The 72,089-nt window shown below is 37.5% G+C and overlaps 3 protein-coding genes across 3 annotated transcripts; all 3 read right to left on the bottom strand.

The window, feature by feature from the left end:
* Positions 1-18,372: 18,372 nt before the first annotated feature.
* On the bottom strand, positions 18,373-19,395 carry LOC309866636 (olfactory receptor 11H6-like; the record flags this gene model as incomplete). Its single annotated transcript, XM_082734438.1, has 1 exon — positions 18,373-19,395. One exon carries the CDS (start codon positions 19,393-19,395, stop codon positions 18,373-18,375), a length of 1,023 nt encoding a protein of 340 aa, XP_082590564.1.
* A 22,777-nt stretch (positions 19,396-42,172) lies between these two features.
* On the bottom strand, positions 42,173-46,274 carry LOC309868025 (olfactory receptor 11G2-like). Its single transcript, XM_082737404.1, has 2 exons — positions 46,094-46,274; positions 42,173-43,200 (listed from the first exon to the last, which is right to left on the bottom strand). Exon 2 carries the CDS (start codon positions 43,194-43,196, stop codon positions 42,243-42,245), a length of 954 nt encoding a protein of 317 aa, XP_082593530.1. The 5' UTR covers positions 43,197-43,200; positions 46,094-46,274; the 3' UTR covers positions 42,173-42,242.
* Positions 46,275-56,795: 10,521 nt separating this feature from the next.
* On the bottom strand, positions 56,796-57,957 carry LOC309867701 (olfactory receptor 11H6-like; the record flags this gene model as incomplete). Its single annotated transcript, XM_082736769.1, is given in 2 exon segments — positions 56,796-57,929; positions 57,931-57,957. Coding segments are annotated over 2 exon segments (1,011 nt in total). The 3' UTR covers positions 56,796-56,945.
* Positions 57,958-72,089: the final 14,132 nt, after the last annotated feature.

The raw sequence follows: 72,089 nt of genomic DNA, 5'->3' as shown, positions 1-72,089 counted from the left end.
AGAGATGAGAAGGGAGTTGGGGGAAATTGGAAAGGGAGATGAACCATGAGAGACTATGGACTCTGAAAAACAATATGAGGGGTTTGAAGTGGTGGGAGGTTGGGGTACCAGGTGGTGGGTATTATAGAGGGCACAGATTGCATAGAGCACTGGGTGTGGTACAAAAATAATGAATACTGTTATGCTGAAAATAAATAAATAAAAAAAAATGAGTGCCCATTGTGAACAAAGATTTATTTAAAACAGTCATTGCCTGCAAAGAGCTTTCAGGGTGATGAGCTACTTTGGCAAAATTTCGGCAAGGAACCATGTGCAAGGGGGACACCTTATATCCTTTTATTCTTTGCTGCTTTAGCAGACACATGGTAGTCCTACACTGACAATGAGGTACCTTTGACTTCCTAGGCATGATCATAGGAAGGTGGGCGTCAGGCCAGTTTCAGATGTCACCTTCTTCTGTTAGACCCTGTGTAGCTTGTTAGGCAACTTCTCTCTTCTCCAAGTTTTAGTCATTTTAGCACACTAGTATAAAGTTGCATAAACTGGCCAGAATGTCTGTAATCCAAGCTGAGAAAGGCAGCAAGAGTGGAGACAGCCTACTCAACTCTGTTCAGTATTCAATGGTCCCTGTAGAAAATAACCTGGGGCAAATATTTCTGAGTAGCATTAATTGCTGGACTTACTTCCTTTTTTCATCTCCTAGTGCTAACTTAAGGATACTCTAATTTTTACATTTTGGAAGTACCACTGTGTATCTGGAAGTCTTCAACCCACTCATGCGTTCATATTGCACATTGAGACTCCTTTCTAACCTCCTCCCTCAGTGACCTGGCTTTTGAAAATCTTCTGTTGAGTGTCACTTTGATGAGGGATGTCTAAACTCTGGTGCAGGGGAGGAGTCAAGATGGCGGAGAAGTAGCAGGCTGAGACTACTTCAGCTAGCTGGAGATCAGCTAGATAGCTTATCTAAAGATTGCAAACACCTGAAAATCCATCGGCAGATCGAAGAGAAGAAGAACAGCAATTCTGGAAACAGAAAAACAACCACTTTCTGAAAGGTAGGACCAGCGGAGAAGTGAATCCAAAGCGATGGGAAGATAGAACCCGGGGGGAGGGGCCGGCTCCTGGCAAGCGGCGGAGCAACAGCGCACAAAATCAGGACTTTTATAAGTCTGTTCCGCTGAGGGACATTGCTTCAGAAGCTAAACCGGGGCGAAGCCCATGCGGGGTCAGCATGGCCTCAGGTCCCACAGGGTCACAGAAGGATCGGGGGTGTCTGAGTGTCGCAGAGCTTGCGGGTATTGGAACGGGAAAGCTGGCTACAGAGACAGAGCCGACAGTAAGCTCGCAGCTCGGTGTTACCTTGAACCGGTGGCAGGCTCAGTGAGCTCGGAGCACGGCCAGAGGTCAGGCAGACGGGAGTAACTGGGTGCTGTTCTCTGAGGTGCCACTGAGGAGTGGCACCCTGGGCTCTCGGCTCCTTCGGGCCGGAGACCAGGAGGCCGCCATTTGTATTCCTGTCCTCCGGAACTCTACGGAGAGCGCTCAGGGAACAAAAGCTCCTGAAAGCAAACCCGAGCGGATTACTCACCCCGGCCCCTGGTAAGGGCGGTGCAATTCCGCCTGGGGCAAAGACACTTGAGAATCACTACACCAGGCCCTTCCCCCAGAAAATCAACAAGAAATCCAGCCGAGACCAAGTTCACCTACCAAGGAGTGCGGTTTCAATACCAAGGAGAGCAGCAGAATCCAGAGGAGGAGAAAGCAAAGCACGGAACTATGGCTTTTTCCCTGTGATTTTTTTTAGTCTTGCAGTTAATTTAATTTTTTTTTTCATTTTTTGTTTTTTTTCTCACCTTCTGTTAAAATTTTTTTTAACTTTTACCTTTTTCTTTTTAACGTTTTTTAACTAGTTTATCTAATATATATATATTTTTTCTTTTTAATATTTTTCTTATTTGTTTTCTTTTTTTAAAATTCTTTTCTTTTCTTTTTTTTTTCTTTTTTCTTTTTTCTTCTTTCTTCCTTTTTGAACCTCTTTTTATCCCGTTTCTCCCCCCTCACGATTTTGGATCTCTTCTAATTTGGTTAAAGCATATTTTCCTGGGGTTGTTGCCACCCTTTTAGTATTTTACTTGCTCCTTCATATACTCTTATCTGGACAAAATGACAAGATGGAAAAATTCAACACACAAAAAAAAGAACAAGAGGCAGTACCGAAGGCTAGGGACCTAATCAATACAGACATTGGTAATATGTCAGATCTAGAGTTCAGAATGACAATTCTCAAGGTTCTAGCCGGGCTCGAAAAAGGCATGGAGATATTAGAGAAACCCTCTCGGGAGATATAAAAGCCCTTTCTGGAGAAATAAAAGAACTAAAATCTAACCAAGTTGAAATCAAAAAAGCTATTAATGAGGTGCAATCAAAAATGGAGGCTCTCACTGCTAGGATAAATGAGGCAGAAGAAAGAATTAGTGATATAGAAGACCAAATGACAGAGAATAAAGAAGCTAAGCAAAAGAGGGACAAACAGCTACTGGACCACGAGGGGAGAATTCGAGAGATAAGTGACACCATAAGACGAAACAACATTAGAATTATTGGTCTTCCAGAAGAAGAAGAAAGAGAGAGGGGAGCAGAAGGTATACTGGAGAGAATTATTGGGGAGAATTTCCCCAATATGGCAAAGGGAATGAGCATCAAAATTCAGGAGGTTCAGAGAACACCCCTCAAAATCAATAAGAATAGGCCCCCATCCCGTCACCTAATAGTAAAATTTACAAGTCTCAGTGACAAAGAGAAAATCCTGAAAGCAGCCCGGGAAAAGAAGTCTGTAACATACAATGGTAAAAATATTAGATTGGCAGCTGACTTATCCACAGAGACCTGGCAGGCCAGAAAGAGCTGGCATGATATTTTCAGAGCACTAAACGAGAAAAACATGCAGCCAAGAATACTATATCCAGCTATTATCATTGAAAATAGAAGGAGAGATTAAAAGCTTCCAGGACAAACAAAAACTGAAAGAATTTGCAAACACCAAACCAGCTCTACAGGAAATATTGAAAGGGGTCCTCTAAGCAAAGAGAGAGCCTACAAGTGGTAGATCAGAAAGGAACAGAGACCATATACAGTAACAGTCACCTTACAGGCAATACAATGGCACTAAATTCATATTTCTCAATAGTTACCCTGAATGTTAATGGGCTAAATGCCCCTGTCAAAAGACACAGGGTATCAGAATGGATAAAAAATCAAAACCCATCTATATGTTGCCTCCAAGAAACTCATTTTAAGCCCGAAGACACCTCCAGATTTAAAGTGAGGGGGTGGAAAAGAATTTACCATGCTAGTGGACATCAGAAGAAAGCAGGAGTGTCAATCCTTATATCAGATCAATTAGATTTTAAGCCAAAGACTATAATAAGAGCTGAGGAAGGACACTATATCATACTCAAAGGGTCTGTCCAAAAAGAAGATTTAAAAATTTTAAATATCTATGCCCCCAACGTGGGAGCAGCCAACTATATAAACCAATTAATAACAAAATCAAAAAACACATCAACAATAATACAATAATAGTAGGGGACTTTAACACTCCCCTTACTGAATGGACAGATCATCCAAGCAAAAGATCAGCAAGGAAATAAAGGCCTTAAACAACACACTGGACCAGATGGACATCACAGATATATTCAGAACATTTCATCCCAAAGCAACAGAATACACATTCTTCTCTAGTGCACATGTAATATTCTCCAGAATAGATCACATCCTCGGTCCTAAATCAGGACTCAACCGGTATCAAAAGATTGGGATCATTCCCTGCATATTTTCAGACCACAATGCTCTAAAGCTAGAACTCAACCACAAAAGGAAGTTTGAAAAGAACCCAAATACATGGAGACTAAACAGCATCCTTCTAAAGAATGAGTGGGTCAACCGGGAAATTAAAGAAGAATTGAAAAAAATCATGGAAACAAATGATAATGAAAATACAACAGTTCAAAATCTGTGGGACACAACAAAGGCAGTCCTGAGAGGAAAATATATAGTGGTACAAGCCATTCTCAAGAAACAAGAAAGGTCTCAGGTACACAACCTAACCCTACACCTAAAGGAGCTGGAGAAAGAACAAGAAAGAAACTCTAAGCCCAGCAGGAGAAGAGAAATCATAAAGATCAGAGCAGAAAACAATGAAATAGAAACCAAAAAAACAATAGAACAAATCAAAGAAACTTGGAGCTGGTTCTTTGGAAGATTTAATAAAATTGATAAGCCCCTGGCCAGTCTTATCAAAAAGAAAATAGAAAGGACCCAAATAAATAAAATCATGAATGAAAGAGGAGAGATCACAACTAACACCAAAGAAATACAAACTATTATAAGAACATACTATGAGCAACTCTATGCCTATAAATTTGACAATCTTGAAGAAATAGATGCATTCCTAGAAACATATAAACTACCACAACTGAACCAGGAAGAAATAGAAAGCCTGAACAGACCCATAACCAGTAAGGAGATTGAAACAGTCATTAAAAAAAACTCCAAACAAACAAAAGCTCAGGGCCAGACGGCTTCCCGGGGGAATTCCTCCAAACATTTAAAGAAGAACTAATTCCTATTCTCCTGAAACTGTTCCAAAAAATAAAAATGGAAGGAAAACTTCCAAACTCATTTTATGAGGCCAGCATCACCTTGATCCCAAAACCAGACAAGGATCCCATCAAAAAAGAGAGCTATAGACCAATATCCTTGATGAACACAGATGCGAAAATACTCAACAAAATACTAGCCAATAGGATTCAACAGTACATTAAAAGGATTATTCACCACGACCAAGTGGGATTTATTCCAGGGCTGCAAGGTTGGTTCAAGATCCGCAAATCAGTCAATGTGATACAACACATCAATAAAAGAAAGAACAAGAACCATATGATACTCTCAATAGATGCTGAAAAAGCATTTGACAAAGTACAGCATCCTTTCCTAATCAAAACTCTTCAAAGTGTAGGGATAGAGGGCACATACCTCAATATCATCAAAGCCATCTATGAAAAACCCACCGCAAATATCATTCTCAATGGAGAAAAACTGAAAGCTTTTCCGCTAAGGTCAGGAACACGGCAGGGATGTCCATTATCACCACTGCTATTCAACATAGTACTAGAGGTCCTAGCCTCGGCAATCAGACAACAAAAGGAAATTAAAGGCATCCAAATCGGCAAAGAAGTCAAATTATCACTCTTCACAGATGATATGATACTATATGTGGAAAACCCAAGAGACTCCACTCCAAAACTGCTAGAACTTATACAGGAATTCAGTAAAGTGTCAGGATATAAAATCAATGCACAGAAATCAGTTGCATTTGTCTACACCAACATCAAGACAGAAGAAAGAGAAATTAAGGAGTCAATCCCATTTACAATTGCTCCCCAAACCATAAGATACCTAGGAATAAACCTAACGAAAGAGGCACAGAATTTATACTCAGAAAAGTATAAAGTACTCATAAAAGAAATTGATGAAGACACAAAGAAATGGAAAAATGTTCCATGTTCCTGGATTGGAAGAATAAATATTGTGAAAATGTCTATGCTACGTAAAGCATTCTACACATTTAATGCAATTCCTATCAAAGTACCATCCATCTTTTTCAAAGGAATGGAACAAATAATTCTAAAATTTATATGGAACCAGAAAAGACCTCGAATAGCCAAAGGGATATTGAAAAAGAAAGCCAACGTTGGTGGCATCACAATTCCGGACTTCAAGCGCTATTACAAAGCTGTCATCATCAAGACAGCATGGTCCTGGCACAAAAACAGACACATAGATCAATGGAACAGAATAGAGAGCCCAGAAATAGACCCTCAACTCTACAGTCAACTAATTTTCGACAAAGCAGGAAAGAATGTCCAATGGAAAATAGACAGCCTCTTCAATAAATGGTGCTGGGAAAATTGGACAGCCACATGCCGAAAAATGAAACTGGGCCATTTCCTTACACCACACAGAAAAATAGACTCAAAATGGATGAAGGACCTCAATGTGCGAAAGGACTCCATCAAAATCCTTGAGAACACAGGCAGCAACCTCTTCGACCTCAGCCGCAGCAACATCTTCCTAGGAACATCACCAAAGGCAAGGGAAGCAAGGGCAAAAATGAACTATTGGGATTTCATCAAAATCAAAAGCTTTTGCACAGCAAAGGAAACAGTTAACAAAATCAAAAGACAACTGACAGAATGGGAGAAGATATTTGCAAACGACATATCAGATAAAGGACTAGTGTCCAGAATCTATAAAGAACTTAGCAAACTCAACACCCGAAGAAGAAATAATCCAATCAAGAAATGGGCAGAGGACATGAACAGACATTTCCACAAAGAAGACATCCAGATGGCTAACAGACACATGAAAAAGTGCTCCATATCACTCGGCATCAGGGAAATACAAATCAAAACCACAATGAGATATCACCTCACACCAGTCAGAATGGCTAAAATCAACAAGTCAGGAAATGACAGATGCTGGCGAGGATGCGGAGAAAGGGGAACCCTCCTACACTCTTGGTGGGAATGCAAGCTGGTGCAGCCACTCTGGAAAACAGTATGGAGGTTCCTCAAAATGTTGAAAATAGAACTGCCCTATGACCCAGCAATTGCACTATTGGGTATTTACCCTAAAGATACAAACGTAGTGATCCAAAGGGGCACGTGGACCCGAATGTTTATAGCAGCAATGTCCACAATAGCCAAACTATGGAAAGAACCTAGATGTCCATCAACAGATGAATGGATCAAGAAGATGTGGTGTATATACACAATGGAATACTATGCAGCCATCAAAAGAAATGAAATCTTGCCATTTGCGACAACATGGATGGAACTAGAGCGTATCATGCTTAGCGAAATAAGTCAAGCAGAGAAAGACAACTATCATATGATCTCCCTGATATGAGGAAGTGGTGATGCAACATGGGGGCTTAAGTGGGTAGGAGAAGAATCAATTAAACAAGATGGGATTGGGAGGGAGACAAACCCTAAGTGACTCTTAATCTCACAAAACAAACTGAGGGTTTCTGGGGGGAGGCGTTTTGGGAGAAGGGGGTGGGATTATGGACATCGGGGAGGGTATGTGCTTTGGTGAGTGCTGTGAAGTGTGTAAACCTGGTGATTCACAGACCTGTACCCCTGGGGATAAAAATATATGTTTATAAAAAATAAAAAATAAAAAAAAAAAGAATGTCAACTACTGTTCAATAAAAAAATAAAATAAACTCTGGTGCAATCTTTATTTTTCATTTATTTTGTAACTAGTTTTGTGTGTGTGCAATAAGTATTTATTAAAGAACAAAGAGATGAAGGAAGAACAAGAGGAGAGAAATATTTGACCTACACAAGAGGCCAGCCTGACCCACGATCACTTTATTATACCTGTATACTGATCTGAAAATCCCCCCTTTTTTCAAGTATTCATTTAAATTCTAATTAGTTAACATATGGTGTAATATTAGCTTCAGGAATAGAATTTATTGATTCATCACTTACAGACAACACCCAGTGCTTGTCACTAGTGGCGTCCGAATTCCCATCACCCATTTAACCCACGCCCCTGCTCACCTACAGCAACTGTCAGTGTGTTCTCTATAGTTAAGAGTCTGTTTTATGGTTTGCCTCTTTTCACCCCCTGTGTTAATCTGTTTTTTTTTTTTTTTAAATTTGGAGATAATTGTAAACTCACATGCAGTTTTAAGAGATAACACAGAGAGGGGCGCCTGGGTGGCTCAGTGGGTTGGGCCGCTGCCTTCGGCTCGGGTCGTGATCTCAGGGTCCTGGGATCGAGTCCCGCATCGGGCACTCTGCTCGGCGGGGAGCCTGCTTCCTCCTCTCTCTCTCTCTGCCTGCCTCTATGCCTACTTGTGATCTCTCTCTGTCAAGTAAATAAATAAAATCTTTAAAAAAAAAAAAAAAAGAGATAACACAGAGAGATCCATGTACCCTTTATGCCATTTCCCCCATTAGTAGCATCTTACAAAACTATGGTATTAGATCACAGAGAAGATATTGATGTCGATAACAGGCAGGATACAAAACATTTCCATCACTACAAGGATCCTTGGTGTTTTCCTTGCATGGCTGCACTTACTTCCCTCTGGCTCCATCTCCTTAACCCCTGGGCAGTCACTAAGCTCTTCTCCATTTCTAGAATCTTGTTATTTCATGGATGGAATGGAGTAATACAGCATGTAATTTTTGGTATAATCTTTTAGAAATATTTTGATGAATATTTATGTTGTATCCCATTAGTATGTGACCTTCCAAATCAGCTCTTTCCTTCTTTAATTTCAGAAGTACCTTAGAAACTAGTCTTCTCTGACATGTAACCTCCCCCAGTGGAGACTGCCATTCTGAAAGAAATCAAAATTTTTCTTTTTAAAAAGATTTTGTATATCTATTTGAGAGAGATAGTGAGAGAGAGAGTATGAGCAAAAGGGGGAAGAAGGAGATGCAGGCTCCTCATTGAGCAGAGAGCTTGATGTGGGACTTGGACCCTGGACCCTGGGATGATGACCTGAGCCAAAGGCAGATGCTTAACCAACTGAACTACTCAGGTGTCCCCCAAACTGAAATTTTCTAGATTTTTAGTTTCAGATAAATTCCTCAAATGTAAGATTGAACCCGTATGTTTTTCTATCACTCTTCAATATGATTATGATTATTATGTTTTTCTCTCCTTTTTTTCCACTTTCTGATTCCATTACTTTGTGTTTTCTTCTTGGAGTCGGTGCCATAGCAATGGAGGCTCTGTGATTTGCCAGTGAGCTCATTGACTCATTTGTCTTATTCAACCTGTCAGTATGTAGTTGAGCTCATACAGTAAAGCTCTGGGTTTGAATATCTTCAAGCTTTAATGCCAGTTTGGATATCCCAGGATAAAGTTAAGATGAAGCCAAACAGGACATTTTCTACTGAAGAGGAAATATCTTTTGGGCCTGGAAGTCATTGCTTAAGGTAGGAGTACCCAAGGGAAACCAGGTCCTGATGAGGTATTTGGATTCAAACTCTGGGAAGCAACCAGTTTTGGAACTGAAAGGCATTGGCAAGAAGTGGTGCACCTGGGGTAAATCTCATCTTCTTGGGCCCTCTTTTTGTCCAGTGAGATGTTGCTGAAGCAATGGCAGGTAAGCCCCAAGGGCTCTAGAACCAGGCTTTGCTTTAGTCAGTACAGCCCAGAATATTTAGGTTCCCATCTTTGTACAGCCTTCCAGAGGCTGTATATAAAAGCTCCAAGGGTTGCTATGTCCCCTGTGGAATTTAGGTGAAAGAGAGAGAAGTGGCCAAATATGCATACTTGGTTATTTCCTAATTGAATTTGTGGGTTTTTCTGTTTGTTTGTTTTCTCTTTTTAAATTTGAGTGTAGCTGACACACATTACATTAGTTTCAGCTGTACTACACAGTGATTCGACAACTTATATATTATGCTATCCTCACCAGAAATGTAGCTACCATCTGTCACTGTTTTGATTGCACGTTTAGGTCTTTAATAAAATTTTACTTTATTTTGTGTATGGTGTAAGAAGTGGTCCAGTTTCATTCTTTTGCATGTAGCTGTCCAGTACCATTTATTAAAAAATCTCTTTTTCTCACTGTATATTCATGCCTTCTTTGTCATAGATTAATTGACCACATAAGTATGAGCTTTATTTCTTGACTCTTTATTTCGTTCCATTCATCCCGGTGTCAGTTTTTGTGCCAATATTATACTGTTTTGATTGCTATGGCTTTGTAGTATATTTTGAAATCTGGGATTGGGAAACCACCAACTTTGTTCTTTTTCAAGATTGCTTGGCTATTCAAATCCTTTGTGATTCCATACAAATCTTAGGATTGTTTGTTCTTGTTTTGTGAAAAATATATTGATATTTTGATAGGAATTGCACTGAATTTGTAGGTTGCTTTGGATAGTATGGATATTTTAACAATATTAATTCTTATCCATGAGCATGATCTATCTTTCAATTTTCAGTTTTCCAATTTTTTTTTAAAAAATAGGGCACAGATAGTAACAACTCCAGAGAGTTGTTGTGTATAATAGATAAGGTGACTATTCCCAAAACATATTCACTGGAATAGTTTCAATAAGGTGATTTTGGGGAAAAGGAAGTTATCCTGTTAAAATTGAATAAAGTTCCATCCTAAAATATTTATTTTGATGATTCATAATGTTTATGATGTTGTCGAAACCTTCATGAATATGCTTAATTTGGCATAACCTATTACTTGCTTTATTTAAATATAGGACTTCTTTGGTGGGGGGGAAGAGAGGGAGAATCATTTTGTCTTTTATTTATTTATTATAATTTTTAAAAATTTTATTAACATATAATGTATTATTTATTTCAGAGGTAGAGGTCTGTGATTCATCAGTCTTACACAATTCACAGTACTCACCATACAACATACCCTCCCCAAAGTCCATCTCTTAGCTACCCCATACCTCCCATCTCCCTCCACTCCAGCAACCCTCAGTTTGTTTCTGATTAAGAATCTCTTATGGTCTTTCTCCCTCTCTGGTTTTGTCCCATTTCATTTTATCCTCTCTTCCTCCATGATCTTCTGCCTTGTTTCTCAAATTCTACATATCAGTGAGATCATATGATAATTGTCTTTCTCTGACTTATTTCACTTAGCATAATACCCTCTAGTTCCATCCACATTGTTGCAAAAGGCAAGATTTCATTTTTGATGGCTGCATAGAATTCCATTGTGTGTGTGTGTGTGTGTATATATATACACACACACACCACATCTTCCTTATCCATTCATTTGCTGATTGATATCTATGTTCCTTCCATAGTTTGGCTATTGTGGACATTGCTGTTATAAACAGTGGGGTGCATGTGCCCCTTCAGATCACTACATTTGTATCTTTGGACTAAATACCTAGTAGTGCAATTGCTGGGTTTTAGGGTAGCTCTATTTTCCACTTTTTGAGGAACCTCCATACTGTTTTCTAGAGTGACTGCACCAGCCTGCATTTCCACCAATCGTGTAGGAGGGTTCCCCTTTCTCTGCAACCTCACCAACACCTGTCATTTCCTGACTTGTTAATTGTAGTCATTCTTTTTTTTTTTTTAAATTGTAGTCATTCTGATTGTATGAGGTAATATCTCATTGTGGTTTTGATTTGTATTTCCCTGATGGTGAATGATGTGGAGCACTTTTTTCATGTGTCTGTTGGCCATTTGGATGTGTTCTTTGCAGAAAAGTCTGTTCATGTCGTCTGCCCATTTCTTGATTGGATTATTTGTTCTTTGGGTGTTGAGTTTGATAAGTTCTTTATAGATTTTGGACACTAGCCCTTTATCTGATATGTCATTTGTGAATATCTTCTCCCATTCTGTGAGTTGTCTTTTGGTTTTGTTGACTGTTTTCTTTGCTGTGCAAAAGATTTTGATCTTGATGAAGTCCCAGTAGTTTATTTTTGCCCTTGCTTCTTGTCTTTGGTGATGTTTCTAGAAAGAAGTGCTGTGGCTGAGGTCGAAGAAGTTGCTGCCTGTGTTTTTCTCAGGGTTTTGCTGGATTCCTGTCACACATTGAGGTCTTTCATCCATTTTGAGTCTATTTTTGTGTGTGGTATAAGGAAGTGGTCCAGTTTGATTTTTCTGCATATGGCTGTCCAATTTTCCCAACAATGTTTGTTGAAGAAACTCTTTTTTCCATTGGACATTCTTTCCTGCTTTTTTGAAGATTAGTTGACCATAGAATTGAGTGTCCATTTTTGGGCTCTCTATTCTGTTCCATTGTTCTATGTATCTGTTTTGGTGCCGGTACCATACTGTCTTGATGATTACCGCTTTGTAATAGAGCTTCAAGTCTGAAATTTTGATGCCACCAGCTTTGGTTTTCTTTTTCAACATTCCTCTGGCTATTGGGGGTCTTTTCTGGTTCCATATAAATTTTAGGATTATTTGTTCCAGTTTTGTGAAAAAAAGTTGATGGTATTTGATAGGGATTGCATTGAATGTGTAGATTGCTTTAGGTAGCATAGACATTTTCACCATATTTATTCTTCCAATCTATGAGCATGGAACGTTTTTCCATTTCTTTGTGTCTTCCTCGATGTCTTTCATGAGTATAGTTTAATTTAGTTTTCTGATTCTTTGCCTCTTTGGTTAGATTTATTCCTAGATATCTTGATGGTTTTGGGTGCAACTGTAAATGGGATTGACTCTTTAATTTCTCTTTCTTCTGCCTTCTTATTGGTGTATAGAAATGCAACTGATTTCTGTGCATTGATTTTATATCCTGGCACTTTACTGAATTCCTTTATGAGTTTTAGCAGTTTTGGGGTGAAATCTTTTGGGTTTTCCATATAGAGTATCTTGTCATCTGTGAAGAGTGAGAGTTTGAGTTTTTTACTGATTCAGATGACTTTTATTTCTTTTTGTTGTCTGATTGCTGATGCTAGGACTTCTAGTACTATGTTGAATAGCAATGCTGATCATGGACAGCCCTGCCGTGTTCCTGACCTTAGGGGAAAAGCTCTCAGTTTTTTCTCAATCTGGCCAGGGGTTTATCAATCTTATAAATTATTTCAAACAACTAGCTTCCAGTTTTGGTGATGTGCTCTACTATTCCTTTGGTTTCTCTTTCACTGATTTCTGCTCTGATCTCTATTACTTCTCTTCTCCTGCTGGGCTTAGGCTTTATTTGCTGTTCTTTCTGAAGCTCCTTTCAGTGTAGGATTAGATTGTGTATTTGAGACCTTTCTTGTTTCTTGAGAAAGGCTTATATTGCTATATACTTTTCATCTAAGGACCGCATTTGCTGTGTCCCAAAGATTTTGACCAGTTGTGTTTTCATTTTCATTTGTTTCCATGAATTTTTAAAAATTCTTTTTTAATTTCTTGGTTGACCCATTCATTCTTTAGTAGGATGGTCTTTAGCTTCCATGTATTTGAGTTCTTTCCACCTTGTGACTGAGTTCTAGCTTCAGAGTATTGTGGTCTGAAAATATGCAGGGAATGATCCCAATCTTTTGGTACAGTTGAGACCTGATTTATGACCCAGAATGTGATCTTTTCTGGGGAATGTTCCATGTGTACTGGAGAAGAATGTGCATTCTTTTGTTTTGGGATGAAATGTTCTGAATATATCTGTGATGTCCAGCTGGTGTAGTGTGTCACTTAAAGCCCTATTTCCTTGTTGATTTTTTGCTTAGATCATCAGTCCATTTCAGTGAGGGGGTGTTCAATTCCCCTACTATTATTTTGTTATTGTCAATGTGTTTCTTTGATTTTGTTATTAATTGGTTTATATAATTGGCTGCTCCCATGTAGGGGCATAAATATTTCCACCTCCTCACTTTATTTTTTTTCCATCTCCTCACTTTAAATCTGGAGGTGTCTTTGGGTCTAAAATGAGTGACTTGCAGACAGCATATCAATAAGCCTTTTTTTTTTTTTTAATCCAGTCTGGTACCCTGTACCTTTTGATTGAGGCATTTAGCCCATTTACATTCAAGGTATCTACTAAAAGTATGAATTTAGTGCCATTATATTGACTGTAAGGTGACTGTTACTGTTTATTGTCTCTGTTCCTTTCTGGTCTGTGTTACTTCTAGGCTCTCTCTTTTCTTAGAAGACCATGTTCTATATTTATTGTAGGGCTGGTTTGGTGATTGCAAATTCTTTTCATTTCTGTTTGTCTTGGAAGTTTTTTTTTTTTTTTTTAATCTCTCCTATTTTCAATGACAGCCTAGCTAGATATAGTACTCTGGGATGCATATTCTTCTTGTGTAGAACCCTCTTTTTGTATTTTAAGATTTTATTTATTTTAGAGAGAGCACAAGTGTACCCAAGCTTGAGAGTGGGGAGAAACCGATGGAGAAGCAGGCTCCCCACTGAGCAGAGATTCCTGGATGCAGGGCTTGATCCTAGAACCTGTGATCATGACCTGAGCCAAAGGCAGATGCTTACCTTACTGAGGCACAGACAACCCTTGGAGAGAGAGAATCTTAAGCAAGGTCCATGCCCAGTACAGAGCCCAAGGGAGGGTTTAATCTCATACCCTGAGATCATGACCTGAGCTGAAATCAGGAGTTGGATGCTTAATTGACTGAGCCACCCAGGTCCCCATAGAACTTTTTTTTTTTTTAATTGAGCAGACCCTTCCCTACCCTCTTCTATTAACTTCACATGAATTATCACTTGAAAAATATTTTGGAAAATTTGGAAATAATATTTATAAGTGATTTATCTCTATGACCAGCAGCTGAGAAATGCTCACACAATGCATATTATCAAAATAAATGAAGTGGGCTGAAATTATATCCTCTGTATTTGAGGAGATAAGAATTTATTACATAGTTTGAAAAAAATGTAACTTCTTGGCAGTGGTTGAGGGAAGTAAGGGGGATTTTGAAGACCAGAAATCATCTATTGAGTAGGATAGACTTTTATTTGTATCCTTATAAATAGTTCATCTTTTAAATAGAGAAATCAGAAAAAGATTTCAAATTCTTTTATCAAAATATTCTTAACTTATTAAATCCTGAATTCAACAAAATTTACTAGTAAAGTTGGATTTCATTCCATTAGTGGCAGCAACCTGAAATATCAGGTGAAAGTTTCCCTGGGATATGGGATGTCTGATATGTAAAGAGTCTGTTAATTGTTACCTTAGTTGCTTACAAATGCAGAAACCACACACCTTTAGAAAGAATCAACAGGACATTTTATTAATTGCCACACAGATTCATTTCTTTTCCCAACCTACTAAGAAATCTTGATGACCATAGAATGAATAAACCATAAATACCCAGAGGGAACTCATAATTAAAATAATCAGAACAATATTAGCATCTTATACCTCCATTAAAGATATTTTAGAATAAGTTATTTTTTTAAAGGTTTTTATTAATTTAGTTGTCAGAGAGAGAGAGAGATAGAGAGCACAAGCAGGGCAGAGGGAGAAGCAGGCTCTCTGCTGAGCAAGGAGCCCCATATGGGACTCAATCTCAGGACACTGGGATCATGACCTTAACCAAAGGCATACACTTAACAGTAAGTTAAGTTACCAGTAAGTTGAGCTACCCAGGTGCCCCTAAAATAAGCTCTTAATTAATTTTTTCTTCTATCAGTAATTTGTCCAGACATCTGCCCAGCCACTCAATTCACTTTGCTTCTGTGAAATAGAACAAAGAAGTTGTTTTTTTTTTTAATGAAACCCCCAGAAATTCTGCACCTCTAAGACCAGACACCCTCAAAACCTTAGTTCTTTCCTGAAGGATGTCCAGTTACAGTTACACTTCACTTTGTGAATGGGATGACTTTATGAAGCCTATAAATGTAATACCATAACTTGTGTCTTATTTACCTTTTGTCTTTTATTACATTTTAGAAAGTTAGACTTGAAAAAATAGGTGGCAAATGGTTAAATAAAATGTATATTCAAATCAAAAATTGAGATTATACATTTAAGAAGATATGACTTTTAGATGCTTTTGGATAATACTTAAATACATCACAGAACAAAAATACTGAAATAAAATATGGTTCTAAAAACAGTCAATCAGTCAATCAGTGATGAATACATAAAGATGTGTTATATATATACATATATATATGTGTGTATATATACACACATATATATAATATAAATATAATATATATTATATATATTATAATATATAAGTAATCATTTTATATAAATATAAAAAATGAAGATTACTCATTACTTCATTTTATATATATATATAAAATGAAGATTACTCAGCCATTAAAAAATGAAATCCTGTTATTTGTAATGACATGGATGTAGCTAGAGGGTATAATGCTAAGTGAAATAGGTCAGAGAAAGACAAATGTTCTATGATTTGACTCAGGTGGAATTTAAGAAATAAAACAGAAGAACATAGGGGAGGGGATGGAAAATAAAATAAAAGAAAAGCAGAGAAGAAGTTAAACCATAGAGACTGTTAACTGTAGGAAACAAATGGAGAGTTTCTGGAGGGGAGATGGAAGGGATCAGGGTAGTTGGGTGACAGGCATTAAGGAGAGTACTGGATGTAACAAGCACTAAGTATTACATACAACTGATGAATCACTAAATTCTACCCCTGAAATTAATAATACACCATATGTTACCTAGATTGAATTTAAATAAAGATTTTTAAAAAATTACCACTTCATGTTAAAAAAAAACAAAACTGTCTTAAGAAAATTGAACTTCTCTTATATAGCTGAATTTCTTAGGAAGTATAAATCTACTTTGTATTTCAGAATTGGAGCAATATAGAAGGGCGTAATATAGGTCATAAGCTTGTTTAGGGATTAACTGTTTAAACTCTCCTTCACTGGTAGGTACTTACTAAAAGGAAAGATTTCTATATGAGAAAGTCCAACCTTGCAGGTGTGATCTTATCACTCTAACTCCAAAGAATGATGCATTTTACTCAAAGGATTTTTTTTTTAATTTTTAATTTTTTATTTTTTATAAACATATATTTTTATTTTAATGAAACAAATAACCTTAGTTGCATGTTAAGTAGATAAGAGAAAACTCAAAATAAGAATTAGGAAACAACATGTGTTGGAGAGGATGTGGAGAAAAGGGAACCCTCTTACACTGTTGGTGGGAATGCAAGTTGGTGCAGCCTCTTTGGAGAACAGTGTGGAGATTCCTCAAGTAATTAAAAATAGAGCTTCCCTATGACCCTGCATTTGCACTACTGGGAATTTACCCTAAAGATACAGATGTAGTGAAAAGAAGGGCCATCTGTACCCCAATGTTTATAGCAACAATGGCCATGGTTGCCAAACTGTGGAAAGAACCAAGATGCCCTTCAACAGACAAATGGATAAGGAAGATGTGGGCCATATACACTATGGAGTATTATGCCTCCATCAGAAAGGATGAATACTCAACTTTTGTATCACATGGACGGGACTGGAAGAGATTATGTTGAGTGAAATAAGTCAAGCAGAGAGAGTCAATTATCATATGGTTTCACTTATTTGTGGGGCATAACAAATAGCATGGAGGACAAGGGGAGATGGAGAGGAGAAGGGAGTTGGGGGAAATTGGAAGGGGAGGTGAACCATGAGAGACTATGGACTCTGAAAAACAATCTGAGAGTTTTGAAGGGGTGGGGGTAGGAGGTTGGGGGAACCAGGTGGTGGGTATTAGAGAGGGCACAGATTGCATGGGGCACTGGGTGTGGTGCAAAAACAATGAATACTGTTAAGCTGAAAAGAAATAAAAAATTAAAAAAAATAATTAGGAATTTTGTGACTATTAATCCTCTAATAGGATTAAGATAGATGGTAAATATAAAGGGCCAAACATTAGTTAGGATTTAACTCCCTTTGCTGCAAATCTAGTGTCAATAAGACTGTTTTTACTTTTATTTTTTGTTCTTTTTTAATTTAAATTTTGTTAGTTAACATATATGCAATATTGGTTTCTGAATCAGAATTCAATGACATTACTTACATACAACACTCAGTGCTCATAGCAAGTGCCCTCTTTTTGGAGTACTCTCATATTGTTTTCCAGAGAGGCTGTACCACTTTGCATTCCCACAGCAGTGTAGTAAGGTTCCTCTTTCTCTGCATCCTCACCAACATCTGTTGTTTCCTTTGTTGTTAAGTTCACACCTGACTGGTGTGAGGTGGTATCTCATTGTGTTTTTGAGTTGGATTTCCCTGATGACAAGTGATGTGGAGCATTTTATTTTTTTCATTTGTCTGTTGGCCATTTGAATGTCGTCTTCAGAGAAATTGTTCATGTCTTCTGCCCATTTCTTGGCTGGATTATTTGGTTTTGGGTGTTGAGTTTGAGAAGTTCTTTACAGATCTTGGATTCCAGCCCTTTATCTGATATGTCATTTGTGAATATCTTCTCCCATTTCATAGGTTGACTTTTAGTTTTGTTGATTATTTCCTTTGCTGTACATAAGGTTTTATCCTGACGAAGTCCCAAAAATTCATTTTTGCTTCTCTTTCCCTTGACTTTGGAGATGTGTCTAACAAGAAGTTGCTGTGACCAAAGTCAAAGAGGTTACTGGGTGTGTTCTCCTCTAGGGTTTGAATAGATTCCTGTCTCACATTTAGGTCCTTCTTCCATTTTGAGTTTATTTTTGTGTAAGGTGTAAGAAAGTGGTCTGGTTTCATTCTTCTGCATGTGGCTCTCCAACTTTCCCAAAAGCAACTATTGAAGAGACTAAGAAAGTCTTATTTATTAAATAAAACTAGTCCCATCATGTAGTTATGGATATTTAAGATGGTGGTGGGCTTTATTGTAACAGTTCTCTAACCAAAATTATTGAATTATCTAGAAAATTATCTTGCTTACATTTTGTTAAGATAGGTTGTGGTGGAACTTGATTCACTCTGACTTCTGATTTTTATTTTATGGACAGGTATTTCTATCCCAAAGACTTTCCTTAGGGCAGTCTTCATTTCCTTGTTCCTGAGGCTATATATTAGAGGATTACAGAAGGGTGTTATCACAGAATAAAATAAGGTTATAATTTTCTGCACTTGCACTGGGTGTCCTGATCCAGGACTAACATACATCACCATGATGGAGCCATAAAACAGGGTGACAACTGCCAAATGAGAGGCACATGTAAAGAAAGCCTTATGTTTGCTTGCTGCTGAGGGCATTCTTAGCACAGCCACAATCACCAGAGCATAGGAGCAAAGAATAAAGAGAAAGGTGCCAATCATGAAAACAGCATTGAAAGTAGAGTAAATGAACTGGGTGGTGGTGTCTTCAGAACAGGACAGCAACATCAGTGGGACAGGATCACACACAAAATGGTTGATGGTATTTGGGCCACAGTAAGGCAACTGTGAAATGAGAACAACTGGGGTTAGGAAGAGGATGAATCCACATGACCATCCAAAGATGACAAGGCCAGTGTACAGCTGTTTAGTCATGATGCGTGGGTAATATAGAGGACGGCAGATGGCAAGGTACCTGTCAAAGGCCATGATGCAAAGGAAGAAGCCCTCATCACACCCAAATGAGAAGAAGAAGTAGAACTGTGTGAAACAGCTCACAAAGGAGATAGACTTGCTTGTGGACAGGAAATTGGCCAACATATTAGGGACAGTCGTGGTGACATAACATATTTCCAGGAGAGAGAAATTCCCCAAGAAGATGTACATGGGGGTATGAAGACGCCGGTCCCACCGCACAGCACAGACAATGGCTGCATTCCCCATCAGAGTCAGGATGTAGACTACTAAGAAGAGTGCAAAGTAGAGGAGCTGCATTTCTGGGCTTGAAGGAAAGCCCATGAGGATGAAGTGGCTGACAGAGTTGGTGGTTTCTGTGCTGGACACATTCATTGGTCTGGAAGACATGGGAGATGACTTGGTTATTGCACCTTAATGGGGTACGCTGGTTCTTCTTGAAAACCCCAAATTCTTTTTTTTGATAAAGTAACAAACTGAGGTTTCTATTAAAGCAACAAAGCTGTGATCATCATAACCTGTTTCCCAATAGTATGATTTCATTTTGGTAAGATGTAAATAATAATATAAATAAAAACATGGTATGGAGCAATCATTAAGCTAGGTTAGGATCCTGGATTACATATTAGGAGTGCTAAATTGAGATTTCCTTTTGAAGTATAATGTAAAATTAATTTGTCATAATTAGTAATATTGATAAGAATATCAAATGAAGTACTATTTATATTAAGGCATTTCAGAAAGTTCTGTCTCACTGAGATATAGTGAAAGGGCACAGGGACTATTTATTTTTGTTCTTGTTTATGATATTATAAAGTGATGACTGAAACAGCTCTCTGGTTCGTTAGATAGTCCATTATATGAGCAGACATGTTAGCTATGTAAAAAATGTTTTCCTCTCCATCCAGCCTATTGGATTTAGCTCCACAGATGAGGAAGAACCTTACATTTTGGCACCTAAAATTACCCATAGTTTGTTGTTATTGAATAACAGCTTAACTTCTATATGTCTTCTTTCCTTAGAAACCTACTTTTGGCTATCACATTTGGCATCTAAGGTGGAAGGACTGATGTTTATGTATACTCATTTGCTCATGACACTACATAGACTATATCAAGTCTGCATGCAACTTAACAGTTCAGTCTACTTATTTTCTGTAGCAATCATATCATATCAGGTGGCAGTGGAATGCATGTACTGGAATTTCTCCAAATATAGGAGTTTTTTTTTTTTCTTGTCCTGGAAGAGAAAGATTCTCCCTTGATCTGTTGTTATTGTATGATAATATATTTAAAAAAAAGATTATTTAGCATTTTATATCCTTAATAATTATATAATTTTCCCAGCTGAGGTTGTTATATAGTATCTGAGAAAGAATTAAATGTGATATTAAATAGAGACAGCAAGGTATGGAGGTACTGAGTCTTGGCCATTCACTAGAAGTGAAAAAACAGAGTGCCTTTAAGTTAACTACATTCAAATTGTACTTAAATGTGTATAATGAGGACAAAAATATACAGAAGCAAAGAGGGAAAATATTAATATTAATGTAAGAAGCAATTGATAGTATTAAGTTTCTAAAATAATCTATAGGATGCCCACAAATTATTCTGCTGCATTATTTTTTCTTTAAGAAAATGCTCACTTATATGTCTGATAGGTCTTAGTGGTTAAGACCTATCAGATATATAAGTGGTTCATAACGCATTTGATTGAATTTTTAAAACTCATTTATTTTTGTTCTTTTTATTCTGGACTGTGTCCTGACATTGGTATCCTACTCTAAGCCATTTTAATTAATATTTTGACTGACAGTGGGGCACTAACAGTGGTATATGAAATCAGTATCAATACTCACCCTGTTTGTGTCTCCTATTACAGTATTTCTCAGGAATACTAATTGTACTAAGTCATAATCCAAAGCAAATCCTACAAATGCAAGAAACAGCACACAGATGCTGAATGGTTTTGTCATTAAAGTAAATCATTTCACATACACCAAGGCATATTAAATTACTAAAACTGAGAGCAATATATGAATTAGAGAGAGATATCAGTGGAATCAGAGATTTGGTACATTTTCTTTGTTAAACAAGCAACAAAATTCATCATTCATCCACCTCTAGTAATTTATTAGTTACACATTTTTACACAAAATCCCCAGGCCTCTTTTGTAAATAATATTTATATTTTAAAGGGATAGGAAGCTAGATAAATGTATTTCCCCAGACATGGGGAAAGAAGAGAAAAGTTAATATTTTCAAACTTTTCTGTATGAATTTTATTGTAATCAGATATTTACATTTTCAGAGCAAGAAGAAAGCACTTGCCAGTAAATCCATTTATGCTGAAAATCAGCATTTGTAATAGGGCATGCAAAGTTTTAACATGCTCCTTGGATATGTGTCAAGAAGAAAGGTCAGAGAGGGTGAATAAAATATTACCCCACAGAGTGTAAAACATGTGAGAGACTTCTGAAGAATTGGAGAATCCAGTTTGTAACCTGCCATAAATTATACAGAGTGAATTTTAAAATATTTTTTCCCCTAGCAGCAAAACTCATATTTATGGTTAAGGTTAAGCCTAGGTGAAGGTATTATCTGTATTTATCTCTTTGCTTCATAGTCTTTTGAGATTTGTAACCCTTTCCCATGACATTTTTAAAGTATTTGTTCAATAGATGAGATTGTTTTGAATTTTATTTATTCACAATGAAATTCCAAGCCATACTGTTCCCTGAGGATTAGTACATTGCAGAAATATGTTTCTACCTTCTCTTAAACTTTTTCTCATCAGGCACAAAAGGTTCCTGGGGAATAATTAAATAGTAATAGAGCTTGTTGTAATAGATACAATATGAAGACAAACCATTGGATTCCCTGTTTCTATTTTGAAGAAAGAGAAAATTCTTTCCCCATCAATATTCTTAAATTTGTTTTTTAGAGACATTTCAGTCACAATTTTATCATACCTATTAGAAAAATGACATTTTAAGTGCTAAGACTGGTATGGAGTTATTTAACAAATATTTATCAAGTGCTTACCAGGCACTGGGAACATATCCAGGCAAACAAAATAGAACAAGTTCTTGTTTACCTAGAACAATTCAATGGGATATGGAAACCACAGAAGATCAAATCAACAAGTGCACTATAATTTTTTTTTTCATTTGAGATGTGTGTGAATTGAATGGATCAGAAATGGAGCAGGAATATAATTTTAAATAGAGTTTTAAGGAAAGCCCAACAGAGATATCAACATTTGAGCCGTTGCTTGGAAAAGTGACAGAACAAACCGAGAGGATACCAAAAGAGATTTCAGGCAGAAGGAACAGCTAATGCTAGGAATATGTGCAGTGGTATATCAGAAGAAGAGTAAGGTGGCTGGTGTGCTGGAGTAGTGTTTACTAGGGAGAATCTGCCTCTTTCTGGTGTCCTGCTATCCCCATTTCTTCTTTGTGTAGCATCTGTACTTCTTTGTAGTCTTTTCTCCTTAAACATCCCCCCCCCATATTTATTGAGCTATAATTGACATAGATAGCAACAATATGTAAGTTTAAAGTGTGCTATGTACTGATTTGATATACTTACATACTGTGAAGTGATTACCACCATAACATTAGCTAACAACTGCCTCACCTCATATAATTATTCTTTATCTCTTGTGATGAAAATATTGCAGATCTACTCTTAGCAACTTTAATTTTGTAGTACAGTGTTGTTGACAGTAATTACCATGGTGTACATTAGATCCCCAAAATGTTTTCATCATATAACAGGAAATTTGTATTTTTAGACAAGTATCTTCCCATTTCCCCTACCTCACAGCCCCTGGCAACCACAAATCTGTTTTGTTTCTATGAGTTCAGATTTTTGAGATTCTACATAAAAGTGATACAGTATTTGCCTTGTTTGACTTATTTCACTTAGCTTAACACTCTCGAGGTCCACCTGTGTTGTCACCAATGGCAGGATTTTGTTCTTTCTGATAGTTGAATAGTATTCTATTGTATATATGACCACATCTTCTTTATCCATTCATCTGTAGATGGACATTTAGGTTGTTTCCATATCTTAGCTATAGTAAGTAATGCTGCATTAAACATGGGAGTGCAGGTATCTCAACACAGTGATTTTGTTTCCTTCAGGTTTATACCCAGAAGCAAAATTGCTAGATTGCATGATAGTTCTATTATTATTTATTTATTTATTATTTATTTATTTTTTTAAAGATTTTATTTATTTACTTGAGAGAGAGACAGTGAGAGAGAGCATGAGTGAGGAGAAGGTCAGAGAGTGAAACAGACTCCCCATGGAGCTGGGAGCCCCATGCGGGACTCGATCCCGGTACTCCAGGATCATGACCTGAGCCGAAGGCAGTCGTCCAACCAACTGAGCCAGCCAGGCGTCCCTCTATTTTTTATTTTTGAGGGCTCTTCATACTGTTTTTTTATAGTGGCTGTTTTAGTTTGCATTGTCACCAACAATGAACCAGGACTCCCTTTTCTTTTACATTCACACCAACACTTGTTAGCTCTTGTCCCTTGATGCTAGCCATTCTCATGGGTACAAAGTATCCTTTGTGGTTTTGATTTGCATTTTGCTTATTAATGATGTTGAGTACCTTTTTATGTACCTGTTGGTTATTTGCATTATCTCTTTTAGAAATAAATCTATAAAAATCCTTAGTGCATTTTGTTTATTTTATTTTTAAAGATTTTATTTATTTATTTGACAGACAGAGATCACAAGTAGGCAGAGAGAGAGAGGGAAGCAGGCTTCCTGTTGAGCAGAGAGCCAGAGGCAGGGCTCCATCCCAGGACCTGGGATCATGACCTGAGCCAAAGGCAGAGGCTTTAACCCACTGAACCACCGAGGCGCCCCCCAAAAATCCTTAGTGCATTTTAAAATTTATACATATACTTTGCTTTAGTTGTATGAGTTCCTCATATATTTTGGATATTAACCCCTTACCAGATACAGTTTGTAAATATTTTCTCCCATTCTGTAGATTGTCTTTTATCTTGTTAATTGTTTCTTTGCCGCACAAAAGCTTTTATTTTATTTATGTTTTTAAAAGATCTGATTTATTTTTTGAGAGATAGAGAGCACAGCACAGGGAGCAGCAAGCAGAGGAAGAGGGAGAAATAGGCTGGCAGAGCAGGGAGCCCGATGTAGGACTCAATCCTGGGTCTCTGGAATCATGACCTGAGCCGAAGGCAGATGCTCATGACTGAGCCACCCAGGCACCCCTGTACAAAAGCGTTTAGTTTGATAGAGGTTCACTTGTAAATTTTAGTTCGAAACAGGTTCATTTAATTTTTGCTTTTGTTGTCTCTGCTTTTTGCATTAAACCCAAACCCAAAAAATCTTTGCTAGACTAAGGATTCCCCATGTTATCTTCTGTGGGTATTATGGTTTCAGTCTTATGTTTAAGTCAGTCATCTATTTCAACCTGATTTTTGGGTATGGTGTAGGAGAAGGATCCATTCAGTCTTTGGCATGTGAATATCTAGTTTTCCTAACACTATTTATTGAAGAGACTATCTTTTCCCCATTATGTATTCTTAGTTGATCGTATCTGTATGGTTTTATTTCTGGGCTCTATATTCTATTCCAGTGGTCTGTGTGTCTGTTTTTATGTCAGTACCATACTGTTTTGTCTCCTATAATTTTGTAATATAATTTGGAATCAGAATGGGTGACATTTCTAGTTTTATTTTTCATTCTCAAGATTGTTTTGATTATTTGGAGTCTTTTGTGGGTCCATATAAATTTTAGGATTATTTTTTTCTATTTATGTGTAAAGTGTTATTGGAATTTTGATAGGGATTGCATGGAGCTAGATTGTTTTGATTAATATGGGGACATATTAACAATAATTCTTATAGTTCATGAATGTGGGATATTTTTCCATTTTATTGTGTCCTTTTCAGTTTATCTCATTAGTGTCTCAAAGTTCTCAGTGTAGAGATCTTTTATCTTATGGTAAAATTTGTTCCTATGTATTTTATTTTATTTTTTGATGCTTTGTAAGTGGGATTGTTAATTGCTTAATTTCTTTTTTGGACATTTTATTGTTAGTGTATAGAAACACAACTGGTTTTTTGTATACTGATTTCGTATTTTGCAATTCTAATGAATTAATTTACTAGTTCTGCAGTTCTACAGTTTTATAGGATTGTAGTTGTAGATTTGAGCTGGATCATGTCGCTGCTGCTGGGTCTGTAGTGAAGTCTGATGTCAGGACTCTTTGCAGGGTTTTGGGCAGTTGGTGTGGGTCCTCGCTGATCCTTGGATGGGGGAAATTTAGAACCATGGTCTTTTATTTTTAATTATTATTTTTTTCAGCTTAACAGTATTCATTGTTTTTGCACCACACCCAGTGCCCCATGCAATCTGTGCCCTCTCTAATACCCACCACCTGGTTCCCCCAACCTCCTACCCCCCACCCCTTCAAAACTCTCAGATTGTTTTTCAGAGTCCATAGTCTCTCGTGGTTCACCTCCCCTTCCAATTTCCCTCAATTCCCTTCTCTTCTCCAACTCTCCTTGTCCTCCATGCTATTTGTTATGCCCCACAAATAAGTGAAACCATATAATTGACTGTCTCTGCTTGACTTATTTCACTCAGCATAATCTCTTCCAGTCCTGTCCATGTTGCTACAAAAGTTGGGTATTCATCCTTTCTGATGGAGGCAGAACCATGGTCTAAAGGACTAGTGCTGAGACAAGTGTCTGCTTTAGAGTCTGTAGTGGGGTCTGCAGATGACATGCCTCTTACCAGATGCAGGAACAGGGTTGCTCTCACAGGGTCCCTGTTAGGGGCCCTGCCAAGGCTGTGGATGTGTACCTAGGTAAACAGAATTAACCTCAGACCATGGCTGAGAGGAGCTATAGACAAATCACTAGGCTAATTCAACCTCTGCAGTTTTACTGAGATAAACCAGCAGGTCTCTGGCAATACTGATGGGCATGTCTCTTGCCAGTTCTATGAGCAGACAGAATTGCTCTCAAACTGGCTGGGCAGAACTGGTGCCATATCACAGGCTGCTTCCGAGGCCATGTTCAGGACCAATTCTAAATTCATTTTCTGTGCAAGATGTATTTTTTTTTAAGATTTTATTTATTTATTTGACAGAGAGAGAGAGACACAGTGAGAGAAGGAACAGAAGCGGGTGTGTGGGGGGAGAAGCCAGCTTCCTGTTGAGCAAGGGCCCAGTGAGGGGCTCCATCCCATGACCCTGGGATCATGACCTGAGCTGAAGTCAGACGCTTAACAACTGAGCCACCCAGGCACCCTGCCAGATGTATTTTTCAAGAGCAGTTTAACATAGTCTAAGTACATTGATTGTATCAATAAACAAGTACTCATTGATTGGCAGTTGTGCTCTTTCCCATGTTATCAGAAAAAAAGAATCAGAAATAATTCCCACTCACTTGGAATAGGCAACAAGTCTATGTTAATCCAACCACCTGCTGTGATAATCCAGTAAGACCTTGAGTGGTAGACATTCTGCAGAACATCACACTAGCCCACTATATCAATGACATCATACTAATTGGATTGGACAAACAAGAAGTGGATAGTTTACTAGAAACTACAGAGGGTGGGAGAAAACACTACGTGGATGTGGAGTTCCACCATATTAGTAAAACTGATGTTTTTCTAACATACTGGCATAAATAGCATCAATGCTCTCCCTTAGTGACATCAGCACAGCATCAGATGGCTGGTGTCCTTCCCTGAGAATCTGATTTTCAGCTTCATAGGGCCTGATCTCTAAGCTTTTAGGTTTTTAATAATTCCAACTTTCCCCCTTTGTTGTCCCAGAACTAACGGTGGCATCTGGGTTATTCAATTTTGAGCTTTTTTTCCTTTTTGTTTTGTTTGACATTGTTTATTACTTTAGTGATCTCTTTTTTTACATTAAGTTCACTATATTACAATACTTTATATCTGTCGACTGATACAGAATGGTTCTGGAAAACAGATCGTCAAAAATGGTAGTTTGGGACTACTGTGATCTTATTTTGTGGCTTCAACACAATGCTTACTAACTTGTCTATTCTAGTGGGATTCCAGTAATCCTTAATAATCTAGTAATCTAGTAATTCTAGTAAACTAGTAATCTAGTATTTAATGATATAATATTTCAGTTATTTTCAGTAAATTGTCCTGGGACCACTGGATATTTACATGGAAAGGAATGAAGTTCATATACACAATCTCACATTATAAAAAAATTAACTCAAAATGGATTGTACCTGAAAGCAATATTAGTACTATAAAACTCAGAAAAATTCATAAATGTATATATCTCTCTAGGCATTATTTGGTTATATAATGTTTTCTTATAATACCAAAAGCATAAGAGACAAGATAGAAAATACTTACTCAAAATGGAAATTTTTTATGTTTCAAAGGGTACCATCAAGAAAGTGAAAATACAATCCGTAAGGGCAAGATATTTGCAAATCATATATCTAATAAGAGACTTATATTCAGAACATTCAAAAAACTTTTATAAATCAACAATAAGAGGCTCAATTTAAAAGTTGTTAAAAATTTGAAGTATAGAGTTTTCTTTCGCGGGGGGTTGAAATCTTTTTATTTCACCACAAAAATTTCATAGAAAAAAAAAATTTCATAGCAGCACACATGAAAAACGTCTGAGTAAAAAAAAAAATGCCCCCAAACTTTTACTGTTCTTTAAAAATACACGTTAAACTCCAAACTTATACCACCCAGTTCAATGGGATCATCCAAACATTAATATTACATTAAGATGCTTATTTTTTAAGTAATAAAAAACTCTTAGTAAAGTATATATTTTGATAGGTTTAATTTTAAGTTTACATCGTTAAAACTTTACTCAAGTTTTTTTAAACAAAGTCAAAAAATGGGCAAAAACATGACCAGACACTTCTCCAAAGAAGACATACAAATGGCTAATGGACACATGAAAAAGTCTTCATCATCATTAGGGAAAATCAAATCAAAACCACATTGAGATACCACTTTATACCAGTTAGAATGGCAAAAATGAACAAGGCAAGAAACGACTAATGTTGGAGAAGTTGTGGGAAAGGCGAACCTCTTACACTGTTGGGGGAGGGGTATGTTGTGCTGATTCTCTAGCTGGCCCTGGTGGAAATGTGTCCCCAGGATGCAAGGGGTCAGGGTTTGGTGTAAGCGTCTCTTGTATCCACTAGGTGGCACTGTTTTGCTCCCTGAAGGTTTTTGGCGCTGATGGGTGGGATAAATCTCTGCTTCCTGGCCTGGGAGCTGAAAAGTTCGTGCCCTCATTCTTCAGTGAGCTTTCACAGAAGAGCAGCCAATCACTCCTCTTGTTTCCCCAGTTTCTGTCAGAGCCCTGTCTTCACCCTGCCTGTGTCTGAGCAATTTTATTTCAGGCGTGCAACTGAATTTCAAAATGCCAAATTTTAGGGATTCCCAGAGCGCAGACCCACACTGTTCTTCTGGGAAAAGGTCTTGCTTTGCCTTTTCTGCTGGCCAGCTGTCCAGGAAAGCAGCAACACAATTGCAGGGCAGTTCACAGTTTATGGCAATATAGAGCAGAAAGCTGGCACCAGCAGTTGTTGTTCTCAGCTGGCTACTACACTCCTCTGCCTGGGAACAGTGCCCCACTTAGGTGACACCAGTTCTTGTGTGACCCAGGGGATCCTCAGACCACCCTGTCACTCTTGGGATTCTGCCCCACTTCACCACCTAACCACCTTGAAGCCAGGCATTTCACCCGTGGTAGCAGACATCTAAAGCTCAAATTTTGTGCTCTGCTTCTTATAATACTTTGTGGTAGCCTCTGTAAGCAGGCTCCCTCCCTGCCATCATATCCACAGCTGTATTTACCCCGATTCAAGTCTCCAGAACCTCCTAACTTCCAAAAGTGGGGTCACTTTTCTTTTTATAGGCCTGCAGGACTTTTCTCTCTGACCTCCAATTGATTTTTTCTCTCTGACCACAGAATGATTTGATAACTTTCTAGCTGTGTTTGAAGGGTGAGACAAGCTTAGGGTCTTCTACCTCCACCATCTTAACTCCTCCACCCCATCCAAGATAATTGAAAATATGTGTCAATAAAAAGTTTAAAAAAAAGATATGCATCCACCCAAAAACTTGTACAAGAGTTTTTATGGCAGCATTATTCATAATACACAAAAAGTGAAACAACTGACCCATGGATAAGTAAAATGTTGTGGCATGTCCATACAATGGAATATTGCTTGGTAATAAAAGGTAATGAAGAACTGATCCATGTACAATATGGATGAGTCTTGAAGATATTTTACTAGTTTGAAAATATCACAATAACCTTGAAAATATTTATACTAAGTTAAAGAAGCCAGTCAAAAAGACGAGAGTAGATTAGTGATTGTCAGAAGATAGAGGAAGAGGGGAATGGAGATTAGCTGCTGGAGGGTACAGGGTTTCATTGTGTGCTGACGAAAATGTTCTAAAATTAGTGATAATGATTGCACAACTCTGAATATCCTAAAACCACTGAATTGTGCACTTCAAAAAGGTAATTTTGTACATGAATTATATTTTGATGAAGCTTTTATAAAAAATAAAAAGGTCAGAAAACTATAGAAAATAAGTTGTCAATTATTGTTGTAATTAAGTGCCTTGATCAAACAAGCAGCTGCTGAACTTTCCTGTTATGGCAGCAGTGATGACCAAAAGCACTGTGGCTTGGGTGGCTTTCTCTGAGTGTACTGGAGCGTTGGTAGAAAGAAAATGACAAGGCCAGATCTTTAAAATCTTAGCTGAAGTCATGGCCAGTGAAGTGGAGAGCTTCCATGACAGCCATTATCTTATTTCTGTTAGCCACAGTGCTGATCTTGCTGTAAATTAGATGTAAAATTTCACTATGTCAATTTCAGGATTATAAAATTGAGTTCAAAGTATTACTAGTCTCTCACAAGCAAGTTAGGATGTTGGTTGGCAGTAATACCACCAGTCTGGACCAAAACAGAGACAATTCAAATTTAAAAGAGACTTCTGTGCCTCCATACTTTGATGAGTGGGAAACAGGCTAAGAAAGCTACTCTGGTACAAACCCAGATCATTTCTAATGGAAGCAGAAAATGACTCAGAGGGTGGAGCCTGGAGCCAACAGCCATAGAGAAAAATTCCTAAAAAGCAAACCTGAGGGGTGCCTGAGTGGCACAGGCAGTTAAGAGTCTCACTGTTGGTTCCAGTTCAGGTTGTGATCTCAGGATTGTGAGATCAAACCCCACCATAGCCTATGTGCTGAATGCAGAGTCTGCTTGGAGTTTCTCTCTCCCTTTCCCTCTGCCCCTCTGCATGAATGCTCTCTCTCTCCCTCTCTCTCTCTCTGTCTCTCCCTCTCAAATGAATAAATAAATCTTTAAAAAGTAAAATGCAAACCTGAGAACTAAATCAATGAACATTCCTTTCCCTGCTCTGTTGTCAGCTGCGGCTGACATAAGAAATACAGACTGGGTGGCTTAAACAATAGAAATGTATTTTCTCATAGTTCTGGAGTCTAGCAGCTCAAGAGCAAGGTGTTGGCAAGTTTACCGTCTCCTGAGGACTCTCTCCTTGGCTGCTTTCTCACTGTGTCTTCACATGGCCTTTTCTCTGTGTGTACACATTCTTGGTGTCTCTTCCTCTTCCACTGAATTCTGGAACCATCCCAATCACCTCATTTAATCTTAATTACATAATTATAAGCCACATTTCAAATATAGTCACATTGGAGGTGAGGGCTTCAACATATAAGTCTTGGGGAATGCAATTCAGATTTTAACACCTTGGAAAAGAAGGAATCGGTGCCATGTTCTCATGTGGATTTCAGAATTACTATGGCGAATGGACTTCTTTTTGTCTTCTGATTCCATTTTTTACACTTTGAAACAAAAACAAAGTTATAGAAAACTTGAGAGTATAGTAAAAAGGCTTTTCTGCCCCTAAACCATCATCCCCAAATACTTTAATGTGCCTTTCTAAGAAATAAAAGTATTCTCCAATGTGACCCAATACAATCATCAACTCAAGAAATTAACATGGATACATCACTACCATTTAATCTTCAGAACTTCATTATAGTTTTGTCAGTGTGTGTGTGTGTGTGTGTGTGTGTGCATGCGCGCATGCCTGTGTCTATGCAAAAATAACCCAGTTCAGAATTATTCAGTGCATTTAGTTGTAGTGTCATTTTGGGCCCTTTGGGAAGTAGTAGAGACCTCTAACAGAGTTAGAGGTATATGAGGTTTACTGAGGGTTCATCTGTGAAAAATAAAGGGGAGAGGCAGGAGGCACAGCCAGGGAAAGCTTTTAAACTGAGATACTAGAACAGACACCTAAGAAAGGAAGAGGGAAGGAAGGAGGAGGATTGGTGAAGAGGAACCTCAGACTGTGAAGCAGCTCTGAGAAAGTCTTAGCTAGTTCTGTGGGGTAACTCTGGCTCAAAGATTTCCTTCACTGGCTCAGGCCTGGCACCTTCACCCCATCTTTAGTTGGGGACTGCCTGTGGGAAGAACATGGCCTTTGTTTAAATGTGAGGGACACCTGGGTAGTTCATTCAGTTAAGCATCTGCCTTCAGCTCAGGTCATGAACTCAGGGTCTTGGGATTGAGCCCCACTTCTAACTCTGTGGTTAGTGGGGAGTCTTTTTGTCCCTCTGCCCTTCCCCACACTCATGCTCTCTCTCTCACTCTCAAATAAATTAAAAAAAAAATGCTGTGGTGAATCATAAGTGTACTAAAGCTGGAGACTATCAGCTTTCTACTTTCCTCATAGCAGATTAGTGTTTTTTTTCCTTGGAGATTTGTATGGCATACCTTCATGGTGGCCACATTTGTCATGTGTCTTTAGTTTCTCTTCCATAGGTCTAGGTTCTTAGATCTTTTCCTGAATGTTTGTGAACATTTAATAGGCCAGTTATTTTGTACAATGTTCTTCAATCTGGGTTTGTTTTATATACTTCAGGATTAAATTCTGGTTAGATATCTTTGACAGAAATAGATACCACTTTCTTCTATTGCATTCTGTCATCCCACTTAGAGTAATTTTTACTTTGATTAAAGTGTTGTCTGCCAGCCCACTTCACTCACTGTAAAGTAAGTCTCTCTGTTTTTTATTAGTAAGCAGATTGTGAGGAGGTACTTTGAAACTTAGCAAATACCTCATAAGACTTTCAGTTTATTCATTTATTTATTTGTAAGGATTCACAGTTCCCTATTTCATTGAATAGATATAAATCTGTTGCCAAGTTGTCCCTGATTTATTTGATGAGAACTCATTCAAGTCCTTTTGGTAGGCACACATAAATCTTTAAATACTTCCTTGCTTTTTGGTGCAGAGAAGATGCTCCAAGCTCATTTTGTGCTTTCTGTTTCCTAGCTCAGGAATCAGCTATTTTCTCAGAGTCCTGGATCCTTTTAATGGAACATAGTAGGTATGCTCATTGATGTTGGCACATCACTGTGCTAGGACCTCTCAGTGGCAGATTTATTTCTGTATTTATTCATGTATATTGAAAACCACGAATTTATACTGGTACTTTCAATTCCAACTAACACTACAGGGTTCATTCTAATTTTTACTCTTTCTGTATTTGTTGTACCTTTTCTTACAGTGAGTAGTCTAATAATTTATTGATTTATTAATGTATGTGATAATCCCTCTGTATGCCATTGTATCTCTCTCTCTGTTCAGTGTACTGAACACTTTTCTAACTTTATCAGTTCCTAAAATTGCTTGCCCAGTTACCCCATCCCTCTCCACTCTCTTCAACCCACTTGGACCTTGATACTCCTTCTGATACTCCCTCCTACACTCCTTCTGATACTCCATGAACACCCACTACGCTCTGCTAGACCAGTTGGCTTTACAGATGAATTATTCATAAAAGTAGGGAGAAAAAGAAGAAAGGAATTCCTTTCTTTTAAACAGGAGTGGATATTGCGGTTATCTTGTCAGATCTCTGTACCCAGGAACTTCATGCATTATTTTAAGTGACAAGATTCTGGACTAATGCCTGCTACCATAATGAAGCGAGCCTTTTGGGGGAGAAGTTGAATATATTTTACATGTGGGAGGGACGTACTTAGTCAGGATCAGAGAGTGGACTGTATGGTTGATCGTGTTTCCAAAGATGTCCCAAAGAATAAAGCTGTCTTAAATCCTCTTTAAAAGTGACCTTGCCATTTCCCTATCAAGAGGTGGTATCTTCTCCTCCCTTTATATATAAACTGGTCTTTTGAGCTATATTGATCAATAGAATACAAGGGAAACGATGCTGTGTAGCTTCTGCTGTTGCCTCCTGGAACTTCTGGGGGGCAGAACCAAGAAGCTCTAGTTTACAGAATCAGGTGAGCTTCCAGCCAACAACTAGAAGCTATTTAAGTGATCTTTTAGGCAATTCCAGGTGTAATCATGTCTCCAGATAAGTACAGCCTATGCCAACACTGTGTGGAGGAAGGAATTTCAGGCGGAGTTCAGTAAATGAAGTTTTATGAGATAATACATAGTTTGGGTTGTTCTAAATCACTAAATTTTGGTATAATTATGCAGTCACATATAATTAAAACAGACTGGGATGCTAAACTTGAATAGTGACATCTGAATGGACTTAGATGAGACTGAGAATCTTTGATTTGATGTTTATTTGTTTGGTTCTCTATATATTTAGAATTTATAACAGAATATTTATACTATACTAAGCTCTATAAGAGTGTTTCAGGTTCAGCCTAGCTCACCACTGTATCTCTAATGCATAACAAATCTGCTAATACATAGCAGGTACCCAACAAAGTACACATTGAGAATGAATAAGTGAAGGAGTCAATCCCATTTACAATTGCACCCAAAACCATAAGATACCTATGAATAAACCTAACCAAAGAGGCACAGAATCTATACTCAGAAAACTATAAATTACTCATGAAAGAAATTGAGGAAGACACAAAGAAATGGAAAAATGTTCCATGCTCCTGGATTGGAAGAATAAATATTGTGAAAATGTCTATGCTACCTAAAGCAATCTACACATTTAATGCAATTCTTATCAAAGTACCATCCATCTTTTTCAAAGAAATGGGACAAATAATCCTAAAATTTATGTGGAACCAGAAAAGACCTCGAATAGCCAAAAGGATATTGACAAAGAAAGCCAAAGTTGGTGGCATCACAATTCCGGACTTCAAGCTCTATTACAAAGCCATCATCATCAAGACAGCATGGTACTGGCACAAAAACAGACACATAGATCAATGGAACAGAATAGAGAGCCCCGAAATAGACCCTCAACTCTATAGTCAGCTAATCTTTGACAAAGCAGGAAAGAATGTCCAATGGAAAAAAGACAGCCTCTTCAATCAATGGTGTTGGGAAAATTGGACAGCCACATGCAGAAAAATGAAATTGGACCATTTCCTTACACCACACACGAAAGTAGACTCAAAATGGATGAAGGACCTCAATGTGAGAAAGGAATCCATCAAAATCCTTGAGGAGAACACAGGCAGCAACCTCTTCGACCTCAGCCGCAGCAACATCTTCCTAGGAACATCACCAAAGGCAAGGGAAGCAAGGGCAAAAATGAACTATTGGGATTTTATCAAGATCAAAAGCTTTTGCACAGCAAAGGAAACAGTTAACAAAACCAAAAGACAACTGACAGAATGGGAGAAGATATTTGCAAACGACATATCCGATAAAGGACTAGTGTCCAGAATCTATAAAGAACTTAGCAAACTCAACACCCAAAGAACAAATAATCCAATCAAGAAATGGGCAGAGGACATGAACAGACATTTCTGCAAAGAAGACATCCAGATGGACAACAGACACATGAAAAAGTGCTCCATATCACTCGGCATCAGGGAAATACAAATCAAAACCACAATGAGATATTACCTCACACCAGTCAGAATGGCTAAAATCAACAAGTCAGGAAATGACAGATGCTGGCGAGGATGCGGAGAAAGGGGAACCCTCCTCCACTGTTGGTGGGAATGCAAGCTGGTGCAACCACTCTGCAAAACAACTTGGAGGTTCCTCAAAATGTTGAAAATAGAACTACCCTACGACCCAGCAATAGCACTACTGGGTATGTACCCTAAAGATACAAACATAGTGATCCAAAGGGGCACGTGCACCCAAATGTTTATAGCAGCAATGTCCACAATAGCCAAACTATGGAAAGAACCTAGATGTCCATCAAGAGATGAATGGATAAAGAAGATGTGGTATATATACACAATGGAATATTATGCAGCCATCAAAAGAAATGAAATCTTGTCATTTGCGACAATTTGGATGGAACTAGAGCATATCATGCTTAGCGAAATAAGTCAAGCGGAGAAAGACAACTATCATATGATCTCCCTGATATGAGGAAGTGGTGATGCAACATGGGGGCTTAAGTGGGTAGGAGAAGAATTAATGAAACAAGATGGGATTGGGAGGGAGACAAACCCTAAGTGGCTCTTAATCTCACAAAACAAACTGAGGGTTGCTGGGGGGAGGGGGGTTAGGAGAAGGGGGGTGGGGTTATGGACATTGGGGAGGGTATGTGTTTTGGTGAGTGCTGTGACGTGTGTAAACCTGGCGATTCACAGACCTGTACCCCTGGGGATAAAAATATATGTTTATAGAAAATAAAAAATTAAAAAATTAAAAAAAAGAAAATGAATAAATGAATAAATGAAGCTATTTTCACCAAAACTCGATATTTGAGACAAAACAAAAATATTGTAAATTGGGAAACCTCTTATTATCTTCATTTATTTTCCCAATTCTGACTTCTTAGGCATTCATATTCAGGAACTTGTCTCTTTTGACATCTTAGGTATTCATGATTAGATCTTTGCTACTTGAATTATAGTCTATAGACCGGTAGCAGCAGTATCACCTGGGAATCTCTCAGAAGTGTTCATCTTATGCCCCATTCTCTACCTACTGACCAGAATCTGTATTTTAAAAAGATAAAGAGGTGATTGTTATGCATATTTCTTTGTAGCTTCAAGTTTTAATCTAAATTCCAATTAGTTAACATATAGTATATGGTTTTAGGAATAGAACTTAGTGAGTCATCACTTAAAAATCCAGTGTTCATCACAAGCACCCTCCTTAATACCCATCACCCATCTGGGCCCCCCTCCCCCACATACCTCCAACAACCCAGTTTGTTCTTTATAGTTAAGCATCTGTTGGTGTACCTGAGTGATTCAGTCAGTTAAATGGCTGCTTTTGGCTCAGGTCATGATCCCAGGGTCCTGGGATCAAGCCCCACATTGGGCTCCCTACTCCATGGGGAGCCTGCTTCTCCTCCTCCTGCTTGTGCTTATGCACTCTCTCTCTCTCTCTCTCTCTCTCTCTGTGTGTGTGTGTGTGTGTGTGTGTGTGTGTGTGATGTGTCAAATAAACAACCTACAGTCTATAAAAATATAATACAGTATAATCTACAAAGATGACTTCATGCAGAATGGTTAATAAATAACCATCACAGATTCATCTCCCTCTTCCATCACCCATTTTAGATGTCTCTCATCTTTGATGAGCATATAGTCTAAGTTGTTTGCCTATTGGGATCACTTAGATCTTTGTCTCAGAATTCCCAAGCTTTGGTTGTTTTGGCTTGTTTTGCCCTTGCCTGTCTGCATATGTTGCATTCTCTTGTTCAGTGGTGTAGCTGGGCCTGGAAGCACCAAAAGAAGCCCCAGGTAATTCTCTCAATTCCGAACACACTCCCCCCAACCCTATTTTGAAGCAGAATAGATTATACCGACTGGTGTAGTGAGTCCTTTCTCTATTGGTCCACCAACAAGAGAGTTCCAAGTAGAAGCAGTCATAGCTTCAGGTTTAATGGGACCCATTCTTGGTCCCCTCATAGAAGCTTCTTCGTCTCCCATCCTGGTAGCCCATGATTTATTTGTCAGAACTTAAGTTTGTAGAGGCAGCAAGAAAAAATTCTGCAAGTGAATCACTGGAAATTATGGGGAATCAAACTTACTTCTACTTTTTTTTTTTTTTAGACTGTTATAATTTTACTTATTGAGGGTGAAGCCCTTTTTATTGGATTGATTAAATATGTTGAGTGCTTTTTGTAGGACAGAATCCCAAATTCAGTGTATAACAACAAACTGATATCTTTGTTTACCTCAGTGATTCTCAAATGGAGACAGTTCCCCCTGCCTACCAGGAAATATATGACACTGTCCAGAGATATTGTTGGTTGTCACACCTGTCATACCAGTAGGTGAAAGGTATGTGGGGGTCAGAGACACTGCTCTGTATTGCAAAGGACAGCTCCCCATAGCAAAGCATTATTTAGCCTGTAATATCAGTAGTGCTTAGGTTGAGGAATCCTGGTCATCCTTTTTTTTTTTTTTTTTTAATTTTGAAAAAAAGTCATGAATAGCATGGAGGACAAGGAGAGATGGAGAGGAGAAGGGAGTTGAGGGAAATTGGAAGGGGAGGTGAACCATGAGAGACTATGGACTCTGAAAAACAATCTGAGAGTTTTGAAGGGGCAGGGGGTGGGAGGTTGGGAGAACCAGATGGTGGGTTTAGAGAGGGCACGGATTGCATGGAGCACTGGGTGTGGTGCAAAAACAATGAATACTGTTACGCTGAAAAGAAATAATAAAAAAAAAAGTTGTGATGAATGCTGGGTGTTATGCCCAACTAATGAATCATTGAATAGTACATCAAAAACTGACATATTATATGGTGGTTAACTGAACATACAAATTTTAATATTGGATAAAATAAATGGAACTTAATAAAAAAAGATTTTATTTATTTATCAGAGAAAAAGAGCACAAGCAGGGGCAATGGCAGGCAGAGGTTAGAAGCAAGCTCCCCACTAAGCAAGGATCCTGATGTAGGACTTGATCCTAAGACCTTGGGATCATGACTTGAGCCAACGACAGCTGATCAACTGGGTTATCCTTTAATATTGCCTTCTTGTATTCAATCAAGTAACTGCTTCCATATGGTGCAGTAGGACCAGTGAATTTCATGATCATGTGCCTGTTTTACTTTGTGGAGTGATAATGTTATGCAGCGACCCATATTAGTAAATCAGTTATTGCATTAGCATAAGGATGGTGCAGACAGACCCTTCAGGAAAGGAAGTCAAACCCACATCCAGGAAAAAAAATCAATCATAGAAAGGACAAATAATGAAAATAATTTGAATGTAATCAATTTGTTACCTTTTGCAGCTTAGTTTCCTTAAAAAATGGTGCCATATTGAGGATTCAGCATGGTCCCTGACTGAGGCTGCATCCTCACTAGCTTAGTGGCTTTACTAGCCTTAGTAAGAGATGGTCCATATTTTGTGGTTTATGTATAGCTGCTATTCCTACCACTCACTTTATGGGCACCTTGTGTAAGCGCTGAGGTGAAAGACATCAGAGCTGCCTGACATTTCCTGGATTACTCATTCTTTTTACCTGGTTGTTGAATGCCTCCACTGTGGAGGACCCTCTCTGATGGGCATTGATTTGGGGCACAAAGATTTGCATTCTTCGTGCGCATTCTCATAGGTCTATTCATATGCTGCCTTTTCAAACTTCTTTGACCCCGATTTTCCTATCTGTTTCCTTCTGGTTCCCTGAACAAGCCGTGAAACTCTTTGCCATAATCACTAGTCATGTATAACCTCATCTTGTGTAGTAGGCCATTTCCCCTACCATATAAAAGTGGACAACTGAGTGTATTTCTTTCAGCATTTTGCTTTATGAGAATTTGCTCCACCCCTCATGTAGCAGTAGTACATTTTTTGCTTGAAGAAGTATATATTCAAACAATCCATCCGTGAACCAAGCCTAGGTTATTTTACTTCTTTGTTAGCTGGTTTATGAAAGTTCATTTCACTTCCACCATGAAATCATAGGTATGAACTAAGGAAGAGATGTTGGTGCAGTTAAAGTAGGTCTATATCTTAAGGAAATTCTTCTTAATGTACCAAATAATTTGCAGTTCTATCTAGTGACAGCAAAATTAATATGGGTGAGAAAAATTTGGTTAATAATTAACTTGAAGACAACTAAAAATATAGGCACTGTATACTTTCATAAAAATCAACATAATATTTTATTAAGAATCACTAATTTGGAGTCTTTGTGGCTCAGTCAGTTAGGTGTCTGACTGTAGATTTCCTCTGAGGTCATGATCTTGGGTCATGGGATCAAGCCCTGGTCAGGCTCCATACTCAACAAGGAGTCTGCTTGAGATTCTCTCCCTCCTTCTCCTTCTGTCCCTTCCTCCACCACCCCCACCATGCTCATCTCTCTCAAATAAATACATCTTTAAAAAAAAGAAGATTCCCTAATTCTTAGTACTTACATAATTAAGAAAGATGAATAGAACTGGTATGGACATTCCTTAAACTCCACAGATGAAAATCAATGTTAAAATTATTAGTACTTCAAACCTGCCATTGAAGTTGGTTTGGGCAAAGTTACAAATGGTTTATATTTTCTTCCAACATAAAGTAGTTTTCAGGCAGTTCAGTTATTTAATTTGTTTCTTACATGAAGTGGAATAAAGACAGCCACTTTTCCAGAACTCAGATAACCTGCCTTTCAAGCTCAACAAATATTCTCAATCTAGGTTCTTTACGAAGTGAAATCCAATTGCTGTTTTACATCACTTTTTGGAGCAAATGACTTCCTGAAGTCTATAAATTTAGATTTTATAAATTATGTTTAATATTATATAATAATTTCTCTTAATCGTATTTTGGAGAGTTATGTTTTTAAAAAAGTGGCAACAGAACAAAATGAAAATCATAATTAAAGCAACAATGTTAATTAAATATTATATAGAAATACTTGTTTTTAAATATTTATTTTTATTTTAAATTCCAGTATTATGATGAACACTTGAGTAATGTATACTATTGTTGAATCACTATATTGTATACCTGAAACTAATATACCACTGTATATTAACTATATTGGAGTTAAAAAAGAACGTAGGGAAACCTGGGTGGCTTTGGTTAAGCGTCTGGCTTTAGGTCAGGTCATGATCTCAGGGTCCTGGAATCTAGTCCTTCATTGTGCTCCCAGCTCATTGGAAATTTGCTTCTCCCTCTTCCACTGCCCCTCCCTCCTGCTCCTGCTCTCTCTCTCTCACAATAAATAAATAAATAAGTCTTAAAAATAAAATAAAATAAAAAAGAATTAAAAAATAAAATTGACTAAAGGTACAGAGCAGAAAAACGGAAGTTGTGTTAACATTTAAAGTGAACATAAGGAATAAGACGGAGGACATTAGAAGAAGGAAAGGAAAAGTGAAGTGGGGGAAATGAGAGGGGGAGATGAATCATGAGAGACTGTGGACTTTGAGGGTTTTAGAGGGGAGGGGAATGAGGGGATGGGTGACCTTGGTGGTGGGTATTAAGGAGCGCACATACTTCATAGAACATTGGGTGTTATATGTAAACAGTGAATCATGGAACACTACATCAAAAACTAATGAAGTATTGTATGGTGACTAACATAACACAATAAAAATTTTAAAAAAGTGAACATAGATACTTACATAAATTCAAAAGGCTAAACAGGCAAATATTGATGGGTCAATATCATATTGGTTGATCTTTGTAATATGTCATAAAAACTCCCTAAGAAAGATCCCTAGTTAAATATACTGAAAAAGAAATTCGAACATAATTAACATAAAGTGTTATAGTAGTTTCAGGTATATAGTATAGTGATTCAAAAGTTCTATACATGACTCAGGGGTTATCATGATAAATGTACTCTTAATCCCCTTCACCTATTTTACAGATCTCCTCACTTACCTCTCCTTTGGCAACCACCAGTTCTCTATATTTAAGAATCTTTTTGTTGTTGTTATTTTTCTTTGTTCATTTGTTTTGTTTCTTATATTTCACCCGTGAGTGAAATAATATGGTATTTGTCTTTCTCTGACTGACTTATTTTAGTTAGTATTATATTCTCTAGATCCATCCATGTTGTTGCAAACAGCAAGATTTCATTTTTTTTGTAACTGAGCAATATTTCATTGTGTATATGAATGCCACATCCTTTTATCCATTCACCTATGGATGGACACTTGGATTGCTTCCATATTTGGGCTCTTGTAAATAATGCTGCAGTGAACCTAGGGGTGCATATATCATTTCCAATGAGAGATTTTATATTCTTTGGGTAAATACCTAGTATTGGAATTACTGGATCATATGGTAATTCTATCTTTAAGTTTTTGAGAACCTCCATACCATTTTCAGCAGTGTCTGTGCTAGTTTGTATTCCCAGCAATAGTGCATGAGTGTTTCTTTTTCTCATATCCTTGCCAAAACTAGTTTCTTTTGTTTCTGATTTTAGCTATTCTGACAAGTGTGAAGCTTATCTAAATAGTTTTAAGGATCCTTATGCTATTAAATAAGTCACACAGTGCTAACATTAAAACCACAGATGGTACCAGAAGCTGTTGTTTACCTGGATTTATCCCAAGGTGAATTATGCCCTGAGTAATGTCCTAGACCTTATGTTTAGCTATTATTTACCTATATTCTAGGTAGATAAACACTTTAAATTCCTAATTCTTGTATACTCTGAAAAATCATTACTATCCAGTTAAGGCTATTTCCTTAGTATATGTGTTGCTAGAGTGAGCAGTAGTCTGTTTCCTTAAAGACACATGTTGCACTCTGACAAGGTAGACTTCCTTCAAATTTGAATCTTCTTTATCAGTTAGTATGTCTCAGTGGAGAATTACTGGCATACGGCGTTAATGCCCAAAGTGATCTATGATCTCTATTACATGTGTGCCAGTTGCTTCAATTTAGAAATGTAAACTAGACTTCTGTCTTCTTTTTAGAGATTGAATTACAAATAGAGACACTAGGGGCTTTGGTACTAAAATTTCACTTACTTGATATTAACTTCAAAGCAAAATTGGATCCATTGCTGAAACGTATTCTTAAATAAAACTACTGCATCTTGTGGTGAGTGGTATTTGAGATAATAATGGGTCTTCATTGTGTAAATCTGGTGATTCACAGACCTGTAACCCTGGGGCTAATAATACATTATATGTTTATAAAAAATTTAAAAATTTTAAAAAATGGGTCTTTGTTATAGTAGTTTCTTAATAAAAGTTAATGAATTTAAAAGTAAAAAAACTTAATGAATTTGTAGACAAATATATTACTCAGTTTTATTAAGGTAAGTTGCACTTGAGAGATGGAATTCAACTATTGCTTAGATTTTATGAATACCATGTTCAGTCTTAAAGATTCTTTTCAGAGCAGTCTTCATCTCCTTGTTCCTGAGGCTATATATTAGAGGATTGCAGAAGGGTGTTATCACAGAATAAAATAAGGTGATGAATTTTTGAATTTTCACTGGGTGTCGTGATCCAGGACTTACATACATCACCATGATGGAGCCATAAAACAGGGTGACAACTGCCAGATGAGAGGCACATGTGGAGAAAGCCTTATGTTTGCTTGCTGCTGAGGGCATTCGTAGCACAGCCACAATCACCAGAGCATAGGAGCAAAGAATAAAGAGAAAGGTGCCAATCATGAAAATAACATTGAAAGTAGAGTAAATGAACTGAGTGGTGGTGTCTTCAGAACAGGACAGCAACATCAGTGGGACAGGATCACACACAAAATGGTTGATGGTATTTGGGCCACAGTAAGGCAACTGTGAAATGAGAACAACTGGGGTTAGGAAGAGGATGAACCCACCTGACCATCCAAAGATGACAAGGCCAGTGTACAGCTGTTTAGTCATGATGCGTGGGTAATATAGAGGACGGCAGATGGCAAGGTACCTGTCAAAGGCCATGATGCAAAGGAAGAAGCCCTCATCACACCCAAATGAGAAGAAGAAGTAGAACTGTGTGAAACAGCTCACAAAGGAGATAGACTTGCTTGTGGACAGGAAATTGGCCAACATATTAGGGACAGTCGTGGTGACATAACATATTTCCAGGAGAGAGAAATTCCCCAAGAAGATGTACATGGGGATGTGAAGACGCCGATCCCACCGCACAGCACAGACAATGGCTGCATTCCCCATCAGAGTCAGGGTGTAGACTACTGAGAAGAGTGCAAAGTAGAGGAGCTGCATTTCTGGGCTTGAAGGAAAGCCCATGAGGATGAAGTGGCTGACAGAGTTGGTGGTTTCTGTGCTGGACACATTCATTGGTCTGGAAGACATGGGAGGTGACTTGGTTATTGCACCTTAATGGGTTATGCTGGTTATTCCTAAAAACACCAAAATTCTCTATCTTTTATTTGAAAAAGTAGTAAACAATAGTAGACAGACTTTTGTTTGAACAACAAAACTGTGGCTTTCATGACTTAGCCCCTGAGCATATATTATTTTAAAAAGTCACAATAATAGAAAAGAAGGAAAACATGAATTGGAGACAAATTTTTCCCTTCCCAAGAATGCTAGACTAGATGCTAGCAATTTACACTTTGTGATTCTGATAGATTACTTGTTTTCTACTCTTTTACCTATTTACCTGCACTATCAGTACTACATTTCTGTTCATTTGAAGTTCTTTCAACAGTCTATGAGTACTTGATTTTCTAAGATTAATAAATGACTTAATAATAAAAAACTAAATCAAGATGCTTTAAGAATCTATATAAATGTAGTACAATGATAGGACATAAACAGATAATTTTCACCTTCAGTTCCCCCAGGTTACTCATGGTGTTTTAAAGTGACAATAAAAAATACCTCTATCATTCTGGGATTTATGCTTTTTGTTAATGCCATTTTCTGGATTCATATCATTTTGTATAAAAATGCTTCCTTTCCTTTTTAGACAACTGAATGCACTGTACACTATGAGAAAAAGTTCTATACCTTTGCCTCCAAATTGCTCTGGCTACTTGAATAGACTTCCATGTGCATATGTGAACCAGAAATGCCCATTATGGCAATTGACCTGAGGGAAAGCAGCTAGTCTGAGTCACTGTGACCATGTTAATTGTGCCTATACTTATACAGTACAACCCATGGTCAAGGTAGCTGCAAGAAAAATGGGAAAATAGGTTTTAAGTTTTTTTTTTTTTTAAGATTTTATTTATTTATTTGACTGAGAGAGAGAAATCACAGGTAGGCAGAGAGGCAGGCAGAGAGAGGGGGAAGCAGGCTCCCTACTGAGCAGAGAGCCCAATGCGGGGCTCTATCCCAGGACCCTGAGATCAGTCCTGAGCTGAAGGCAGAGGCTTAACCCACTGAGCCACACAGGCACCCCAGATTTTAAGTTTTTGTGAGGATTTCCATAGTCAGTATTTTTCCTCTACAGCCCTTTTCCACAAGTTTCTTTTTCTCTTTTAGATAGACCTTTGGTATCATTTTACATTTCACTAAGTGCCATCTAGGCCTTTCTTATCTGGGCAAATCTGAAACAAGGAGCTTCTTCCTTCTCTCTGGCTACTTCCATTTCATGTAGTTGTTATTAAATTGAAACTTAGGGGGCACCTGGGTTGCTCAGTAGGTTAGGCCTCTGCCTTTGGCTTGGGTCATGGTCCCGGGGTCCTGGGATCAAGCCCTGCATTGGGCTCTCTGCTCAGCGGGGAGCCTGCTTCTCCCTCTCTCTCGGTCTGCCTCTCTGCCTACATGTGTCTACTTGTGATTTCTCTCTAAAAAAAGAAAAAAAATACATTGAAACTCAGGTCTGTTTCCTCTGACCTTTTATATGAAGTGAAATATTTTCATTCAGAATATTTATTAAGCTTCTTCATTGTGTTAAGTGGTCTTTTGAGTGCTAGAGAAGCACCTGTGTGAATATGACAGATCTTGCACTATGGAGCTTATAATCAGAGATTAACAAACTTTTAATACATTTTTGCTGAATTTTTGTTTTCCACTCCTGGAAGTATTTTTGCATTTTATCAGGAACATTTAATAAATCAAAGAAGACTTTTCAAAGTGGAAATCCAAGACTTTGAGTCAGAGAAGCCCTGGGCCAATTTATATAAAAGTCAGACCACATAGATGGCTAACCCTTTCATTTTACCTTTGAGACAGAGTTTAGATTGGAAGGACTAATTATAGATTCTCATTGCCCTGAGGTTGTGCAATGGTTGTAGAAGCTCAGGTCAGCCTAATCCTTGGGTCTTGGGTTTTCTGAAAACAGTTCATTAATGTTTTTAAAGAAAGAATTCGTTCATTCACACAGAGCTTTTGAGAAATCATATCCCCTAATACCTTTTTAAAAGAAGTATTTTGGAGTGTAGTTGACATACAATGTTATATTAACTTCAGGTGTACAATATAGTGATTTAATGCTTTTATACATATTGCAATTCTCACCATGCTTAGTGTAGTTACCATTTGTTACCAAGTATGTTATTAAAATATTATTGATTATATTTCCTATGTTATAACTTTTTAATATTCCACTGTATTGTCCTTTTGTCTTTAGACATTTTTGTGGTCCTCTTTACTCAGGACCCAATGTCAGCCTTTTCAGTTAAATTGTTTTATTTACAGAAAGGTCATTGACATAGGATTTGTTTCAAATCATTATTGATACTCACTCTTCTTGTTTTAGAATATCTCCTGGCGATAGTAATTGTCCAATGCCAGAGTTTAGGGTACAACTTATATGTACAACAAAATAACAGTAAAATGCAACATGCTGAAAACTTTGTACTTCAAAAAGAATCCATATTAAACCAGGGATCATTAGTGTAATGGAACTGAAAAGTAATATATGGGCTTGGGAGAGAAGATATCTTTGGAAAGAGAGATTTGCCATATTTACCCACCAAGCAATAAAAGCTTCAAAATGAATCCTTCTGCAGCAAACTGTCAGTTAACATACATCTTCACTAGAAATCCTAAGCCACTTTGTATGTATTTTTCTATTAATCTTTTAGAGTGATATATAAACTGAGAAATATTCTCCAGAATCCAGGGAAACAAGGAAATTAGTATTTTAGGACTTTATTTATATGGTAGCATTTCATTCTAGTGAAATATTTTCATTTTTTTCAAAGATAAGAAAACACTTTCTTTCTGAATTTTGCAAGAAATTCAAGCACATGTGGCTCACATGTTATACAGTTTCTACTTACTCCTTGTATGAATGCCGAGAAGAGGGTCAGAGACCAGACATAAAATATTACTTCACAGAGCAACAGGCATGTAAAGGAGTTCCAAGAAATTGGATGATCCAGTTTGTAATCTCTCATGGATTTCAAAGAGTGAACTGTACAAGGTATTTTTTCTCTAGTTTCAAAGCACATTTTTATGGTCAAAATGAAAGCTCAAATGACGGTGTTATATATGTCTATTTTTTTTTTTTTTTTTTTTTTTTTTTGCCTCATGACCTTTTGGGATTTGAGATTTATCCTCTTGAGGATTTGGTTGTATTTTTTCAAAATAAATAATTTTTGAATTTTCATTATAATCAAACACCTATTCTTAGTATTCCATAGGGAATAGTGAATCTATAGAAGTTGGGTCTATCTTTTCTTTCTTCTCTAGTAGCCATGTATTGTTGAAGGCTTTTGGGGAATAATTAAGTTATAATAGCTACAACTGGGAGCTCTATCATTGGGTTCCCTTTCTCTATTTTGAAGAAGAAGGAATCATTCTTTGACCATCAAATATCTGTACTTGGGGTAGTTTTGTCACAGATATCTGAGGTACATTTTATGTATAGCAGAAAGAATTGGCAGCTTAAACTTTTGGGAACAAGGGCTAGAATGGTGATTGTCAGGGACCAGGAGAGGAAGGAAATGGGGTGATGTTGGTCAAAGGGTACAATATTACAGCTATAAGATATCTATCTATCTATCTATATTTATATATCTATATATCTATATCTATATATATATCTATATATATTTTCTATATATAATATAGATATATAAGTTCTAATGCACAGTGTGGTGATTATAGTTAACAACTATGTGTTACATACTTGAAAGTCACTAAGGAAGTAGATTTTGAGTGTTCTCACCACCAAAAGAAAAAAAAATGTAAGTATGTGAAGTGAAGTGATAGAAGTATTAACTAACTGTATTGTAATTATTTCACAATATACACATGTATCAAATCATCATGTTCTAATGTTATACACCTTAAACTTCTATAATGTTATATGTCAATTATATCTTAGGCTGGAAATAAGTGGCAGCTCAAGAAATTTAATTAGCATTCTGTTATTTCACAAATATTTATTGAATACTTGCCATATGCTGATCACTATTTAAGATCCCAGGAATATTGTATGAAACAACCCTAGGACCCCTGTCTTCACAGTACATATTTTCTTTTGGAGGTAGCAGAAAATAAGTAGCATAAATAAGATAATTATGAAGTATTATTAGGAAATATTATGGATAAATAAAGTAGGGGGTGGGGAGGGAATACTAGAATAGGGAGATTTCGTGATTTTAGGGTAGTAAGGAAATCCTCATAGAGAAGGTAACATTTATCATTTTTTACCTTTTAAAAGATTTATTTATTTATTTATTTTATTTATAATTTATTTATTTGAGAGAGGGATCTCAAATAAATAAATAAATCTTTTAAAAGAGAGAGAGAGTAAGAGTATGAGGGAGGGAGGGATAGAGGGAGAAGCAGACTTGCTCAGCAAGGAACCTGACACAGGACTCAATCCCAGGAGCCTGAGATCATGACCTAGGCAGGTGTTTAACCAACTGAGCATCCAGGCATCCTGAGAAGGTAACATTTAAACAGTGTCTTGAAGTGAGAGAACAAACTGTATAGCTATCTGTGGTATTGCATTTCTGGCAAAAAGGTCAATCACAAGAACCAGAGGCAGAAGAAAGGGTAATATGTTGGGGAAAGAGGATAGGGGCCAGCCAGAATGGCAGTGGAGAAAGGAGCAGGACAAGATGGTAGAAATATAACAAGGTAAATGTACCTATGAGCTATTGTAAAGACTTCAGCTTTCACTGTTTAGAAAGGGTTAGTGGAGGTGTTTGGCAGAGAATAAAATGATCTGGCTTGAGGCTTTTTTTTTTTTTTTAATTTTAAAACTTGGTACCTAAAAATATGCATATTGTAATTGTACAGCTCTCTGAATTACTAAAAACCCACAAATCCACTTAACCACCACCTGAGTAAAAGAACATTACCTTGCATCTCAGAAGCTTCATTGTCACCTTTCCTGATAGTACTTTCTCCAGAATAACCTCTATCTCTATTTTAAATACCATCAATTTGCCTGTTTGGGGATTTGGGATTTTCTCTCTTGATGGTTTAACAGTATTTGTTCAAAAGAGGAGATAATTTTCAAAATTTTACTTAGTTATAATCAAACACCAAGTTTTTAATTTGTTTTTGAAATGTGCATAAATGAAATCATGCAGCATCTATTTTGTGTCTGGAATCCTTAACTCATAATTAAATTTGTGAGATTTATCTGTAATGTTTCATCTAACTGTCGTTCATTTAATTTTATTGCTATATATTATTCCTTTATATGATTATACCACATTTCCACCTTATTGTTGTTGGGACATTCAGTTAGAGGGTAGTATGAGTAATGCTGCAATGAATAGTATTCTACATATCTCTTGGTGTATGCTTACAGAAATTTATGATATATCTATGTGTGTGTGTGTGTGTGTGTGTATATATATGAAATTTCTGGATTCCAGGAAATGCATTTATTCAGCTATAACAGATAATGTCAAAGAGTATTCCAAAAATGGTTGCCCAAATGTATATTCTCATGAGTAGTATGTGCTCATCCTCATTTTTCTGTGTTTTTTGTTTTGCTTTGTTTTTGTTAGTCTTTGATTATGTCAGTTTTTTGAAAAAAATATTTAGGCAAACACATCCCATGTTATATTTGGGTATAGTCTTTTTTTAATAATAACTTTTCAAGAGTCTTGCCTACTTTAAACTATTGGGAATTTGTTTTTACTTCAAAGGCTTAAAGATACTTTCTGAAAACAAGACTTTAATCAGTTAGATGTATTCCAAATATTTTCTCCCATTTAACTGGCTTATTTTCCAGTCTCATAATTTATTTTTAATAAACAGAAATTCGTTTTTTAAAAATTTGAATTCCAGTGTAGTTAGCAAAGTGTTTATATTCATTTTGGTTGTACAACATAGTGATTCAACAATTGCATGTATTACTCAGTTCTCATCAAGAGAAGTGTACTCTTTAATCACCATCACCTATTTGGCCCATCGTTCTACCCACCTCCTTCCTGGTAGCCATCTGTTTTTCTCTATAGTTAAGAATCTGGTTTATGATTTGTCTTTCCTTCTCCCCTACTTTGTTTTGTTTCTTAAATTCCACATATGAGTGGAATCATATGGTATTGTCTTTCTCTGACTGTCTTACTAATGAATAGAAGTTCTTACTTTTAATGCATCTAATTTATTAATCAAGTTTCTTTATAGCTAATTCTTTTTGCTTATTTTAAAGTTATGAAAGTATTCTCCTTTATTTTTTAGAAGTGTTAATATCTTACTTTCAAATTTAAAATCTGCAATTATCCTAGTCATAATTTCTTTGTATGAAGTGACATATATAGGTTAGATTTCATTTTTCCACTTGAAAGTCCATTGACCTAGACATTTTTTTTGTTGTTAAACCTGTATTCTACACCTGCTCTGTAGTCCTATTTTTATCATAAATTAAGTGGCCCTATATATGCATGGGTTGGTTTCTGGATTCTCTATTTAATTTCATCTGTCCTTTTCTAGTTTTCTTTTAAAGGTTTTATTTATTTATTTGAGAGAGAGTGTGAATGAGAGAGAGCATGAGTTGGGGAGGAGCAGAAGTGTTGCGGCCTGTGCGACAAATCAACCAGGGTCGAGAGGGTAAGAGGATGATGAAAAGAAATTAAGAGACAAAGAAATGGGGGCAGGAGGAGCACCAAGGAGGATGTCCAATAGTGCCAATTTTATTCAAGGCTGTGAGGCATTATATAACTAACAGAAACAATCATAAGGAAAGTATCTATTTTTAGCTGATTACTAAAGAGTTTGCAACATGCACAGAAAATCCTTCAAGCTTTCCCATTATCTATTTTCCAAACACCAATAGCAGACCTTCTAGCAACAGATGTACTGACTTCAAGGCCACTCAAGACACAGTTGTGTAAGCACAGCACAGCCTTATAGTGGTGTAGTCTATATAGCCCGCGCAAGGACAGCAAGGACCAGCCAAGAATTTCTGACCCCGGCCAAATCGTCTCTATCTGACTAGCAAACTTGTGGGAAGTCATGTAGGCAAGCGCACAACACATAGCACAGACCCTTTCTCAGTGCTACTTGACTTTATCGACCTAAGCCTTTTGTTCGGCTATTCAGCCTTTAGAGGAGGCACAAGTCAGGGCCTGGTTTGGTTCTTGTCTCATGCCTTACCGTGGCCTTCCACACAGAAGGAGAGGGAGAATGATGCCGGTCTGGATCCTGGGACTCCCGGATTATGACCTGAGCAGAAGGCAGATGCTTAACCAACTGATCCACCCAGGCACACTTCATCTGTCTCAATTATTTAACTAATTTTAAAATTTGAATTCAACTAGCCAACATGTAGTACATCATTAGCTTCAGAGGTAGAGTTCAGTAACTCATCAGTTGCATACAACACCCAGTGCTCATCCCATCACACACCCTCCTTAATGCCCATTACCCTATTACCCATCCCCCTCTACCAACCTCTCCAACAACCCTCAGTTTGTTTCCTATAGTTAAGAGACTCTCAAATGGTTTTTCTCCCTCTCTGATGATTCCCATTCATTTTTTGCTCACTTCCCCTATGATCCTCTGCACTGTTTCTTATATTCCACATATGAGTGAAGCCATATGATAGTTGTTTTTCCTCTGATTTCGCTCAGCATAATACCCTTCAGTTCCATCTACATTGATGTAAATGGTAAGTTTTCATCCCTTCAGATGTCTGAGTAATATTCCATTGTGTGTGTATGTATATACACATTCTATATTTTGTATAAATTTTATATAACTAAATATTTTAAATTAAACCAATTATCAATGAAAAATGAAACCAATGAAAAACCCTCTGACACAAAATTTTTTGAAAATATGTTCTTTTGAAATTTCTATATTTAGTCATGGCAGTAAAATAATTCTATCAAATTACAGCACTTAAAGGGCAATGCAACTCCCATTGAAAGTGTTCTAAGATGGAGGCATAATACTCCATAGTGTATATGGACCACATCTTCCTTATCCATTTGTCTGTTGAAGGGCATCTTGGTTCTTTCCACAGTTTGGCAACTGTGGCCACTGCTGCTATAAACATTGGGGTATAGATGGCCCTTCTTTTCACTACATCTGTATCTTTGGGGTAAATAACGAGTAGTGCAATTGCAGGGTCATAGGGAAGTTCTATTTTTAATTTCTTGAGGAATCTCCACACAGTTCTCCAAAGAGGCTGCACCAACTTGCATTCCCACCAACAGTGGAAGAGGGTTCTCCTTTCTCCACATCCTCTCCAACACACATTGTTTCCTGTCTTGTTATTTTGGCCATTCTAACTGGTGTAAGGTGATATCTCAATGTGGTTTTAATTTGAATCTCCCTGATGGCTAGTGATGATGAACATTTTTTCATGTGTCTGATAGCCATTTGTATGTCTTCATTGGAAAAGTGTTCCTATCTTCTGCCCATTTTTTTTGATATGATTATCTGTTTTGTGTGTGTTGAGTTTGAGAAGTTCTTTGTGGTCCATATACACTATGGCACTATGGAGTATTATGCCTCCATCAGAAAGTATGAATATCCAACTTTTGTAGCAACATAGATGGGACTGAATTGTGCTGAATTATGCTGAATGAAATCAGTCAAGCAGAGTCAATTATCATATGGTTTCACTTATTTGTGGAGCTTAACAAATAGCATGGAGGACATGGGAAGATGGAGAGGAGAAGGGAGTTGAGGGAAATTGGAAGGGGAGGTGAACCACGAGAGACTATGGACTCTGAAAATCAATCTGAGGGTTTTGAAGGGGCAGGGGGTGGGAGGTTGGAGGAACCAGGTGGTGGGTATTAAGGAGGACACGTATTGCACAGAGCACTGGGTGGTGCAAAAACAATGAATACTGTTACGCTGAAAAGAAATGAAAAAAAAAAAGTGTTCTAAGAATAATTTAAGTTTCAAGCAGTGCATACATTTCTTATGTTTGTTAATTTAATGTCTTTATCACTTAAAACCACAAAGAAATACATTATATAATTACAGAAATGATATACCCCACAAAATGCTTTTGAAAAAAAATATATCTCACATCACATCTTCTTTATCCATTACATTCTTTATATATTCCATTCTTTATCCATTCCACAGCTATTGTGGAAATTGCTGCTATAAACATTGAGGTGCAGGTGTCCCTTCAGAACAATACAATTTGTATCTTTGGGGTATATACTTGGTAGTGCAATCATCTCTCTTTTTATACTTATTGTACCAGCAGTACATTTTCTTAATTTTCATAGCTTTATAATAAGTTTTGATATCTAGTGAGAAGAGTCCTCCAAATTTATTTCTCTTCAAATTCTTTTTGTAGTCTTTGCCCATTGCCTTTTCACATAAATTTAGGATCCTCTTGTCAATTTGCACAGAAATTATTGCTGAAATTCTGAATGAAATTGCTCTGAATGAGAAGATTTACTGTCACCAACACAATTACTCTTATAATCCATGGACTTGGCATATCTTCCTATTAACTCATGTCTTCTTGAATTTCTTTGAATAAAGTTTTATAGTTTTTTTATAAAGAAGGCTTGCTAAATATATATATTTTTATTTTTTTCTACTGAGCCCTTCTCCCATTGTTTCTCACTGTTATAATTTGGAGAGACAGGATTGGCGGAAAAATTGTAACATGAAAATCTGCAGCCAATTGCAAGGATGTTTGTGAAGTTTGTGGACAGGCTTGTTGATCTCATTCCAAACTTGGCAGTTTGAATTTAATTTCTTACCACCTCTCCCTTTATTGCAGCTGGGGATCCCTTTACTAGATAAAGCAGTAGAGTCAGAGCAGTCTAAGCTTCTTTAAGGCTGTCTTGAAATACAGAATCCCTAGAGCTTCTGGATCCTTTAGTTTCCTTTTTCTGGTTCCTTTCAATTTGCCCTTACTTTCCTTTTCCTCCAGTTTTATTGAGAAATAATTGACATACATAACTATAAGTTTAAGGTGTGCAGCATGGTAGTTTGATTTACATGTGTTGTGAAATGATTACCACAATAGATTTAGTTAACCTCCATCATCCCATATAGATACAATGAAAAGAAAATTTCATTTCTCTTTCATGAAAGTGAGAAAATTTCTCTTTGAGATGACAACTCTTAGAATCTATTCTCTTGGGGCGCCTGGGTGGCTCAGTGGGTTAAGCCTCTGCCTTCCGCTCAGGTCATGATCCCAGGGGCCTGGGATCGAGTCCCGCATTGGGCTCTCTGCTCAGGAGGGAGCCTGCTTCTCCTCATCTCTCTCTCTGTCTGTCTCTCTACCTATTTGTGATCTCTCTCTGTCAAATAAATAAAATCTTTTTAAAAAAAAGAATCTATTTTCTTAACAACTTTAAGTCTCTAAGGTCTGTATTTTGCACTTCTTTTTTTTTTCCCCCAAACCTGGGATCAATACTTAGCACATAGGAGACACTCAGTAAATATTTGGAGGATGAGTATATCAAAAAATGAATAAATGAGTGAAGGAATGTTTCAAAGCAGGGAAAGAAAAATGTGGGAAAGAGAAAACACATCATAGTACAATATCCAAATAATTGATACTGACAATTTAATTTTAGCACCACTGAGTGTGTTTGGTATGGGGAAATAATGTACATTTGTCAGTAGTAAGCCCATGGCCTGGGAGAGTTCCTGTATGAATAATGTGAACAGAATTTTGTTTCCAGGGTGGGATGTGGTTTCAGGATTGATAAAACCATTCATTTGAACCTATGATCTTAAAAACAGTCTAAAGCACATTGCATTGGGGATGAAATTCAAGGGGAAATTCAGAAAATATCCTGGATATATTGATAGAGAGGCCCGAAAGGATATGGGGAAAACTAAAGACAGAACTACTGAAGAAATTAAGCTTATCAGAGTATACAGATCAGGTCATTTTCCCACACACGGGGCAGATAATTAGAACCTTGGGAAGGAAGGGTGCCTGGGTGGCTTAGTTGGTTAAGCACGTGCCTTTGGCTTAGGTCATGATCTCAGGGCCCCAGGACCAAGCTTGGGCTTCCTGCTCAGTGGCGAGTCTGCTTCTCCCTCTCCTTCTTCCTTTCCATGCCTCTCATGCTCTGTCTGTCTGTCTTTCTCTAAAATAAATAAATAAAATCTTAAAAAAAAAAGAACACTGTTCTTTTGTTTTAGGAAGACAACTTTGAAGGCCTGAGACTCACTTGCCTAAATCTCTCCCAAAATATCTCTTTTCATGCACTCTTATCCTGGATGAAGCACCTTTAATAGCTTTTGCACTTATATAAAGATTTTCTTTTTATTATTTTAAGTTGCATACCACATAGGAAATTTGCTCTTGGTTTGGTTATGAGGCATATACACTGTTCTAGAAAATTATATGCAATTAAAATCACTATTTCAGAAATATCTAAGAAAAAGTTGTCAAATATGATAAAATATAGAAAAATTATTAATGGCACTATGAGTCCCTCTAAATCAAATTGTTATTAATCTTTGTTGCATTTTCCCATTTTTCCCATTCCTAATTTATTTCTAATAATACTATAGCAATTTTTTGCCTATCTTTATAAAAAATTTTAAAAATTGGTTTATTTTTATTTTATTAAAGTATAGTTGACACACTGTGTTACATTAGTTTCAGGTGTGTAACATAGTGATTCAGTGACTCTATACATTATGATGTGCTTACCCCAAGTGTACCTACCATCAGATACCATACAACACTATTGCAATTCTATAGGCTTTATTCTCTATGATGTAATTTTATCCCTGTGACTTATTCATTTCATAATTGGAAACCTGTATCTCCCACTTCCCTTCATCAATTTTGCATGTCCACTTACTGCTTTTTCCTTTGGAAAGTGGAATTACTGGATCTTTGGTATTTCTATTTTTAAATTTTTTGAGGAACATCCATACTCTTTTCCATAGTGGCTATATCAATTACATTTCCTATCAGTGGTGCACAAGGCTTCTTTTTTCCCCCTCATCTTTGCCAACACTTGTTATTTCTTGTCTATTTGATTTTTACATCACTGTGACAGATGTGAGGTGACATATCTCATCATAGTTTTGATTTTCGTTTCCTTGATGATGAGTGATGGTGACATCTTTTCATGTATCTTTTGGCCATTTGTATGTCTTCTTTGGAAAAATATCTATTCAGGTCCTCTGCCAATTTTTAAAATCAGATTGGTTGTTTGTGTATGTTTAATTCTTTAAGTTCTTTATATATTTTGGATATTAAACCCTTCCTGGATATATCATTCAAAAATATCTTCTCTCATTCACTAGGTTGTCTTTTCCCCTTGCTGATGGCTTCCTTTGCTGTGTGTAAGTTTTTTATGTTGGTATTGGCCCTGTACTTTCTTTTTGCCTTTGTTTCCCTTGCCTGTGGGGGACCTATCTAGAAGATATGTTGCTAAGGCTGACATCAAAGAATTACTGCCTATGTTTTCTTCTAGGAGTTTTATGGCTTCAGGTCTCTCATTTATGTCTTTAATCCATCTCGAGTATTTTTGTGTATGGTGTAAGAAAGTAGTCCAGTTTCATTCTTTTGCATGTGGCTGTCCAGTTTTCCCAACACGATTTGTTGAAGAGTAGCCACAGTATCTTCTTTCTTTCTTTTTTAAAAAATACTATCTTATTTCTATCCTCAGACTCATACACACTATCATTGCTGCATGGTTAGTATTAATTCTAATACTAAAAATGAGAAAAACCCTTTAAAATCATAAAGCACTTAAAATATGAATTAGAAAAATTAAAATTATGAATCATTATTTTTCATTAAGTTTTTTCCAAGTAATCTTGTTTCCTGGTCTCATCTCTTGTTTCAATACATTTATTCTTTTGTATTGAGTGATACTGGGGGTAGTACGATAAGGAATACGATAAGTTATAAGAACCTATAACAACCCAAAAAGTAAACAATTGGGGAAAAAACCCTTATTTTCACAAAATCCTATTTAAGAATTAGATTTGCTGAGGAGAAAATTTTTGGCAAGCCCACTTTGAGGAACAACTGAAAATTACAAGGGGCTTCATGTGTAAAATAATTATTCTGAATAGAAAGAGAAAGATGTTCTGGTTGTTCTGGTAGGTGGTGGGGAAGAGGATGAGGAAAGAAGAAAAAGAGGCAGACCAGGTATAATATGAAAGATTGACTGGGTGTTCAGCAGTGGCCTTTCCTGTAACTCTCCCTAACCCCAACCTCTAGTCAGGTTAATAAACCCACACAAAACTGGATTTTCTTTGTTTTTAGATAAAATCGTTGAAGGGGTGAGTCTCACATGCAGATTGATGTAATCAAAACAAGACACAAGGTAAATTCAGGAGTGGGAGAAAAGAAGCACACATGAACATGTTTGTATGATATGTAGGGAGATAGCCGTGGGTACTTTAAACAGGTGATCACTGAGAAACTGGGGATCAGAGACAAATTTACCTATATATGTAAAAGATAGAAGCTGACCAGGTGATATCTGGGTTATATATGGTTTTTCTGCAGAGGTCTGAGAATGTTTCACATTTTCCTGTTTGCATATAAGACACACAGGAGTACTAATATAATAAAGTCTAGTACAAATGATTTATGCAAGTTCTTATAAGATCTCATTTGCTATTTGCCTCATTGATATACATTTCTAAAAATATTCCAGGGAATATGGGAGACATATTTGCCTCTCAAATTTGCTTAAGACCATTAACCTCCTGTAATTTTATATCACTATATGTCCTATACATATATGGATTCTAGTTCTTGAGAGGCTGTCTTTGACCAAATCTCATAATCTGAAACAGTTTTCTCAGGGCCTTCTTCATCTCCTTATTCCGGAGGCTATAGATCAAGGGGTTGAAAAATGGAGTCATCACAGAATAAAATAAAGTCACAATTTTCTGGATCCCTGCTGGATTTCCTGCTGTTGGGCTCACGTACATCACCATGATAGAGCCATAGAATAGGGACACCACAGCAAGATGGGAGCCACACGTGGAGAAGGCCTTATGCCGACCTTCTGCTGAGGGGACCCTCAGCACAGATCTGATCACCAGAGTATAGGAGCTGGTAATGAAGAGGAAGGTGGAGAAAATGAGGACTGAGTTAAAAATGGCACAGATGATCTCAGTAGCAGGAGCTGGCACACAGGACAGCTTCATAAGGGGCCCTGGGTCACATAAAAAATGATCGATTATATTGGGACCACAAAAAGGAAGTTGGGAGATGAGGTAAACTGGGAGGAGAAAACAGGAGAAGCCACACACCCAGCACCCAGCTCCTATTCTGATGCAGCGCTGAATAGTCATTACTGTGGGATAGTGCAGGGGCCTGCAGATAGCAAGGTACCTGTCAAAGGCCATGGCAGACAAGAAGAAGGTCTCAGTGGTACCCATGGAGAAGAAGAAGTAGAACTGGAGGAAGCAGCCATAGAAGGAGATGGTGCTGGTCTCAGAGAGCAAGTTGGCTAGCATATTGGGGACAGTAGAAGTGACATACCAGATCTCCAGGAAGGAAAAATTGGCCAGCAGGATGTACATGGGGGTGTGGAGATGGTTGTCCCACCACACTGCAGAGATAATGCACAGGTTTCCAGTTAGTGTCAGGACATAGATGGCAAAGAAGAATGAGAAGAGGAGGATCTGAATCTCCCAGGAACAAGGGAATCCAAGAAGAATGAATTCACTCACAGGGTCTGAGTGGTTATTTTCAACTGGGTTTTTCATTTTTTTTTTTTCTCTTCAGACTGCAATAGTAAGACATCACCATGTAACAAATGACTACATCTTGAGATGTTTTTCAGTTTTCTTTACGATTCAATTGACAGCACAGTTTTAGATTACCTGAAGATATTTAGTGCTCTTTGCCCCAGTGATATTGGGAGGAAATAAGGAACTTGGGGCTGTGGGTGCTTGTTACAGCTTTACCATCATGATTACCATGCTCATCATGGGCCATTAAACCCCTGCCTTTTTATGTGTCCTCAGCACTGCATAAAATTCAGATAGATGCTTCTTGTCATTCAGAGGCTTTCAACCAAGTTCAGAAACATCAACTTAGAGTCAACCAGTGCTATCAGTGAGGCCACCTGTGACCTCTTATTTTTGAAGATCTCCTGAAATCACACAATTTGCAATGTTACTTCCTCTCAGGGTTTGGTGATAGGCACAATTCTTCAAAGTATTCTTTATTTTTAGATTTGTTCCTTTTACAGTTAAAAATTTGTTTCTGAAGAGGAGTAAGCTTCTTGTTCTGTCACCTTGAATGAACATTTTAAATAAAATTGGTATGAATAAATGAGGTTTTTAAAATTTTTTTTGCATTTATTTTTTCATGTTCTTTTTTTTTTTTTTAATTTTTTATTTATTCATTTGACAGAGATCGCAAGTAGGCAGAGAGGCAGGCAGAGAGAGAGAGAGAGAGAGAAGCAGGCTCCCTGCCGAGCAGAGAGCCCGATGCGGGACTCGATCCCAGGACCCCGAGATCATGACCTGAGCCGAAGGCAGCGAGTCAACCCACTGAGCCACCCAGGCGCTCTCATGTTCTTTTTAAATTTATTTTTTATTTATTTTCAGCATAACAGTATTCATTATTTTTGTACCACACCCAGTGCTCCATGCAATCTGTGCCCTCTCTAATAACCACCACTTTGTTCCTCCAACCTCCCACTATTGTTCCCGCCACTTCAAACCCCTCAGATTGTTTTTCAGAGTCCATAGTCTCTCAGGGTTCACCTCCCCTTCCAATTTCCCCCAACTCCCTTCTCCTCTCTAACTCCCCATGTCCTCCATGCTATTTGTTATGCTCCACAAATAAGTGAAACCATATGATAATTGACTCTCTCTGCTTGACTTATTTCACTCAGCATAATCTCTTCCAGTCCCATCCATGTTGCTACAAAAGTTGGGTATTCATCCTTTCTGATGGAGACATAATACTCCATAGTGTATACGGACCACATCTTCCTTATCCATTCGTCCGTTGAAGGGCATCTTGGTTCTTTCCACAGTTTGGCGACTATGGCCATTGCTGCTACAAACATTGGGGTACAGATGACCCTTCTTTTCACTACATCTGTATCTTTGGGGTAAATCCCCAGTAGTGCAATTTCAGGGTCATAGGGAAGTTCTATTTTTAATTTCTTGAGGAATCTCCACACTGTTCTCCAAAGAGGCTGCACCAACTTGCATTCCCACTAATAGTGTAAGAGCGTTCCCCTTTCTCCACATCCCCTTCAACACATGTTGTTTCCTGACTTGCTAATTTTGGCCATTCTAACTGGTGTAAGGTGATATCTCAATGTGGTTTTAATTTGAATCTTCCTGATGGCTAGTGATGATGAACATTTTTTCATGTGTCTGATAGCCATTTGTATGTCTTCATTGGAGAAGTGTCCATGTCTTCTGCCCATTTTTTTTTTTTTGATATGATTATCTGTTTTGTGTGTTGAGTTTGAGGAGTTCTTTATAGATCCTGGATATCAACCTTTTGTCTGTACTGTCATTTGCAAATATCTTCTCCTATTTTCTTTTTTATTTTTTTAAAGACTTTATTTGAAAGAGAGCAAGTAAGAGAGATCACAGAGGGAGAGGGAGAAACAGACTCGCCACTGAGCAGAGAGTCTGATGCAATGCTTGATCTCAGGAGCCTGGGATCATGACCTCAGCCAAAGGCAGACACTTAACTAACTGAGCCATCCAGGTGTCCCTAATCGAATGAGGTTTAGACTAAACACTAACGATCTCTTTTAACTGAGATTTACCCTAACTAGAGTACACAGGCTTCAGTCTTCAGTTGAAATTTATCACATGCAGGGAAAGTACCTCATGATAATATTCTATATATATTTTGTCATGTAAAGTAAAAATAACTATGGTATTATATCACTGAAAGCATTGTGAGACTTGAAGTATATTAATTGGAGATCTGTGCATAGACTAGTCATTCTCATTTCTCTCTATATATTATCTCAAGCTTCTATGTCAGAGTTTCTCCTGACTGACTTGATCTGTACATGTTTTCCCAGGACCTAATGCCTGATATTTTTCCTTCTTCACTGATCCTCACCTAATCCCTGATATTTTTCCTTCTTCACTGATCCTCTCTCTGCATGTGACCTGCCAGTTAGCCCCTTGATATAAAAGCCAACCATCTATGCAAGATGAAGCCATATTTTTCTCTCCCTAGCTGTGAAGTTTCTTTCATAACTTGGATTTATCTTCTCAATTTCTTTCTCAGCATCTCCATTTGATATCTAATGAAACATGCTTATGATTAAACTTTTTTTGATTTCTCTCCCCTCAAACTGGCCAATCCTTCCTTTACTGCCATACCACTAAATTGCACCACCAATCACTCAGCTGTTCAGGCTATACACTTTGGCCACATCTTTACCACTCCTCTCAATACTCTACATCAACAAGTGTTCTAGGCCTCAAAACATTCAGAATCTGAACAATTTTTAGCGTTCCTATCAGCTTTCACCCGGTGCATATTATTCCCATTTTGACCACTACAAAAGCCTTTGAAATTGCCTGTTTCCATTTTTATATGCCTAGAGACTTACCCATATAGTAACTAGATGACAGTTTTTAGAAAATATGACCATGTCAACTACTAGCTTTCAATCTTCTATATATACTTTAAACCCTCCAGTTCCTGGGGCGCCTGGGTGGCTCAGTGGGTTAAGTTGCTCCCTTTGGCTCAGGTCATGATCTCAGGGTCCTGGGATGAAGTTCCACATCGGGCTCTCTGCTTGGCAGGGAGCCCGGTTCCCTCTCTCTCTCTCTCTCTGCCTGTCTCTCTGCCTACTTGTGGTCTCTGTCAAATAAATAAATAAAATATAAAAAAAAACCCATCAAAAACCAAAAAGCAAAAAAAAAAGTTTCTTACCATAGCTAGGAAGGCCAATGAGGCCTTCTTCCATGTCCTCATTTCCTACCACTCTTCCCCCGACTGGGCTCACTCCAGCTGTGCTGATTCTTGACTATGCCAGGGGTGGCCCATATACAGGCCTGGATCACCCTCACTCTATCCCTCTCTCCACCTGGCCAGTATTCACATGTCTTAATCTATTACTTTATTCAGATTTCTGGTAAAAATCAGAAACTCACAGAGACCTTTCCCTACTTTAGCCCATCTTTGCTACTCTGTTTCCCAATCCCACTTTAGTTTTCTTCAAAGTGCCTATAGCTACCTGGCATTGTATTATATACTTAGTGTGTATTTTCTGTCTCAACAGTCTGAATGTAAGAGGAAGACATTATTTTGCTCACCAATGTATTTGTAGAATCTAGGACACTATCTGGTATATTATAAGTGCTTACTAAATATTTGTTATCTCAATTAAAGAACATGCCCTAATAGTAACCAGTTAGGGAAATAACTGCTTGTAGCCAGAGGAAAAAAGAGTGGAAAAAATGCAAAGAGTGGAAACTCCACTTTGCTAAAAACAAAAGCAAGGCAACAAAGATTTTGTTTTTTATAGGGATACACCATTAGTCCCAGAAAACAGGAGAATATCCACGGCAGGAACCTGCTCAATACAACACTGTTTAAATCATTTCATCTTTCTTTTTGTCTCTTTCATCCATGCTGCTTTGTGCTGTGATCTTTCTTATTGTCACTAAGTTATAATCTGCTCTAAAGTTGTGTGTGTGTGTGTGTGTACACTGTTTCTTGCTGTCTTCTGTTTCTAATTGTCCATGTCTTTATTAAATGACTTTTATAATTGTTCCCTCTTATTTTAAATAGATAAGTGAACTGTTTTAGGTTATTCCCTCTTGAAGAAAATGTGTTTATAGTCCATAGCTGATATATTTTCTCTATGTAGTTAGTCAATATCCTTTAACAGAAAAATGTCCTTCTCTTACTACCGAATGTTTTCTTCTACCCCATATTCAGGGTCAGGAAATCTGGTATATGGGATTTGAATAAGTAATAAGGTATAGAATGAAGTTGTAATTCCACAATTTATTCTTGGTGCATATGTTTGGGAGTTCAGCTAACATTTCAATTTAAGTAAAATACTATTATTTTTATTAAATATATTTATTAATATATTTATAAATAAAATACATAAGACAATGTTTATTTAGAACAGTTCTGATGTTGTAGGCTATGTTATATATTTGAGAGTATAACCAATTTCCATTAGGAGGAAACTATTTTAAATTACATTTTCATATGGAAAAAATACAATAAAGGGTTAGAGGAAAGTAAAAAAGACATTACCAAGAAAATCTGAGCTGTACCTTACCTAATGCTATTATGTGAGGATTGTAGAATCCAATAGAGGCCAGACATCCAAGTATAGGTTTCTCTCTCCTGGAGTCAGCCTTGATCTCCTTGTCCTCTCATTTCAGCAGGAAAAAATGTGTAGCCATGTCAAAGTTGTGCTCCAATTCACGCTTCTGTAAGGGGTTGCGTGTTGGAAGAGTAATATTATCAAGAATAGAAATTACTTGAAGCCCACACAATGACTATATTGGCCTTTCATGCTGGTTACATGAAGTTATACAGGGCACCATAGTTTCTCCTGATTTGGGAACAACTGATTACAGCCCTGCCTCTAAAAGAGGGTATGTACCAAACACACTCTGAATCATGATTTTTCTGTTCTTGACAGTCCATTTTGGAAGTGTGGTGATCCAGAGCACTCTATGTCTACACAGGTCTTACTGCTGAGCTCCAGTCCCTTGTATGCTTTTAAATAAATGTGTCAAGTTTTGCTTCTGACCCTCCTGGATTATCTGACTTTTCCCAATGGCCTCATCTAGGAATAACAATGAGAAAGTTTTGGCTAGATCTCAGAAAGTATTTCTTTAACTGAGGCTTAAATTGGTCCAGCCTCTAGGGGAAAAGGGAAAGATGGTGAGTCCTGGATCTGAGCTGAAGAATAAGTTGGTTTTAAGCCTTGGATCATAATGTTACATATAACCAGAAGCATCTGCATATATTTTTATAGTAATGCAGCTGTGTTTTCCCATAAAAGAGACGACCTGGATTTAGGATAAAAATGTAAGAGCAAAGGGTTCTATAAAGCCAAAGGATATAAGGACAGAGTTTAATTATAGTAAAGAATTTACAAAACCCTTCAAAGTCTTATTTGATCTATTCCTTTCTCTCTATAATTGAGTACATATACAAGCTGGGAATGCTGGGATTTTTAGATCAGTAACAACTGTTCCACTATTACTTGACTGTTAACTACTGTCCTACTGGTCTAAAGTCTCACTTTAGCCTGGGTAAAGTAAATTAAAAATTTACATCAACATTACATCAACATTATAATTGCTACAACTAATATTGTGACTTTGGAATGTATAATGGAGGTAATACTCTAATCCTGTTTGACTCTGCAGAGGTCAGATAAAGAGTCCTTCATAAATTCTCGTCCCATAATTTAAGAAGCACATGGGCAAATGACAGTGATTTTGAAGGAAGCAATTTAGAAGGGCTTGGAATTATGAAAAATGAATGACAAAGACTGTATCAGAGGAAAAGAGAAGGTGATCATTTAACACAGCAATTCAGTTTGTCCCATTTGTCTCCAAAATACAGAATTAAAAATAATAGTTAAAAGTTATAGGGAGATACATTACAATTGAATATGGAGAATAGCTTTCTAACAGAGAAACCTGTCCAGTAGGGGTGCCTGGGTGGCTCAGTGGGTTAAGCCTCTGCCTTCGTCTCAGGTCATGATCCCATGGTCCTGGGATTGAGTCCCGCATCAGGCTCTCTGCTCAGCGGGGCTGGGATTGAGTCCCGCATCAGGCTCCCCGCTGAGCAGAGAGCCTGCTTCCCCCTCTCTCTCTGCCTGCCTCTCTGCCTACTTGTGATCTCTGTCAAATAAATAAATAAAATATTAAAAAAAAAAAAAAGAAACCTGTCCAGTGATGGACCAAGCTACAGAAGAATACTTCAGAAGAATACTTTCTATCATGGATTTTGTCAGATGTAGGCTGAGAAAGTGGTATAAGGGATTTAAGTAAGCATCAAAAGCGATTTTTTTTTTCAATTCTGAAGCTCTGTGATAAGCATTTAAGATATGTCAAGGAAAAAAAGAACTTGCCCAGGTAACCTCAATGACATAAAAAAAGGTATAATGGGAAGTACTAAGGTTAGTGAGAACTTGAAGTTTTCATTAACACTGGTAAATATGAATAGTATTTTCTAAAGGTCATAAGTCAACAATAGACAAAGGGGGCAAAAAAGGGAATTCTGGACTGTATTGTAGTCAGTAAGACCCCAGAGTTATGTTGTGAAACTACAAATAATCCAATTCTATTAATTGAAGAAATTGTTATTTTTTTTCCTGGAAAAAAAAATGAGTGTAGGACACTTACTCTCTGAGCAAAAATTTGAATTGTTCTTTAGTTTGGCCAAAGGCTATTCTGCCAGAATTGTGTAGGGGGAGGTGGTTCTGGTGGTTCTGAAGTAAAAGATATGACCATGAGGTGGCAGTAGCTTCAACAACTTTTATCTGGGGACACTGCTTGGAATATCTTGCTGGGGAAATCCCTCACCTTTCAGGAGACATTTCAGAGATTATAGGCTTACAGGCCAGTACTCAGAAGGGAAGGAGAACTAAGGGCTAACACCCAGGAAAAAGAAGGGGATCAGAGAGTAAGCTTACTTGACAAGGTGCTATGAGTTAGCTTGGAGAGGGGGGAGGACTCTATGTCAGAAAGTTCCAAAGGGCAGCAATAACTTGGGGGTTTTTATCTACCTATAGCAGGCAGAAGTTATCTTATCGATGGCTAGCAGATATTGGGCACAGTTTCCTGGGATATGCAAGGTGGGCGGACTCTGGATGGCTAAAAATCTATATCTTTGGGCTATATGTAAAATAATTAGGTATGTAAAAATTTTAGTACCTGTGGGCTTTGAGCTACCAGGTAACGAAGTAAACAATGTGGGGGCCAAGGTACGGAAGCCAACATTGGCTCATTTATATAACAGATGGACTTTGAAATAGATTGTGATGGCCTTTTACTCTATTTTCTGTGTTTATTCAGACTTCAGAATTCATGCTTTCTCTACATGCTTTCATGTATACATGTACACATATATATGTATATACACACATGCATACCACTTCTTCTTTATCCATTCATCTATGGGTAGACACTTGGGTTCCTTCCGTATCTTGGCTATTATACATAATGCTGCAATTAACATAGGTGTGTGTATATCTTTCTTTTTTTTTTTTTTTTACTTTTAATTTTTAATTTTTTATAAACATATATTTTTATCCCCAGGGGTACAGGTCTGTGAATCACCAGGTTTACACACTTGACAGCACTCACCAAAGGCGTATATCTTTTTGAAATAGTGTTTTTGTTTTCTTTATTGGTAGAATTACTGGATCATATGGTAGTTCTATCTTTATTTTTTTGAGGGACCTCTACAGTGTTTTTCACAATGACTCTACTGATTTACATTCCCACCAGTTTACATTCCCACAAAGAACAAGAATGTGTTCTTTCCCCCCCCACATCCTCACTAATGCTTATTTCTTATTTTTTGATGCTAGTCATTCTAACAGGTGACATTTCATTGTGCTTTTCATTTGCATTATCTTGATGATTAGTGATGTTGAGCATCTTTTCATGTCTCTGTTGGTCATCTATGTGTCTTCTTTAGAAAAATGTATATTCAGGTCTTCTACCCATTTTTAAATCTGATTGTATGGGGGTTTTTTTGGTGTTGAATTATGTAAGTTCTCTATATATTTTGGACATTAACCTCTTATCAGATATATCATTTGCAAATGTCTTCTCCCATTCAGTAGTTTGCTTTTTTGATTTGTGGATGATTTTCTGTGCATAAGCTTTTTATTTTGATGTAGTCCCAATAATTTATTTTTGCTTCTGTTTCACTTGCCTGAGGAGACCTATCTAGAAAAATTTGGCTAAAGCTGATGTCAAAGAAACTACTGCCTATATTTTCTTCTAGAAGTCTTATGATTTTAGGTCTCACATTTAGGTTTTTAAACCATTTTGACTTTATTTTTATGTATGGTATAAGAAAGTGTTCCAATGTCATTCTTTCCCATGTAACTGTCAAGTTTTCTCAGCATCATCATTTTGAGGAAACTGTCTTTTCCTTATTGTATATTCTTACCTCATGGGTGAATTGACCATATTATCATGAGTTTATTTCTAGGCTCTCTATTCTGTTCTGTTGATTTATGTGCCTATTTTTGTGGCAGTACCATATTATTTTGATTACTAATACATTTTAGTTTATCTTGAAATCTGGACTTATAATGCCTTTAGCTTTGTTCTTCTTTTTTAAGATTGCTTTGGCTGGGGAACTTAAAATTTAATGCAAATTTTCTGAGAATTTATTTTCTTTAGAAAAAATATTGGAACTAGATCATATGTATGTGTATTCTTAAGAGGTTTGGCACACACTTGTCTATTTTAACTTTGTAGCAAGGTAAATTGTCATGGGTTGGAGATAACTGGAAGACAGCACTGGTCTGTGATTCAGAATACCTTGGGCCAAACTTTATGATATACTAGCTGTGCCAGGGTGATAAACCATTTAACATTTATGTGCTTAGATTTTCCATGTAATCTTGTCAGAGCCTCATGAGTTAGGGAAACTCTTTGAATGTTTTGACCTCTGATGAATTGCAAACATGGTTTCAGTGTAGTTTCAGAGAACTAACAAAGATCTCATAGATTCTTGCCCCATTCTGCTAAAATAAAGTAGATTTTTTTTTAAAAAAGCAAACAAGTAAAAACATCACTTTCAGCAGGCAGGATAAATTCATTATGAAAAATGCAGTTGTAATTCTAGAGAACATTTTTGTGTATTATTTTTTAAAGGATGTCTTGTGGGTACCTGGGTGGCTCAGTGGGTTAAGCATCTGCCTATAGCTCAGGTCATAACCCCAGAGTCCTGGGAGCGAGTCCAATATCAGGCTCCCTGCTCAGTGGAGAGTCTGCTTCTCTGCCTCTCCCCTGGGCCATGCTCTCTCATTCACTTTTTCAAATAAATAAAATTTTAAAAATGAAAGGATGACTAGTGTTGAGAGGACCAGTAGGAATCAGAATTGTTTTCTGAATGAATACCTTGTTTCCAAGTCTTTTTAAAATTTTTTAAAATTCAATAGCCAACATATAGTACATCATGAGTTTTTGATGAGTTTCAGTGATTCATTAGTTGCATATAAAACCCGGTGCTCATCACATTACGTGCCCTCCTTAATGCCCATCACCCAGTTACCCCATCCCTCCACCCACCTCCCTTTCTGCAAGTGTCAGTTTGTTTTCCAGAGTCTAGAATCTTATGTGGTTTCTCTCTCTCTCTGATTTCTTCAGTTTTTGTCCTCTGAACTATTTCTTATACATTCCATATGAGTGAAACCATCTAATTGTCTTTCTCTTATTGACTTCTTTCATTTAGCATAATACCCTCCAGTTCCATCCATGTCAGTGTAAATGGTAAAAATTCATCCTCTCTGATGGCTGAATAATATTCCATTGTATATACGAACTGCATCTTCTTTATCCATTCATCTATTGAAGGACATCTTTGTTCCTTCCACAGTTTGACTATTGTGAACATTGCTGCTACAAACATTGGGGTGCACATGCTGCTTCTTTTTACTACATCTGTATATTTGGTGTAAATACCCAGTAGTGCAATTGCTGGTTCATAGAGTAGCTCTATTTTTAACTTTTTGAGGAACCTCCATACTGTTTTCCAGAGTGGCTGTACCAGTTGCATTCCCAACAGTGGAAGAGGATTCCCCTTTCTCCACATCCTCACCAACACTTGTTCCTTGTCTTATTAATTTTAGCCATTATAACTGGTGTAAGGTGGTATCTCATTTTGGTTTTGCTTGTGTTTCCCTGATGACAAGTGATGTGGAACATTTTCTCACGTGTCTGTTGGCCATTTGTATGACTTCTTTAGAGAAGTACCCCTATATGTCTTCTGCCCATTCTTCACTGGATACTTTGTTTTTTGGGTGTTGAGTTTGAGAAGTTATACATCTTGGATGCCAGCCCTTTACTGTTATGTCACTTGCAAGTATCTTCTCCATCTTGTGGGTTGCCTTTGTTTTGTTAAGTGTTTTCTTTGCTGTACAGAATGTTATTGTCTTGATGAAGACCCAAAAGTTCATTTTTGTTTTTGCTTCCCTTGTCTTTAGAGACATGTCTTGCAACAAGTTCTGTGACTGAGGTCAAAGAGGTTACTGCCCGTGTTCTCCTTTAGGATTTTTTTTTAAATTTACTTTTAGCATAACAGTATTAATTGTTTTTGTACCACACCCAGTGCTCCATGCAATCCGTGCCCTCTATAATACCCACCACCTGGTACCCCGACCTCCCACCCCCCGCCCCTTCAAAATCCTCAGATTGTTTTTCAGAGTCCATAGTTTCTCATGGTTCACCTCCCCTTCCAATTTCCCCCAATTCCATTCTCCTTTCTATCTCCCCATGTCCTCCATGCTATTTGTTATGCTCCACAAATAAGTGAAACCATATGATAATTGACTCTCTCTGCTTGACTTATTTCACTCAGCATAATCTCTTCCGGTCCTGTCCATGTTGCTACAAAAGTTGGGTATTCGTCCTTTCTGATGGAGACATAATACTCCATAGTGTATATGGACCACATCTTCCTTATCCATTTGTCCGTTGAAGGGCATCTTGGTTCTTTCCACAGTTTGGCGACCGTGGTCATTGCTGGTATAAACATTGGGGTACAGATGGCACTTCTTTTCACTACATCTGTATCTTTGGGGTAAATACCCAGTTGTGCAATTGCAGGGTCATAGGGAAGTTCTATTTTTAATTTCTTGAGGAATCTCCACACTGTTCTCCAAAGAGGCTGCACCAACTTGCATTCCCAAAACAGTGGAAGAGGGTTCCCCTTTCTCCACATCCTCTCCAACACATGTTGTTTCCTGTCTTGCTAATTTTAGCCATTTTAATTGGTATAATGTGGTATCTCAAAGTGGTTTTAATTTGAATCTCCCTGATGGCTAGTGATGATGAATATTTTTTCATGTGTCTGATAGCCATTTGCATGTCTTCATTGGAGAAGTGTCTGTTGATATCTTCTGCCCATTTTTTGATATGATTATCTGTTTTGTGTGTGTTGAGTTTGAGAAGTTCTTTATAGATCCTGGATATCAACCTTTTGTCTGTACTGTCATTTGCAAATATCTTCTCCCATTCTGTGGGTTGCCTCTTTGTTTTCTTGACTGTTTCCTTTGCTGTGCAGAAGCTTTTGATTTTTTTTTTTTACATTTTTTTTTGAAAAATGATGTTTATTTTTTTCTCTTTTTTTTATTTATTTTAAATATAATTTTTTATTTTTTATAAACATATATTTTTATCCCCAGGGGTACAGGTCTGTGAATCACCAGGTTTACATACTTCACAGCACTCACCAAAGCACATACCCTCCCCAATGTCCATAATCCCACCCCCTTCTCCCAAACCCCCTCCCCCCAGCAACCCTCAGTTTGTTTTGTGAGATTAAGAGTCACTTATGGTTTGTCTCCCTCCCAATCCCAGATTCTTTCATTTATTCTTCTCATACCCACTTAAGCCCCCATGTTGCATCACCACTTCCTCATATCAGGGAGATCATATGATAGTTGTCTTTCTCTGCTTGACTTATTTCGCTAAGCATGATACGCTCTAGTTCCATCCATGTTGTCACAAATGGCAAGATTTCATTTCTTTTGATGGCTGCATAGTATTCCATTGTGTATATATACCACATCTTCTTGATCCATTCATCTGTTGATGGACATCTAGGTTCTTTCCATAGTTTGGCTATTGTGGACATCGCTGCTATAAACATTCGGGTGCACGTGCCCCTTTGGATCACTACGTTTGTATCTTTAGGGTAAATACCCAATAGTGCAATTGCTGGGTCATAGGGCAGTTCTATTTTCAACATTTTGAGGAACCTCCATGCTGTTTTCCAGAGTGGCTGCACCAGCTTGCATTCCCACCAACAGTGTAGGAGGGTTCCCCTTTCTCCACATCCTCGCCAGCATTTGTCATTTCCTGACTTGTTGATTTTAGCCATTCTGACTGGTGTGAGGTGATATCGCATTGTGGTTTTGATTTGTATTTCCCTGATGCTGAGTGATATGGAGCACTTTTTCATGTGTCTGTTGGCCATCTGGATGTCTTCTTTGCAGAAATGTCTGTTCATGTCCTCACCCATTTCTTGATTGGATTATTTGTTCTTTGGGTGTTGAGTTTGTTAAGTTCTTTATAGATTCTGGACACTAGTCCTTTATCGGATATGTCGTTTGCAAATATCTTCTCCCATTCTGTCAGTTGTCTTTTGATTTTGTTAACTGCTTCCTTTGCTGTGCAAAAGCTTTTGATCTTGATGAAATCCCAATAGTTTATTTTTGCCCTTGCTTCCCTTGCCTTTGGCGTTGTTCCTAGGAAGATGTTGCTGCGGCTGAGGTCGAAGAGGTTGCTGCTTGTGGTCTCCTCAAGGATTTTGATGGATTCCTTTCTCACATTGAGGTCCTTCATCCATTTTGAGTCTATTTTTGTGTGTGGTGTAAGGAAATGGTCCAATTTCATTTTTCTGCATGTGGCTGTCCAATTTTCCCAGCACCATTTATTGAAGAGGCTGTCTTTTTTCCATTGGACATTCTTTCCTGCTTTGTCAAAGATTAGTTGACCATAGAGTTGAGGGTCTATTTCGGGGCTCTCTATTCTGTTCCATTGATCTATGTGTCTGTTTTTGTGCCAGGACCATGCTGTCTTGATGATGACAGCTTTGTAATAGAGCTTGAAGTCCGGAATTGTGATGCCACCAACTTTGGCTTTCTTTTTCAATATCCCTTTGGCTATTCGAGGTCTTTTCTGCTTCCATATAAATTTTAGGATTACTTGTTCCATTTCTTTGAAAAAGATGGATGGTACTTTGATAGGAATTGCATTAAATGTGTAGATTGCTTTAGGTAGCATAGACATTTTCACAATATTTATTCTTCCAATCCAGGAGCATGGAACATTTTTCCATTTCTTTGTGTCTTCCTCAATTTCTTTCATGAGTACTTTATAGTTTTCTGAGTATAGATACTGTGTCTCTTTGGTTAGGTTTATTCCTAGGTATCTTATGGTTTTGGGTGCAATTGTAAATGGGATTGACTCCTTAATTTCTCTTTCTTCTGTCTTGTTGTTGGTGTAGAGAAATGCAACTGATTTCTGTGCATTGATTTTATATCCTGACACTTTACTGAATTCCTGTATAAGTTCTAGCAGTTTTGGAGTGGAGTCTTTTGGGTTTTCCACATATAGTATCATATCATCTGCAAAGAGTGATAATTTGACTTCTTCTTTGCCAATTTGGATGCCTTTAATTTCCTTTTGTTGTCTGATTGTTGAGGCTAGGACCTCTAGTACTATGTTGAATAGCAGTGGTGATAATGGACATGCCTGCCGTGTTCCTGACTTTAGCGGAAAAGCTTTCAGTTTTTCTCCATTGAGAATAATATTTGCGGTGGGTTTTTCATAGATGGCTTTGATGATATTGAGGTATGTGCCCTCTATCCCTACACTTTGAAGAGTTTTGATCAGGAAGGGATGCTGTACTTTGTCAAATGCTTTTTCAGCATCTATTGAGAGAATCATACGGTTCTTGTTCTTTCTTTTATTGATGTGTTGTATCACATTGACTGATTTGCGGATGTTGAACCAACCTTGCAGCCCTGGAATAAATCCCACTTGGACGTGGTGAATAATCTTTTTAATGTACTGTTGAATCCTATTGGCTAGTATTTTGTTGAGTATTTTCGCATCTGTGTTCATCAAGGATATTGGTCTATAGCTCTCTTTTTTGGTGGGATCCTTGTCCGGTTTTGGGATCAAGGTGATGCTGGCCTCATAAAATGA

The sequence above is a fragment of the Mustela nivalis genome (assembly GCF_964662115.1).
Source record: "Mustela nivalis genome assembly, chromosome: 6".
NCBI lineage: Eukaryota > Metazoa > Chordata > Mammalia > Carnivora > Mustelidae > Mustela > Mustela nivalis.
This window is presented reverse-complemented; position numbering and strand designations above follow the sequence as displayed.

What these genes read in the sequence shown, in the direction of transcription:
- LOC309868025 (XM_082737404.1), bottom strand. Translation starts at nt 43,196, where the DNA reads ATGAATGTGTCCAGCACAGAAACCACCAACTCTGTCAGCCACTTCATC.